Raw genomic sequence first — 72,089 nt, 5'->3', positions numbered from 1 at the left:
GTGGAAGGTGGTCCCGCTCCTCTCATCGGGAGAGGAGATCCAGGTCGTCCAGATGGCGTTCCCCGTCTTCATCGGGCGGTTCATCGGACGCCTCGGCGATGTCTGGTCAGAGGAGTCGTGGACGACGTGGGAGCAACAGGAGCCGTTCTGCCAGGGAGACCAGCCTGGTTCCACCGCCGATGCCATCGGCCACCATTGCGACGCCTGTGGCTCCGGCCACAGGTGCTACTATTTCTGGCGAGTATCCTTTTGTGGGTGCTTAGGCGGGGGCGGGGCCTAGTGGGGTGGGTTCGGAAATATTGTCTTCCTTGAAGCAGATTGTGGATAAGTTGCCTTCTTCTGTTACTCCATCTGTAACGCCCCCTCAGGTTCCCGTCCCTTCTACCACCGCTGCGCCTGCGTTAGCTGGGGTTCATAAGGACGCTGTGTATTGTGCTGTCAGCCCGTTAGGGGATCATTTAGACATTGCGTTGAAAGAAAAGATTTGGGCTAATGCGTACATTGACATCTGGTCGCTAGTAACGGTAGACCAGCATACAGTGGATAAGGAGCGTCGGGTTTGGTCTGAGCGGCCCCAGGATAGGAAGCCCCGGGTGGCCAAGACCATTAATAACTGGGTCCAGGCCTTTTTTGTTTTGGGGGGGGTCATGGGGCAAAAGCACCCGGAACGGTGTTCCGAGTTGTTTATGTACATGGACGGTATTTATTCTTCGTACAAGACACATGGCGGTTCTGCATGGTGGAAGTACGATGAGGTTTTCGGAAGCGGTTAACTCTGCATCCGGAAATGGGTTGGGGTGTAAAAGCGACGGATGCGTGGTTACGGTTAATGGTATCACAAAAGCCCTCTTCCTTTCCAGCCGCGGCCGCCTCCCCCGGGGCAGTCAGTGCTTCAGGGGCGGTGGCCGTTAGGCGCCCGGGAGCCTGTTGGCTCTTTAACGAAGGACACTGCCGTTTTTTCGGCCTTTGCAAGTACAAACACGAGTGCTCGTCCTGCGGAGGTCCTCACCCCTTCTCCCGCTGTAACAGGGCGGCAGGCAAGCAGCCGCCTAAGCCCTCAGATCCAAAAGACCCCGGTGAGCGTGGACGCGATGCAGCCGTGGCTCGACGCTTACCCCAATAGGGAGGCGGCCGAATCCCTATCTCTCGGTTTCCGTGACGGTTTTTTCATCCCTTTTTCGCTGTCCTGGGAAGGGTTTTTCGCGGATAATTTGAAATCGGCCAGGGAACATCCCGAAGTTTTACGTGAAAAAATTGCGAAGGAGGTCGCTTTGGGCAGGATTGAGGGCCCTTTCAGTCACCCCCCGTTTTCTAATTTGCGTGTGTCCCCGCTTGGGGTGGTTCCTAAGAAGGAACCGGGCAAGTATCGCTTAATCCATCACCTTTCCTTTCCTAAAGGTTCGTCGGTCAATGATGGTATTTTGCCGGAGGAGTCCTCTGTCTCCTATGTTCCTTTCGATAGGGCGGTCGCGTTGATGCGCGTTGCAGGTCCTGGCGCTCTTATGGCGAAGTCCGATATTGAATAGGCTTTTCGGCTATTGCCTATACACCCAGATTGTTATCACTTGTTAGGGTGTTGCGTGGACGGGGGTTATTATTATGACACTTGTTTGCCTATGGGATGCTCCATTTCCTGCCGTTATTTCGAGTTGTTCAGTTCCTTTTTGGAGTGGGTGGTGCGGTATGAAACGGGTTTCAATTCCGTCATGCACTACTTGGATGATTTTTTGTTTATTGGCCCGGGAGGTTCCCCTGTTTGCACCTTTTTGCTGAAGACTTTTCAGTATTTTATGCGTTATTTTGGTGTTCCTTTGTCAGCAGAAAAGACAGAGGGTCCGTGCACGGTTATCACCTTTTTGGGCATCGAACTTGACTCGGTGGCTATGGTTTTTCGCCTTCCTCAGGACAAGTTGAGCAAGCTCATTGGTTTGGTTGAGGGGTTTTGCGCAGCGAAGAAGGTTACGTTGCGGCAGGTGCAATCCTTGCTGGGCATGTTGGTTTTTGCATGCAGAATAATGCCCATGGGGAGGGTTTTTTCCAGGCGCCTTTCTTTGGCCACGCGGGGTGCCACTAAGCCGGCGCATCACATCCGGGTCACCTCTCAGCTTAGGGCTGATCTCCAGGTGTGGCGTGTTTTTCTGTCCTCTTACAATGGGCAGACGTGTTGGCCTTTTCCGGAAGTTCCCAGCCATGAGCTGTCCCTTTTTACTGACGCGTCGGGGTCTATAGGTTTTGGGGCCATTTTTGGGTCTGATTGGTGCGCCGCCGAGTGGCCTTTGGCTTGGCGGGATGCAGGTTTGTGCAGGAATCTGACCCTCTTGGAGTTGTTCCCGATCGTGGTTGCAGTGGAACTCTGGGGGCCTTCTTTTGCAAATCGTAGGATCTGTTTTCATACTGACAACCTTGCGGTCGTTTTTTGCATCAATAGATTGACGTCCTCATCTCTCCCAGTGTTGTCTCTGTTACGGCACCTGGTCCTTCGGTGTTTGGAGTTTAACATTGTTTTTAGGGCCCAACATGTGCCTGGTTGTGTTAACATTGTTGCTGATGCTCTTTCCCGTTTTCAATGGCAGGAGTTTCGGGAGTTTCTTCCTTCGGCCGCCCAGGAGGGGCGGGAATGCCCATCGTTCCTGTGGGACCTGATCCTCAATTGATGTCGCTGGTCTAGTCCTCTCTTGCTCCTTCGACATGGCGTCAATATGGTAAGGCGTGGGAGTCGTGGTTGGCCTTTGCCGGTGACAGGCCTGTTTTTTCTAGCTCGTCGGACAGGGTCGAAGTGACTTTAGCCTTTTTATCCTCTCTCCGCTCCCGTGGAGCTTCCGGGGCGGTTGCGCAAAAATGCCTTGCTGGCTTGGCATTCCATTTTCAGTTGCGGGGCTGGCCAGATATTACAAAGGGTTTTCTCATTAGACAGATCCTTAAAGGTTGGAAAAGGGAGGCGGTGACTACGGAGTCGCAGCGCCCAGTCTCCTTCTCGCTTTTGGGGTCTCTGGTGTCAGCTTGCGGGTCGGTTTGTTTATCTGAGTTCGAGGCTTTGCTGTTTTCCTTGGCTTTCAGTCTTGCATTTTTGGGGCTTTTCGTATCGGGGAATTATTGCCGGCGTCCGCTTCTTCATCTGGGGGTTTGCTTAGGCAGGACGTGGTTTTTGGCCAAGATGTTTTGCGGATTAAGGTCCGCAGGTCTAAGACGGACATTTATGGGAGGGGTTCATGGATTCGTTTGTGCGCTGTACCCGGTCCGTTTTGCCCTTTTATGTTGTCCCGCAGTTTCTCATCTCTTTCTCCCCAAGGGGATCGTTTTTTGGTCCATGCCGACGGTTCGCCTCTTACCCGTTTTCAATTCTTGTCTGTGTTTCGTGGATGTTTGTCAACTTTGGGACTTGTCCCGTCTGAGTACGGCACTCATTCATTTAGGATTGGTGCTGCCACGGAAGCGGCCAGGGCGGGTTTACCTGATTCCGATGTTATGCGTATCGGGCGCTGGCGCTCTGGTTGTTTTGCTCGCTATGTCCGTCCTGATCTTCTTCAGTAAATGTTTTGCCAATAATTTCCTTTGTTTTCTGTTACAGGTACTTCTGCGCTGCGTTCGCGCCCGGCTGTGTGGATACTGGGGCATTCATATGTCTACTGGGCGTCCCAAAGGGCAGAGAGTCGGCCGGGTGGGAGGACTTTGGGTTTCCATGGTGTGGATGTATTCTGGCGTGGCATAAGAGGTTTGTTATGGTCCCAGGTCCTGACTGAGGTGGTGGACATTAGTCGTGTTTGTAATTCCCCGGTAGTGCTGGTGATTCATGCTGGCGGTAATGACCTTGGTTCCCTTAGGGTTGCAGAGCTGCTAACGGTTATGCGCTCGGATGTGGACAAGTTGTCTGCATTCTTTGCCGAGGTTGTTATAGTATGGTCTGAGATGGTTCCTAGGGTTGCTTGGCAGGGTGCAAGGGATGTTGGGGCTATTGATCGTGCTAGGCGGACTATAAATGCTCGGATGGCGCGCTTTGTGAGGTCAAAGTTTGGTGTGGTGGTTAGACACAGAGAGCTGGAAGGGGATAATTCGGCTTTGATGCTGGATGATGGGGTTCATCTGACGGACATTGGGCTTGACATATTTTTGTCGGGCCTGCAGGACGGCATTGAGCAGGCGCTTTTCCTGTTGGGTGGCGGTCGGAGCTACGTGTAGGGTTACACGGAGCTCCTGGTGGCGGAAAAATGGAAGAGATTGGTGGAGATTTGAGATTTGGAACGAGATTTGCCTGGAAGACGCAGTGTTGGCCGGGAGTCCGGCCGAGCAAACCGCTTCGGGCAGCTGCGGTTTTTTGGGTTTTTTTGCGGTTTAAGTTTACTACCTCCCAGTCTGTAGGGTACCCCCGACTGAATATGGAGGGTGCCCTCTGACTGGGGGTGTCCAGGAGTTGCACTGAAGTGTTTTAGTGTGGTGTTTGCACTTTAAGGGGGGTAGTGCTCAATTGTTGGGATTCTCCTCCCCTTCCCTGTGCTTTCCCCTCCCCTTGGGTTTATAAGCTGGTGCCTGGGCGTGCTGCTTCCTCTTGCCCGCGCCACCGGTGAAGCTGTCCCTCCCTCCCTCCCTACTGTTATTGTTTGGTGTTTTTGATGTCTCTTTTGTATTCCATACGGTGAAGTCACAGCTGGCGGAAAAATGGAAGAGATTGGTGGAGATTTGAGATTTGGAACGAGATTTGCCCGGAAGACGCAGTGTTGGCCGGGAGTCCGGCCGAGCAAACCGCTTCGGGCAGCTGCGGTTTTTTGGCACAAAGAAGGAACATCATAATAGTGCCGTTTAATTTTGGAGTTTTGTTAAATTGTTAAATAAATAGCTGTGACCTTTTTACACCCAACAGGAAGCCTCCTTGCCTTTACTTGGTGGGGATGTTTGTTAGAGTTTATAACTCTGTTTAATATTATGGGTCTGTTTTAAAGTGCCTTATGGGGAAAAAATTGGTGTTTAAGTTTACTACCTCCCAGTCTTTGTAATCTGCATCAACCCCCATTTGCACAACTTCTAACTACTTTGCCATGATCCCTTTAGATGTTGCAAAAACGTGTGGAATTGGAGCAAAATGCTGTAAAAATCAAGCTGGCATAACCTACTTTGACAGGTTCCACTTAGAAGGCTAGTGGAGGGGGGCACTGGCACAATAGGTTGGATGTAGGGAACTTAAATGTTCTCCATGAAGCAAGTCTTACACCCAGGTAGACACTTCCCCTAGATGTAGACCTTACATTCCAAAGCAAAAGTTTGACTTTTAACAGGATTAATAAAGACTGGTGTTTAGCAGACAGGGGCAAGCGGCCCAGGCTGATTCTACTTTGCATTGATAAAGCTGGGGGTGGGGACGTCTAGATTAAGACTTGCCCTGCCGCTATTATGCTCCAAAAACATATCTGTATGCAGGACTAAAGAAGACAGCCATCTAATCCCATGCAAAAGAACATGATGCATGATTTTTGTGCTTTTAGCATTATGGTCTGCTATGCGCTTTAAATCTTCCCTAAGCCCAACTTGCTTTGCACGGGCCATTACCCCTCCTGGGGTTTCCATGAACCCAGAGATGACTGCCCCAGTGCACAACATCTCCCGCTGCCTCCTGGAAGAGCTGCAGAGCTGGAATGAGCAGTGAGACAGCCACAGCTGCCAGCAGAACAGGGCCCTTTATGATGTCATGGTGCCAGTTTCCAAGGGATCCCACTGTGACATGCACAGTGTTCCGTGGGATGCAAACTAGCCTCATGCTTTCTTCTGCGGGCAGCCATTTTGTATTTTTCTGCCTCTGGGGGCGGCCATTTTGAAACCCCACTGCCAAGCTTCTATTGCCATGCACAGAAAATGGCGCTTGCAAGCTCCTAAAATCAAGACACCTGCCTTCCAGTAAAAATAGATGCCACACATGCTGGGGGTGCTGCCATCACCTTTTAATCTTTTGTAATCTGCATCAACCCCCATTTGCACAACTTCTAACTACTTTGCCATGATCCCTTTAGATGTTGCAAAAACGTGTGGAATTGGAGCAAAATGCTGTAAAAATCAAGCTGGCATAACCTACTTTGACAGGTTCCACTTAGAAGGCTAGTGGAGGGGGGCACTGGCACAATAGGTTGGATGTAGGGAACTTAAATGTTCTCCATGAAGCAAGTCTTACACCCAGGTAGACACTTCCCCTAGATGTAGACCTTTCATTCCAAAGCAAAAGTTTGACTTTTAACAGGATTAATAAAGACTGGTGTTTAGCAGACAGGGGCAAGCGGCCCAGGCTGATTCTACTTTGCATTGATAAAGCTGGGGGTGGGGACGTCTAGATTAAGACTTGCCCTGCCGCTATTATGCTCCAAAAACATATCTGTATGCAGGACTAAAGAAGACAGCCATCTAATCCCATGCAAAAGAACATGATGCATGATTTTTGTGCTTTTAGCATTATGGTCTGCTATGCGCTTTAAATCTTCCCTAAGCCCAACTTGCTTGGCACGGGCCATTACCCCTCCTGGGGTTTCCATGAACCCAGAGATGACTGCCCCAGTGCACAACATCTCCCGCTGCCTCTTGGAAGAGCTGCAGAGCTGGAATGAGCAGTGAGACAGCCACAGCTGCCAGCAGAACAGGGCCCTTTATGATGTCATGGTGCCAGTTTCCAAGGGATCCCACTGTGACATGCACAGTGTTCCGTGGGATGCAAACTAGCCTCATGCTTTCTTCTGCGGGCAGCCATTTTGTATTTTTCTGCCTCTGGGGGCGGCCATTTTGAAACCCCACTGCCAAGCTTCTATTGCCATGCACAGAAAATGGCGCTTGCAAGCTCCTCAAATCAAGACACCTGCCTTCCAGTAAAAATAGATGCCACACATGCTGGGGGTGCTGCCATCACCTTTTAATCTTTTGTAATCTGCATCAACCCCCATTTGCACAACTTCTAACTACTTTGCCATGATCCCTTTAGATGTTGCAAAAACGTGTGGAATTGGAGCAAAATGCTGTAAAAATCAAACTGGCATAACCTACTTTGACAGGTTCCACTTAGAAGGCTAGTGGAGGGGGGCACTGGCACAATAGGTTGGATGTAGGGAACTTAAATGTTCTCCATGAAGCAAGTCTTACACCCAGGTAGACACTTCCCCTAGATGTAGACCTTTCATTCCAAAGCAAAAGTTTGACTTTTAACAGGATTAATAAAGACTGGTGTTTAGCAGACAGGGGCAAGCGGCCCAGGCTGATTCTACTTTGCATTGATAAAGCTGGGGGTGGGGACGTCTAGATTAAGACTTGCCCTGCCGCTATTATGCTCCAAAAACATATCTGTATGCAGGACTAAAGAAGACAGCCATCTAATCCCATGCAAAAGAACACGATGCATGATTTTTGTGCTTTTAGCATTATGGTCTGCTATGCGCTTTAAATCTTCCCTAAGCCCAACTTGCTTGGCACGGGCCATTACCCCTCCTGGGGTTTCCATGAACCCAGAGATGACTGCCCCAGTGCACAACATCTCCCGCTGCCTCCTGGAAGAGCTGCAGAGCTGGAATGAGCAGTGAGACAGCCACAGCTGCCAGCAGAACAGGGCCCTTTATGATGTCATGGTGCCAGTTTCCAAGGGATCCCACTGTGACATGCACAGTGTTCCGTGGGATGCAAACTAGCCTCATGCTTTCTTCTGCGGGCAGCCATTTTGTATTTTTCTGCCTCTGGGGGCGGCCATTTTGAAACCCCACTGCAAAGCTTCTATTGCCATGCACAGAAAATGGCGCTTGCAAGCTCCTAAAATCAAGACACCTGCCTTCCAGTAAAAATAGATGCCACACATGCTGGGGGTGCTGCCATCACCTTTTAATCTTTTGTAATCTGCATCAACCCCCATTTGCACAACTTCTAACTACTTTGCCATGATCCCTTTAGATGTTGCAAAAACGTGTGGAATTGGAGCAAAATGCTGTAAAAATCAAGCTGGCATAACCTACTTTGACAGGTTCCACTTAGAAGGCTAGTGGAGGGGGGCACTGGCACAATAGGTTGGATGTAGGGAACTTAAATGTTCTCCATGAAGCAAGTCTTACACCCAGGTAGACACTTCCCCTAGATGTAGACCTTTCATTCCAAAGCAAAAGTTTGACTTTTAACAGGATTAATAAAGACTGGTGTTTAGCAGACAGGGGCAAGCGGCCCAGGCTGATTCTACTTTGCATTGATAAAGCTGGGGGTGGGGACGTCTAGATTAAGACTTGCCCTGCCGCTATTATGCTCCAAAAACATATCTGTATGCAGGACTAAAGAAGACAGCCATCTAATCCCATGCAAAAGAACATGATGCATGATTTTTGTGCTTTTAGCATTATGGTCTGCTATGCGCTTTAAATCTTCCCTAAGCCCAACTTGCTTGGCACGGGCCATTACCCCTCCTGGGGTTTCCATGAACCCAGAGATGACTGCCCCAGTGCACAACATCTCCCGCTGCCTCCTGGAAGAGCTGCAGAGCTGGAATGAGCAGTGAGACAGCCACAGCTGCCAGCAGAACAGGGCCCTTTATGATGTCATGGTGCCAGTTTCCAAGGGATCCCACTGTGACATGCACAGTGTTCCGTGGGATGCAAACTAGCCTCATGCTTTCTTCTGCGGGCAGCCATTTTGTATTTTTCTGCCTCTGGGGGCGGCCATTTTGAAACCCCACTGCCAAGCTTCTATTGCCATGCACAGAAAATGGCGCTTGCAAGCTCCTAAAATCAAGACACCTGCCTTCCAGTAAAAATAGATGCCACACATGCTGGGGGTGCTGCCATCACCTTTTAATCTTTTGTAATCTGCATCAACCCCCATTTGCACAACTTCTAACTACTTTGCCATGATCCCTTTAGATGTTGCAAAAACGTGTGGAATTGGAGCAAAATGCTGTAAAAATCAAGCTGGCATAACCTACTTTGACAGGTTCCACTTAGAAGGCTAGTGGAGGGGGGCACTGGCACAATAGGTTGGATGTAGGGAACTTAAATGTTCTCCATGAAGCAAGTCTTACACCCAGGTAGACACTTCCCCTAGATGTAGACCTTTCATTCCAAAGCAAAAGTTTGACTTTTAACAGGATTAATAAAGACTGGTGTTTAGCAGACAGGGGCAAGCGGCCCAGGCTGATTCTACTTTGCATTGATAAAGCTGGGGGTGGGGACGTCTAGATTAAGACTTGCCCTGCCGCTATTATGCTCCAAAAACATATCTGTATGCAGGACTAAAGAAGACAGCCATCTAATCCCATGCAAAAGAACATGATGCATGATTTTTGTGCTTTTAGCATTATGGTCTGCTATGCGCTTTAAATCTTCCCTAAGCCCAACTTGCTTGGCACGGGCCATTACCCCTCCTGGGGTTTCCATGAACCCAGAGATGACTGCCCCAGTGCACAACATCTCCCGCTGCCTCCTGGAAGAGCTGCAGAGCTGGAATGAGCAGTGAGACAGCCACAGCTGCCAGCAGAACAGGGCCCTTTATGATGTCATGGTGCCAGTTTCCAAGGGATCCCACTGTGACATGCACAGTGTTCCGTGGGATGCAAACTAGCCTCATACTTTCTTCTGCGGGCAGCCATTTTGTATTTTTCTGCCTCTGGGGGCGGCCATTTTGAAACCCCACTGCCAAGCTTCTATTGCCATGCACAGAAAATGGCGCTTGCAAGCTCCTCAAATCAAGACACCTGCCTTCCAGTAAAAATAGATGCCACACATGCTGGGGGTGCTGCCATCACCTTTTAATCTTTTGTAATCTGCATCAACCCCCATTTGCACAACTTCTAACTACTTTGCCATGATCCCTTTAGATGTTGCAAAAACGTGTGGAATTGGAGCAAAATGCTGTAAAAATCAAGCTGGCATAACCTACTTTGACAGGTTCCACTTAGAAGGCTAGTGGAGGGGGGCACTGGCACAATAGGTTGGATGTAGGGAACTTAAATGTTCTCCATGAAGCAAGTCTTACACCCAGGTAGACACTTCCCCTAGATGTAGACCTTTCATTCCAAAGCAAAAGTTTGACTTTTAACAGGATTAATAAAGACTGGTGTTTAGCAGACAGGGGCAAGCGGCCCAGGCTGATTCTACTTTGCATTGATAAAGCTGGGGGTGGGGACGTCTAGATTAAGACTTGCCCTGCCGCTATTATGCTCCAAAAACATATCTGTATGCAGGACTAAAGAAGATAGCCATCTAATCCCATGCAAAAGAACATGATGCATGATTTTTGTGCTTTTAGCATTATGGTCTGCTATGCGCTTTAAATCTTCCCTAAGCCCAACTTGCTTGGCACGGGCCATTACCCCTCCTGGGGTTTCCATGAACCCAGAGATGACTGCCCCAGTGCACAACATCTCCCGCTGCCTCCTGGAAGAGCTGCAGAGCTGGAATGAGCAGTGAGACAGCCACAGCTGCCAGCAGAACAGGGCCCTTTATGATGTCATGGTGCCAGTTTCCAAGGGATCCCACTGTGACATGCACAGTGTTCCGTGGGATGCAAACTAGCCTCATGCTTTCTTCTGCGGGCAGCCATTTTGTATTTTTCTGCCTCTGGGGGCGGCCATTTTGAAACCCCACTGCCAAGCTTCTATTGCCACGCACAGAAAATGGCGCTTGCAAGCTCCTCAAATCAAGACACCTGCCTTCCAGTAAAAATAGATGCCACACATGCTGGGGGTGCTGCCATCACCTTTTAATCTTTTGTAATCTGCATCAACCCCCATTTGCACAACTTCTAACTACTTTGCCATGATCCCTTTAGATGTTGCAAAAACGTGTGGAATTGGAGCAAAATGCTGTAAAAATCAAGCTGGCATAACCTACTTTGACAGGTTCCACTTAGAAGGCTAGTGGAGGGGGGCACTGGCACAATAGGTTGGATGTAGGGAACTTAAATGTTCTCCATGAAGCAAGTCTTACACCCAGGTAGACACTTCCCCTAGATGTAGACCTTTCATTCCAAAGCAAAAGTTTGACTTTTAACAGGATTAATAAAGACTGGTGTTTAGCAGACAGGGGCAAGCGGCCCAGGCTGATTCTACTTTGCATTGATAAAGCTGGGGGTGGGGACGTCTAGATTAAGACTTGCCCTGCCGCTATTATGCTCCAAAAACATATCTGTATGCAGGACTAAAGAAGACAGCCATCTAATCCCATGCAAAAGAACATGATGCATGATTTTTGTGCTTTTAGCATTATGGTCTGCTATGCGCTTTAAATCTTCCCTAAGCCCAACTTGCTTGGCACGGGCCATTACCCCTCCTGGGGTTTCCATGAACCCAGAGATGACTGCCCCAGTGCACAACATCTCCCGCTGCCTCCTGGAAGAGCTGCAGAGCTGGAATGAGCAGTGAGACAGCCACAGCTGCCAGCAGAACAGGGCCCTTTATGATGTCATGGTGCCAGTTTCCAAGGGATCCCACTGTGACATGCACAGTGTTCCGTGGGATGCAAACTAGCCTCATGCTTTCTTCTGCGGGCAGCCATTTTGTATTTTTCTGCCTCTGGGGGCGGCCATTTTGAAACCCCACTGCAAAGCTTCTATTGCCACGCACAGAAAATGGCGCTTGCAAGCTCCTAAAATCAAGACACCTGCCCTCCAGTAAAAATAGATGCCACACATGCTGGGGGTGCTGCCATCACCTTTTAATCTTTTGTAATCTGCATCAACCCCCATTTGCACAACTTCTAACTACTTTGCCATGATCCCTTTAGATGTTGCAAAAACGTGTGGAATTGGAGCAAAATGCTGTAAAAATCAAGCTGGCATAACCTACTTTGACAGGTTCCACTTAGAAGGCTAGTGGAGGGGGGCACTGTCACAATAGGTTGGATGTAGGGAACTTAAATGTTCTCCATGAAGCAAGTCTTACACCCAGGTAGACACTTCCCCTAGATGTAGACCTTTCATTCCAAAGCAAAAGTTTGACTTTTAACAGGATTAATAAAGACTGGTGTTTAGCAGACAGGGGCAAGCGGCCCAGGCTGATTCTACTTTGCATTGATAAAGCTGGGGGTGGGGACGTCTAGATTAAGACTCGCCCTGCCGCTATTATGCTCCAAAAACATATCTGTATGCAGGACTAAAGAAGACAGCCATCTAATCCCATGCAAAAGAACATGATGCATGATTTTTGTGCTTTTAGCATTATGGTCTGCTATGCGCTTTAAATCTTCCCTAAGCCCAACTTGCTTGGCACGGGACATTACCCCTCCTGGGGTTTCCATGAACCCAGAGATGACTGCCCCAGTGCACAACATCTCCCGCTGCCTCCTGGAAGAGCTGCAGAGCTGGAATGAGCAGTGAGACAGCCACAGCTGCCAGCAGAACAGGGCCCTTTATGATGTCATGGTGCCAGTTTCCAAGGGATCCCACTGTGACATGCACAGTGTTCCGTGGGATGCAAACTAGCCTCATGCTTTCTTCTGCGGGCAGCCATTTTGTATTTTTCTGCCTCTGGGGGCGGCCATTTTGAAACCCCACTGCCAAGCTTCTATTGCCACGCACAGAAAATGGCGCTTGCAAGCTCCTAAAATCAAGACACCTGCCCTCCAGTAAAAATAGATGCCACACATGCTGGGGGTGCTGCCATCACCTTTTAATCTTTTGTAATCTGCATCAACCCCCATTTGCACAACTTCTAACTACATTGCCATGATCCCTTTAGATGTTGCAAAAACGTGTGGAATTGGAGCAAAATGCTGTAAAAATCAAGCTGGCATAACCTACTTTGACAGGTTCCACTTAGAAGGCTAGTGGAGGGGGGCACTGGCACAATAGGTTGGATGTAGGGAACTTAAATGTTCTCCATGAAGCAAGTCTTACACCCAGGTAGACACTTCCCCTAGATGTAGACCTTTCATTCCAAAGCAAAAGTTTGACTTTTAATAGGATTAATAAAGACTGGTGTTTAGCAGACAGGGGCAAGCGGCCCAGGCTGATTCTACTTTGCATTGATAAAGCTGGGGGTGGGGACGTCTAGATTAAGACTTGCCCTGCCGCTATTATGCTCCAAAAACATATCTGTATGCAGGACTAAAGAAGACAGCCATCTAATCCCATGCAAAAGAACATGATGCATGATTTTTGTGCTTTTAGCATTATGGTCTGCTATGCGCTTTAAATCTTCCCTAAGCCCAACTTGCTTGGCACGGGCCATTACCCCTCCTGGGGTTTCCATGAACCCAGAGATGACTGCCCCAGTGCACAACATCTCCCGCTGCCTCCTGGAAGAGCTGCAGAGCTGGAATGAGCAGTGAGACAGCCACAGCTGCCAGCAGAACAGGGCCCTTTATGATGTCATGGTGCCAGTTTCCAAGGGATCCCACTGTGACATGCACAGTGTTCCGTGGGATGCAAACTAGCCTCATGCTTTCTTCTGCGGGCAGCCATTTTGTATTTTTCTGCCTCTGGGGGCGGCCATTTTGAAACCCCACTGCCAAGCTTCTATTGCCACGCACAGAAAATGGCGCTTGCAAGCTCCTCAAATCAAGACACCTGCCTTCCAGTAAAAATAGATGCCACACATGCTGGGGATGCTGCCATCACCTTTTAATCTTTTGTAATCTGCATCAACCCCCATTTGCACAACTTCTAACTACTTTGCCATGATCCCTTTAGATGTTGCAAAAACGTGTGGAATTGGAGCAAAATGCTGTAAAAATCAAGCTGGCATAACCTACTTTGACAGGTTCCACTTAGAAGGCTAGTGGAGGGGGCCACTGGCACAATAGGTTGGATGTAGGGAACTTAAATGTTCTCCATGAAGCAAGTCTTACACCCAGGTAGACACTTCCCCTAGATGTAGACCTTTCATTCCAAAGCAAAAGTTTGACTTTTAACAGGATTAATAAAGACTGGTGTTTAGCAGACAGGGGCAAGCGGCCCAGGCTGATTCTACTTTACATTGATAAAGCTGGGGGTGGGGACGTCTAGATTAAGACTTGCCCTGCCGCTATTATGCTCCAAAAACATATCTGTATGCAGGACTAAAGAAGACAGCCATCTAATCCCATGCAAAAGAACATGATGCATGATTTTTGTGCTTTTAGCATTATGGTCTGCTATGCGCTTTAAATCTTTCCTAAGCCCAACTTGCTTGGCACGGGCCATTACCCCTCCTGGGGTTTCCATGAACCCAGAGATGACTGCCCCAGTGCACAACATCTCCCGCTGCCTCCTGGAAGAGCTGCAGAGCTGGAATGAGCAGTGAGACAGCCACAGCTGCCAGCAGAACAGGGCCCTTTATGATGTCATGGTGCCAGTTTCCAAGGGATCCCACTGTGACATGCACAGTGTTCCGTGGGATGCAAACTAGCCTCATGCTTTCTTCTGCGGGCAGCCATTTTGTATTTTTCTGCCTCTGGGGGCGGCCATTTTGAAACCCCACTGCCAAGCTTCTATTGCCATGCACAGAAAATGGCGCTTGCAAGCTCCTCAAATCAAGACACCTGCCTTCCAGTAAAAATAGATGCCACACATGCTGGGGGTGCTGCCATCACCTTTTAATCTTTTGTAATCTGCATCAACCCCCATTTGCACAACTTCTAACTACTTTGCCATGATCCCTTTAGATGTTGCAAAAACGTGTGGAATTGGAGCAAAATGCTGTAAAAATCAAGCTGGCATAACCTACTTTGACAGGTTCCACTTAGAAGGCTAGTGGAGGGGGGCACTGGCACAATAGGTTGGATGTAGGGAACTTAAATGTTCTCCATGAAGCAAGTCTTACACCCAGGTAGACACTTCCCCTAGATGTAGACCTTTCATTCCAAAGCAAAAGTTTGACTTTTAACAGGATTAATAAAGACTGGTGTTTAGCAGACAGGGGCAAGCGGCCCAGGCTGATTCTACTTTGCATTGATAAAGCTGGGGGTGGGGACGTCTAGATTAAGACTTGCCCTGCCGCTATTATGCTCCAAAAACATATCTGTATGCAGGACTAAAGAAGACAGCCATCTAATCCCATGCAAAAGAACATGATGCATGATTTTTGTGCTTTTAGCATTATGGTCTGCTATGCGCTTTAAATCTTCCCTAAGCCCAACTTGCTTGGCACGGGCCATTACCCCTCCTGGGGTTTCCATGAACCCAGAGATGACTGCCCCAGTGCACAACATCTCCCGCTGCCTCCTGGAAGAGCTGCAGAGCTGGAATGAGCAGTGAGACAGCCACAGCTGCCAGCAGAACAGGGCCCTTTATGATGTCATGGTGCCAGTTTCCAAGGGATCCCACTGTGACATGCACAGTGTTCCGTGGGATGCAAACTAGCCTCATGCTTTCTTCTGCGGGCAGCCATTTTGTATTTTTCTGCCTCTGGGGGCGGCCATTTTGAAACCCCACTGCAAAGCTTCTATTGCCACGCACAGAAAATGGCGCTTGCAAGCTCCTAAAATCAAGACACCTGCCCTCCAGTAAAAATAGATGCCACACATGCTGGGGGTGCTGCCATCACCTTTTAATCTTTTGTAATCTGCATCAACCCCCATTTGCACAACTTCTAACTACTTTGCCATGATCCCTTTAGATGTTGCAAAAACGTGTGGAATTGGAGCAAAATGCTGTAAAAATCAAGCTGGCATAACCTACTTTGACAGGTTCCACTTAGAAGGCTAGTGGAGGGGGGCACTGGCACAATAGGTTGGATGTAGGGAACTTAAATGTTCTCCATGAAGCAAGTCTTAGGCCCCTTCTCCACTGGCGTTTTTCACGCGCGAGTTCTGCGCGTGCATTTGACGCTCAGAACTCGCATTGCACTCTGTCCCATTGTATTCAATGGGTCTTTCTCCATTAGCGTGGTTTTTAACGCGCGTGCTTGCGTTCGTTTGCACGCGCGTCAAAATCGCAGCATGCTCTATTTTTGCGGGTCACGCACGTTTTTCACGCCCCATTCAAGTCTATGGAGATGCATCAAGAACGCATTGCACTCGCAATCATTGCAAGTGCAATGCGAGTGCAATGCGTTTTAAACGTAAGGGTTGCTAGGTGACCAGAATAACATTATTTCCCCTGCTCGCGAACGATCATTTAATTAATAAAACACAGTGAAGAATAGAATAAAAACAGTGAACACAGTGAACACAGTGACCACAGGATCATTTAAGATAAAAACACAGTGCAGAACACAGTGCAGAATAGATTACAGATGTTCGGCACATCTGCTTACTTGTCGGGAGATACGCGCGGAACGGCGCGAACAAAATAGTATGTGAAGAACAATATATATGTGTGAAGAACACATTGCAGATGTATTTAAACATCTGCAATGTGTTCTTCACACACATATATATTGTTCTTCACATGCTATTTTTTGAAACTGTTCTGCGGCATTTCATTCCAAGTGAAATGAAGAAATGAAGCAGAGCTGAGTCTGTTATACGGCACACGCACAATAGATTTGTAATCTTGGAATTACGGCGCCGCTTTATCGGATTCCACAATCTGTTTATTATTTTTCTATAAAAAAAAAGACATTTATTTTTACAATTTCTCTGATATTTCGATGTGCAGCCATGTAGCAGTGTTGGGTTTGTTGCGTGGCACAATTATGACATCACAGTAGGTCTGACATCGGGCGCCGCTCAGGAAGGTCAATCCGAATTGACTATTCCATTATTTATTATTAGAGTATAAGGGATTTTTTTTTAATTTGCTGAACTCTATGAACCGTGGTGCGTGGCTGAGAGTATTGGGGTGTCGGGTACCACATCGCACCCCCTGAGTATACGCCGTGTCATACAACCATCAAGTTTGTTCGCAGACACTTCCCATGAGTGACAGTAAAACTACGACATAGAAGAAGCAGATACAAGATGCAATAGATATAAAGATGATGTAGGATTGATGAGTTTGTCGTCGGATACAATGTATCAAAATATTATATTGTATCAAAGACAAATTTAACACTGCTACATCTGTATTTGACTCTTTCAGCTCTGCTACATATTTTTTTGCAATGAGTAAACCCTGTTCCTTTAGTTTTTTCTGCATTTAATTTTTCGGATAGTCGCAGTCGCGTCTCCGGTCGCTTGTTGATGCGCTTAAAAAGTCATCGACTTATTCCCATAAAATGAAAGTTCTGCAAACTTTACAGAGAATAAATAAACCGAGGCGGCCACTGATTTATGGCCCCGGGTACAGGGGGGGCTGTGGACCCGTGTAGCAGAGCTGAATGTGTCATTACACGGCAGATGTGGGTTTGTCAGATGTACAAAAGTTAAATATATCTGATGCAGCAGAGAGGCGTTAGTAAGAATGTTGATGTTTGTAGTTGTATTTAAACATCTGCAATGTGTTCTTCACACACATATATATTGTTCTTCACATGCTATTTTGTTCGCGGCGTTCCGCGCGTATCTCCCGACAAGTAAGCAGATGTGCCGAACATCTGTAATCTATTCTGCACTGTGTTCTGCACTGTGTTTTTCTCTTAAATGATCCTGTGTTCACTGTGTTCACTGTGTACAATGATTTTATTCTATTCTTCACTGTTCTTCACATCTGCTAAATTGTCGGGAGATAATATACGCGCGGAACAGTGAAGAATAGATCGCAGATGTTTGCAAATTATCAGAAGACATTATTTTTCAATTAAATAACACATTTTAATCCCAAACCATGGTCCCTTTGAAAACTGCTCGAGTCTCCCATTGAAACGCGCGTCAAAAATGCGCCGAAAACGCAAAAACAACGCTAACAACACGCGCGTGAAAAACGCAAAAACGCAAATTACTCCAAGGAAAAATGGAACAAAAACGCAGCCAAAACGTCAGTTTTTCACGCATTGCACCCTGACGTGAAACGCAACGCTAGTGTGCAAGAGGCCTTACACCCAGGTAGACACTTCCCCTAGATGTAGACCTTTCATTCCAAAGCAAAAGTTTGACTTTTAACAGGATTAATAAAGACTGGTGTTTAGCAGACAGGGGCAAGCGGCCCAGGCTGATTCTACTTTGCATTGATAAAGCTGGGGGTGGGGACGTCTAGATTAAGACTTGCCCTGCCGCTATTATGCTCCAAAAACATATCTGTATGCAGGACTAAAGAAGACAGCCATCTAATCCCATGCAAAAGAACATGATGCATGATTTTTGTGCTTTTAGCATTATGGTCTGCTATGCGCTTTAAATCTTCCCTAAGCCCAACTTGCTTGGCACGGGCCATTACCCCTCCTGGGGTTTCCATGAACCCAGAGATGACTGCCCCAGTGCACAACATCTCCCGCTGCCTCCTGGAAGAGCTGCAGAGCTGGAATGAGCAGTGAGACAGCCACAGCTGCCAGCAGAACAGGGCCCTTTATGATGTCATGGTGCCAGTTTCCTAGGGATCCCACTGTGACATGCACAGTGTTCCGTGGGATGCAAACTAGCCTCATGCTTTCTTCTGCGGGCAGCCATTTTGTATTTTTCTGCCTCTGGGGGCGGCCATTTTGAAACCCCACTGCCAAGCTTCTATTGCCATGCACAGAAAATGGCGCTTGCAAGCTCCTCAAATCAAGACACCTGCCTTCCAGTAAAAATAGATGCCACACATGCTGGGGGTGCTGCCATCACCTTTTAATCTTTTGTAATCTGCATCAACCCCCATTTGCACAACTTCTAACTACTTTGCCATGATCCCTTTAGATGTTGCAAAAACGTGTGGAATTGGAGCAAAATGCTGTAAAAATCAAGCTGGCATAACCTACTTTGACAGGTTCCACTTAGAAGGCTAGTGGAGGGGGGCACTGGCACAATAGGTTGGATGTAGGGAACTTAAATGTTCTCCATGAAGCAAGTCTTACACCCAGGTAGACACTTCCCCTAGATGTAGACCTTTCTTTCCAAAGCAAAAGTTTGACTTTTAACAGGATTAATAAAGACTGGTGTTTAGCAGACAGGGGCAAGCGGCCCAGGCTGATTCTACTTTGCATTGATAAAGCTGGGGGTGGGGACGTCTAGATTAAGACTCGCCCTGCCGCTATTATGCTCCAAAAACATATCTGTATGCAGGACTAAAGAAGACAGCCATCTAATCCCATGCAAAAGAACATGATGCATGATTTTTGTGCTTTTAGCATTATGGTCTGCTATGCGCTTTAAATCTTCCCTAAGCCCAACTTGCTTGGCACGGGACATTACCCCTCCTGGGGTTTCCATGAACCCAGAGATGACTGCCCCAGTGCACAACATCTCCCGCTGCCTCCTGGAAGAGCTGCAGAGCTGGAATGAGCAGTGAGACAGCCACAGCTGCCAGCAGAACAGGGCCCTTTATGATGTCATGGTGCCAGTTTCCAAGGGATCCCACTGTGACATGCACAGTGTTCCGTGGGATGCAAACTAGCCTCATGCTTTCTTCTGCGGGCAGCCATTTTGTATTTTTCTGCCTCTGGGGGCGGCCATTTTGAAACCCCACTGCCAAGCTTCTATTGCCATGCACAGAAAATGGCGCTTGCAAGCTCCTAAAATCAAGACACCTGCCTTCCAGTAAAAATAGATGCCACACATGCTGGGGGTGCTGCCATCACCTTTTAATCTTTTGTAATCTGCATCAACCCCCATTTGCACAACTTCTAACTACATTGCCATGATCCCTTTAGATGTTGCAAAAACGTGTGGAATTGGAGCAAAATGCTGTAAAAATCAAGCTGGCATAACCTACTTTGACAGGTTCCACTTAGAAGGCTAGTGGAGGGGGGCACTGGCACAATAGGTTGGATGTAGGGAACTTAAATGTTCTCCATGAAGCAAGTCTTACACCCAGGTAGACACTTCCCCTAGATGTAGACCTTTCATTCCAAAGCAAAAGTTTGACTTTTAACAGGATTAATAAAGACTGGTGTTTAGCAGACAGGGGCAAGCGGCCCAGGCTGATTCTACTTTGCATTGATAAAGCTGGGGGTGGGGACGTCTAGATTAAGACTTGCCCTGCCGCTATTATGCTCCAAAAACATATCTGTATGCAGGACTAAAGAAGACAGCCATCTAATCCCATGCAAAAGAACATGATGCATGATTTTTGTGCTTTTAGCATTATGGTCTGCTATGCGCTTTAAATCTTCCCTAAGCCCAACTTGCTTGGCACGGGCCATTACCCCTCCTGGGGTTTCCATGAACCCAGAGATGACTGCCCCAGTGCACAACATCTCCCGCTGCCTCCTGGAAGAGCTGCAGAGCTGGAATGAGCAGTGAGACAGCCACAGCTGCCAGCAGAACAGGGCCCTTTATGATGTCATGGTGCCAGTTTCCTAGGGATCCCACTGTGACATGCACAGTGTTCCGTGGGATGCAAACTAGCCTCATGCTTTCTTCTGCGGGCAGCCATTTTGTATTTTTCTGCCTCTGGGGGCGGCCATTTTGAAACCCCACTGCCAAGCTTCTATTGCCATGCACAGAAAATGGCGCTTGCAAGCTCCTCAAATCAAGACACCTGCCTTCCAGTAAAAATAGATGCCACACATGCTGGGGGTGCTGCCATCACCTTTTAATCTTTTGTAATCTGCATCAACCCCCATTTGCACAACTTCTAACTACTTTGCCATGATCCCTTTAGATGTTGCAAAAACGTGTGGAATTGGAGCAAAATGCTGTAAAAATCAAGCTGGCATAACCTACTTTGACAGGTTCCACTTAGAAGGCTAGTGGAGGGGGGCACTGGCACAATAGGTTGGATGTAGGGAACTTAAATGTTCTCCATGAAGCAAGTCTTACACCCAGGTAGACACTTCCCCTAGATGTAGACCTTTCTTTCCAAAGCAAAAGTTTGACTTTTAACAGGATTAATAAAGACTGGTGTTTAGCAGACAGGGGCAAGCGGCCCAGGCTGATTCTACTTTGCATTGATAAAGCTGGGGGTGGGGACGTCTAGATTAAGACTCGCCCTGCCGCTATTATGCTCCAAAAACATATCTGTATGCAGGACTAAAGAAGACAGCCATCTAATCCCATGCAAAAGAACATGATGCATGATTTTTGTGCTTTTAGCATTATGGTCTGCTATGCGCTTTAAATCTTCCCTAAGCCCAACTTGCTTGGCACGGGACATTACCCCTCCTGGGGTTTCCATGAACCCAGAGATGACTGCCCCAGTGCACAACATCTCCCGCTGCCTCCTGGAAGAGCTGCAGAGCTGGAATGAGCAGTGAGACAGCCACAGCTGCCAGCAGAACAGGGCCCTTTATGATGTCATGGTGCCAGTTTCCAAGGGATCCCACTGTGACATGCACAGTGTTCCGTGGGATGCAAACTAGCCTCATGCTTTCTTCTGCGGGCAGCCATTTTGTATTTTTCTGCCTCTGGGGGCGGCCATTTTGAAACCCCACTGCCAAGCTTCTATTGCCATGCACAGAAAATGGCGCTTGCAAGCTCCTAAAATCAAGACACCTGCCTTCCAGTAAAAATAGATGCCACACATGCTGGGGGTGCTGCCATCACCTTTTAATCTTTTGTAATCTGCATCAACCCCCATTTGCACAACTTCTAACTACATTGCCATGATCCCTTTAGATGTTGCAAAAACGTGTGGAATTGGAGCAAAATGCTGTAAAAATCAAGCTGGCATAACCTACTTTGACAGGTTCCACTTAGAAGGCTAGTGGAGGGGGGCACTGGCACAATAGGTTGGATGTAGGGAACTTAAATGTTCTCCATGAAGCAAGTCTTACACCCAGGTAGACACTTCCCCTAGATGTAGACCTTTCATTCCAAAGCAAAAGTTTGACTTTTAACAGGATTAATAAAGACTGGTGTTTAGCAGACAGGGGCAAGCGGCCCAGGCTGATTCTACTTTGCATTGATAAAGCTGGGGGTGGGGACGTCTAGATTAAGACTTGCCCTGCCGCTATTATGCTCCAAAAACATATCTGTATGCAGGACTAAAGAAGACAGCCATCTAATCCCATGCAAAAGAACATGATGCATGATTTTTGTGCTTTTAGCATTATGGTCTGCTATGCGCTTTAAATCTTCCCTAAGCCCAACTTGCTTGGCACGGGCCATTACCCCTCCTGGGGTTTCCATGAACCCAGAGATGACTGCCCCAGTGCACAACATCTCCCGCTGCCTCCTGGAAGAGCTGCAGAGCTGGAATGAGCAGTGAGACAGCCACAGCTGCCAGCAGAACAGGGCCCTTTATGATGTCATGGTGCCAGTTTCCAAGGGATCCCACTGTGACATGCACAGTGTTCCGTGGGATGCAAACTAGCCTCATGCTTTCTTCTGCGGGCAGCCACTTTGTATTTTTCTGCCTCTGGGGGCGGCCATTTTGAAACCCCACTGCCAAGCTTCTATTGCCATGCACAGAAAATGGCGCTTGCAAGCTCCTCAAATCAAGACACCTGCCTTCCAGTAAAAATAGATGCCACACATGCTGGGGGTGCTGCCATCACCTTTTAATCTTTTGTAATCTGCATCAACCCCCATTTGCACAACTTCTAACTACTTTGCCATGATCCCTTTAGATGTTGCAAAAACGTGTGGAATTGGAGCAAAATGCTGTAAAAATCAAGCTGGCATAACCTACTTTGACAGGTTCCACTTAGAAGGCTAGTGGAGGGGGGCACTGGCACAATAGGTTGGATGTAGGGAACTTAAATGTTCTCCATGAAGCAAGTCTTACACCCAGGTAGACACTTCCCCTAGATGTAGACCTTTCATTCCAAAGCAAAAGTTTGACTTTTAACAGGATTAATAAAGACTGGTGTTTAGCAGACAGGGGCAAGCGGCCCAGGCTGATTCTACTTTGCATTGATAAAGCTGGGGGTGGGGACGTCTAGATTAAGACTTGCCCTGCCGCTATTATGCTCCAAAAACATATCTGTATGCAGGACTAAAGAAGACAGCCATCTAATCCCATGCAAAAGAACATGATGCATGATTTTTGTGCTTTTAGCATTATGGTCTGCTATGCGCTTTAAATCTTCCCTAAGCCCAACTTGCTTGGCACGGGCCATTACCCCTCCTGGGGTTTCCATGAACCCAGAGATGACTGCCCCAGTGCACAACATCTCCCGCTGCCTCCTGGAAGAGCTGCAGAGCTGGAATGAGCAGTGAGACAGCCACAGCTGCCAGCAGAACAGGGCCCTTTATGATGTCATGGTGCCAGTTTCCAAGGGATCCCACTGTGACATGCACAGTGTTCCGTGGGATGCAAACTAGCCTCATGCTTTCTTTTGCGGGCAGCCATTTTGTATTTTTCTGCCTCTGGGGGCGGCCATTTTGAAACCCCACTGCCAAGCTTCTATTGCCATGCACAGAAAATGGCGCTTGCAAGCTCCTAAAATCAAGACACCTGCCTTCCAGTAAAAATAGATGCCACACATGCTGGGGGTGCTGCCATCACCTTTTAATCTTTTGTAATCTGCATCAACCCCCATTTGCACAACTTCTAACTACATTGCCATGATCCCTTTAGATGTTGCAAAAACGTGTGGAATTGGAGCAAAATGCTGTAAAAATCAAGCTGGCATAACCTACTTTGACAGGTTCCACTTAGAAGGCTAGTGGAGGGGGGCACTGGCACAATAGGTTGGATGTAGGGAACTTAAATGTTCTCCATGAAGCAAGTCTTACACCCAGGTAGACACTTCCCCTAGATGTAGACCTTTCATTCCAAAGCAAAAGTTTGACTTTTAACAGGATTAATAAAGACTGGTGTTTAGCAGACAGGGGCAAGCGGCCCAGGCTGATTCTACTTTGCATTGATAAAGCTGGGGGTGGGGACGTCTAGATTAAGACTTGCCCTGCCGCTATTATGCTCCAAAAACATATCTGTATGCAGGACTAAAGAAGACAGCAATCTAATCCCATGCAAAAGAACATGATGCATGATTTTTGTGCTTTTAGCATTATGGTCTGCTATGCGCTTTAAATCTTCCCTAAGCCCAACTTGCTTGGCACGGGCCATTACCCCTCCTGGGGTTTCCATGAACCCAGAGATGACTGCCCCAGTGCACAACATCTCCCGCTGCCTCCTGGAAGAGCTGCAGAGCTGGAATGAGCAGTGAGACAGCCACAGCTGCCAGCAGAACAGGGCCCTTTATGATGTCATGGTGCCAGTTTCCAAGGGATCCCACTGTGACATGCACAGTGTTCCGTGGGATGCAAACTAGCCTCATGCTTTCTTCTGCGGGCAGCCACTTTGTATTTTTCTGCCTCTGGGGGCGGCCATTTTGAAACCCCACTGCCAAGCTTCTATTGCCATGCACAGAAAATGGCGCTTGCAAGCTCCTCAAATCAAGACACCTGCCTTCCAGTAAAAATAGATGCCACACATGCTGGGGGTGCTGCCATCACCTTTTAATCTTTTGTAATCTGCATCAACCCCCATTTGCACAACTTCTAACTACTTTGCCATGATCCCTTTAGATGTTGCAAAAACGTGTGGAATTGGAGCAAAATGCTGTAAAAATCAAGCTGGCATAACCTACTTTGACAGGTTCCACTTAGAAGGCTAGTGGAGGGGGGCACTGGCACAATAGGTTGGATGTAGGGAACTTAAATGTTCTCCATGAAGCAAGTCTTACACCCAGGTAGACACTTCCCCTAGATGTAGACCTTTCATTCCAAAGCAAAAGTTTGACTTTTAACAGGATTAATAAAGACTGGTGTTTAGCAGACAGGGGCAAGCGGCCCAGGCTGATTCTACTTTGCATTGATAAAGCTGGGGGTGGGGACGTCTAGATTAAGACTTGCCCTGCCGCTATTATGCTCCAAAAACATATCTGTATGCAGGACTAAAGAAGACAGCCATCTAATCCCATGCAAAAGAACATGATGCATGATTTTTGTGCTTTTAGCATTATGGTCTGCTATGCGCTTTAAATCTTCCCTAAGCCCAACTTGCTTGGCACGGGCCATTACCCCTCCTGGGGTTTCCATGAACCCAGAGATGACTGCCCCAGTGCACAACATCTCCCGCTGCCTCCTGGAAGAGCTGCAGAGCTGGAATGAGCAGTGAGACAGCCACAGCTGCCAGCAGAACAGGGCCCTTTATGATGTCATGGTGCCAGTTTCCAAGGGATCCCACTGTGACATGCACAGTGTTCCGTGGGATGCAAACTAGCCTCATGCTTTCTTCTGCGGGCAGCCACTTTGTATTTTTCTGCCTCTGGGGGCGGCCATTTTGAAACCCCACTGCCAAGCTTCTATTGCCATGCACAGAAAATGGCGCTTGCAAGCTCCTCAAATCAAGACACCTGCCTTCCAGTAAAAATAGATGCCACACATGCTGGGGGTGCTGCCATCACCTTTTAATCTTTTGTAATCTGCATCAACCCCCATTTGCACAACTTCTAACTACTTTGCCATGATCCCTTTAGATGTTGCAAAAACGTGTGGAATTGGAGCAAAATGCTGTAAAAATCAAGCTGGCATAACCTACTTTGACAGGTTCCACTTAGAAGGCTAGTGGAGGGGGGCACTGGCACAATAGGTTGGATGTAGGGAACTTAAATGTTCTCCATGAAGCAAGTCTTACACCCAGGTAGACACTTCCCCTAGATGTAGACCTTTCATTCCAAAGCAAAAGTTTGACTTTTAACAGGATTAATAAAGACTGGTGTTTAGCAGACAGGGGCAAGCGGCCCAGGCTGATTCTACTTTGCATTGATAAAGCTGGGGGTGGGGACGTCTAGATTAAGACTTGCCCTGCCGCTATTATGCTCCAAAAACATATCTGTATGCAGGACTAAAGAAGACAGCCATCTAATCCCATGCAAAAGAACATGATGCATGATTTTTGTGCTTTTAGCATTATGGTCTGCTATGCGCTTTAAATCTTCCCTAAGCCCAACTTGCTTGGCACGGGCCATTACCCCTCCTGGGGTTTCCATGAACCCAGAGATGACTGCCCCAGTGCACAACATCTCCCGCTGCCTCCTGGAAGAGCTGCAGAGCTGGAATGAGCAGTGAGACAGCCACAGCTGCCAGCAGAACAGGGCCCTTTATGATGTCATGGTGCCAGTTTCCAAGGGATCCCACTGTGACATGCACAGTGTTCCGTGGGATGCAAACTAGCCTCATGCTTTCTTCTGCGGGCAGCCATTTTGTATTTTTCTGCCTCTGGGGGCGGCCATTTTGAAACCCCACTGCCAAGCTTCTATTGCCATGCACAGAAAATGGCGCTTGCAAGCTCCTCAAATCAAGACACCTGCCCTCCAGTAAAAATAGATGCCACACATGCTGGGGGTGCTGCCATCACCTTTTAATCTTTTGTAATCTGCATCAACCCCCATTTGCACAACTTCTAACTACTTTGCCATGATCCCTTTAGATGTTGCAAAAACGTGTGGAATTGGAGCAAAATGCTGTAAAAATCAAGCTGGCATAACCTACTTTGACAGGTTCCACTTAGAAGGCTAGTGGAGGGGGGCACTGGCACAATAGGTTGGATGTAGGGAACTTAAATGTTCTCCATGAAGCAAGTCTTACACCCAGGTAGACACTTCCCCTAGATGTAGACCTTTCATTCCAAAGCAAAAGTTTGACTTTTAACAGGATTAATAAAGACTGGTGTTTAGCAGACAGGGGCAAGCGGCCCAGGCTGATTCTACTTTGCATTGATAAAGCTGGGGGTGGGGACGTCTAGATTAAGACTTGCCCTGCCGCTATTATGCTCCAAAAACATATCTGTATGCAGGACTAAAGAAGACAGCCATCTAATCCCATGCAAAAGAACATGATGCATGATTTTTGTGCTTTTAGCATTATGGTCTGCTATGCGCTTTAAATCTTCCCTAAGCCCAACTTGCTTGGCACGGGCCATTACCCCTCCTGGGGTTTCCATGAACCCAGAGATGACTGCCCCAGTGCACAACATCTCCCGCTGCCTCCTGGAAGAGCTGCAGAGCTGGAATGAGCAGTGAGACAGCCACAGCTGCCAGCAGAACAGGGCCCTTTATGATGTCATGGTGCCAGTTTCCAAGGGATCCCACTGTGACATGCACAGTGTTCCGTGGGATGCAAACTAGCCTCATGCTTTCTTCTGCGGGCAGCCATTTTGTATTTTTCTGCCTCTGGGGGCGGCCATTTTGAAACCCCACTGCCAAGCTTCTATTGCCACGCACAGAAAATGGCGCTTGCAAGCTCCTCAAATCAAGACACCTGCCTTCCAGTAAAAATAGATGCCACACATGCTGGGGGTGCTGCCATCACCTTTTAATCTTTTGTAATCTGCATCAACCCCCATTTGCACAACTTCTAACTACTTTGCCATGATCCCTTTAGATGTTGCAAAAACGTGTGGAATTGGAGCAAAATGCTGTAAAAATCAAGCTGGCATAACCTACTTTGACAGGTTCCACTTAGAAGGCTAGTGGAGGGGGGCACTGGCACAATAGGTTGGATGTAGGGAACTTAAATGTTCTCCATGAAGCAAGTCTTACACCCAGGTAGACACTTCCCCTAGATGTAGACCTTTCATTCCAAAGCAAAAGTTTGACTTTTAACAGGATTAATAAAGACTGGTGTTTAGCAGACAGGGGCAAGCGGCCCAGGCTGATTCTACTTTGCATTGATAAAGATGGGGGTGGGGACGTCTAGATTAAGACTTGCCCTGCCGCTATTATGCTCCAAAAACATATCTGTATGCAGGACTAAAGAAGACAGCCATCTAATCCCATGCAAAAGAACATGATGCATGATTTTTGTGCTTTTAGCATTATGGTCTGCTATGCGCTTTAAATCTTCCCTAAGCCCAACTTGCTTGGCACGGGACATTACCCCTCCTGGGGTTTCCATGAACCCAGAGATGACTGCCCCAGTGCACAACATCTCCCGCTGCCTCCTGGAAGAGCTGCAGAGCTGGAATGAGCAGTGAGACAGCCACAGCTGCCAGCAGAACAGGGCCCTTTATGATGTCATGGTGCCAGTTTCCAAGGGATCCCACTGTGACATGCACAGTGTTCCGTGGGATGCAAACTAGCCTCATGCTTTCTTCTGCGGGCAGCCATTTTGTATTTTTCTGCCTCTGGGGGCGGCCATTTTGAAACCCCACTGCCAAGCTTCTATTGCCATGCACAGAAAATGGCGCTTGCAAGCTCCTCAAATCAAGACACCTGCCTTCCAGTAAAAATAGATGCCACACATGCTGGGGGTGCTGCCATCACCTTTTAATCTTTTGTAATCTGCATCAACCCCCATTTGCACAACTTCTAACTACTTTGCCATGATCCCTTTAGATGTTGCAAAAACGTGTGGAATTGGAGCAAAATGCTGTAAAAATCAAGCTGGCATAACCTACTTTGACAGGTTCCACTTAGAAGGCTAGTGGAGGGGGGCACTGGCACAATAGGTTGGATGTAGGGAACTTAAATGTTCTCCATGAAGCAAGTCTTACACCCAGGTAGACACTTCCCCTAGATGTAGACCTTTCTTTCCAAAGCAAAAGTTTGACTTTTAACAGGATTAATAAAGACTGGTGTTTAGCAGACAGGGGCAAGCGGCCCAGGCTGATTCTACTTTGCATTGATAAAGCTGGGGGTGGGGACGTCTAGATTAAGACTTGCCCTGCCGCTATTATGCTCCAAAAACATATCTGTATGCAGGACTAAAGAAGACAGCCATCTAATCCCATGCAAAAGAACATGATGCATGATTTTTGTGCTTTTAGCATTATGGTCTGCTATGCGCTTTAAATCTTCCCTAAGCCCAACTTGCTTGGCACGGGACATTACCCCTCCTGGGGTTTCCATGAACCCAGAGATGACTGCCCCAGTGCACAACATCTCCCGCTGCCTCCTGGAAGAGCTGCAGAGCTGGAATGAGCAGTGAGACAGCCACAGCTGCCAGCAGAACAGGGCCCTTTATGATGTCATGGTGCCAGTTTCCAAGGGATCCCACTGTGACATGCACAGTGTTCCGTGGGATGCAAACTAGCCTCATGCTTTCTTCTGCGGGCAGCCATTTTGTATTTTTCTGCCTCTGGGGGCGGCCATTTTGAAACCCCACTGCCAAGCTTCTATTGCCACGCACAGAAAATGGCGCTTGCAAGCTCCTAAAATCAAGACACCTGCCTTCCAGTAAAAATAGATGCCACACATGCTGGGGATGCTGCCATCACCTTTTAATCTTTTGTAATCTGCATCAACCCCCATTTGCACAACTTCTAACTACTTTGCCATGATCCCTTTAGATGTTGCAAAAACGTGTGGAATTGGAGCAAAATGCTGTAAAAATCAAGCTGGCATAACCTACTTTGACAGGTTCCACTTAGAAGGCTAGTGGAGGGGGGCACTGGCACAATAGGTTGGATGTAGGGAACTTAAATGTTCTCCATGAAGCAAGTCTTACACCCAGGTAGACACTTCCCCTAGATGTAGACCTTTCATTCCAAAGCAAAAGTTTGACTTTTAACAGGATTAATAAAGACTGGTGTTTAGCAGACAGGGGCAAGCGGCCCAGGCTGATTCTACTTTGCATTGATAAAGCTGGGGGTGGGGACGTCTAGATTAAGACTTGCCCTGTCGCTATTATGCTCCAAAAACATATCTGTATGCAGGACTAAAGAAGACAGCCATCTAATCCCATGCAAAAGAACATGATGCATGATTTTTGTGCTTTTAGCATTATGGTCTGCTATGCGCTTTAAATCTTCCCTAAGCCCAACTTGCTTGGCACGGGCCATTACCCCTCCTGGGGTTTCCATGAACCCAGAGATGACTGCCCCAGTGCACAACATCTCCCGCTGCCTCCTGGAAGAGCTGCAGAGCTGGAATGAGCAGTGAGACAGCCACAGCTGCCAGCAGAACAGGGCCCTTTATGATGTCATGGTGCCAGTTTCCAAGGGATCCCACTGTGACATGCACAGTGTTCCGTGGGATGCAAACTAGCCTCATGCTTTCTTCTGCGGGCAGCCATTTTGTATTTTTCTGCCTCTGGGGGCGGCCATTTTGAAACCCCACTGCCAAGCTTCTATTGCCATGCACAGAAAATGGCGCTTGCAAGCTCCTCAAATCAAGACACCTGCCTTCCAGTAAAAATAGATGCCACACATGCTGGGGGTGCTGCCATCACCTTTTAATCTTTTGTAATCTGCATCAACCCCCATTTGCACAACTTCTAACTACTTTGCCATGATCCCTTTAGATGTTGCAAAAACGTGTGGAATTGGAGCAAAATGCTGTAAAAATCAAGCTGGCATAACCTACTTTGACAGGTTCCACTTAGAAGGCTAGTGGAGGGGGGCACTGGCACAATAGGTTGGATGTAGGGAACTTAAATGTTCTCCATGAAGCAAGTCTTACACCCAGGTAGACACTTCCCCTAGATGTAGACCTTTCATTCCAAAGCAAAAGTTTGACTTTTAACAGGATTAATAAAGACTGGTGTTTAGCAGACAGGGGCAAGCGGCCCAGGCTGATTCTACTTTGCATTGATAAAACTGGGGGTGGGGACGTCTAGATTAAGACTCGCCCTGCCGCTATTATGCTCCAAAAACATATCTGTATGCAGGACTAAAGAAGACAGCCATCTAATCCCATGCAAAAGAACATGATGCATGATTTTTGTGCTTTTAGCATTATGGTCTGCTATGCGCTTTAAATCTTCCCTAAGCCCAACTTGCTTGGCACGGGCCATTACCCCTCCTGGGGTTTCCATGAACCCAGAGATGACTGCCCCAGTGCACAACATCTCCCGCTGCCTCCTGGAAGAGCTGCAGAGCTGGAATGAGCAGTGAGACAGCCACAGCTGCCAGCAGAACAGGGCCCTTTATGATGTCATGGTGCCAGTTTCCAAGGGATCCCACTGTGACATGCACAGTGTTCCGTGGGATGCAAACTAGCCTCATGCTTTCTTTTGCGGGCAGCCATTTTGTATTTTTCTGCCTCTGGGGGCGGCCATTTTGAAACCCCACTGCCAAGCTTCTATTGCCACGCACAGAAAATGGCGCTTGCAAGCTCCTCAAATCAAGACACCTGCCTTCCAGTAAAAATAGATGCCACACATGCTGGGGATGCTGCCATCACCTTTTAATCTTTTGTAATCTGCATCAACCCCCATTTGCACAACTTCTAACTACTTTGCCATGATCCCTTTAGATGTTGCAAAAACGTGTGGAATTGGAGCAAAATGCTGTAAAAATCAAGCTGGCATAACCTACTTTGACAGGTTCCACTTAGAAGGCTAGTGGAGGGGGGCACTGGCACAATAGGTTGGATGTAGGGAACTTAAATGTTCTCCATGAAGCAAGTCTTACACCCAGGTAGACACTTCCCCTAGATGTAGACCTTTCATTCCAAAGCAAAAGTTTGACTTTTAACAGGATTAATAATGACTGGTGTTTAGCAGACAGGGGCAAGCGGCCCAGGCTGATTCTACTTTGCATTGATAAAGCTGGGGGTGGGGACGTCTAGATTAAGACTTGCCCTGCCGCTATTATGCTCCAAAAACATATCTGTATGCAGGACTAAAGAAGACAGCCATCTAATCCCATGCAAAAGAACATGATGCATGATTTTTGTGCTTTTAGCATTATGGTCTGCTATGCGCTTTAAATCTTCCCTAAGCCCAACTTGCTTGGCACGGGCCATTACCCCTCCTGGGGTTTCCATGAACCCAGAGATGACTGCCCCAGTGCACAACATCTCCCGCTGCCTCCTGGAAGAGCTGCAGAGCTGGAATGAGCAGTGAGACAGCCACAGCTGCCAGCAGAACAGGGCCCTTTATGATGTCATGGTGCCAGTTTCCAAGGGATCCCACTGTGACATGCACAGTGTTCCGTGGGATGCAAACTAGCCTCATGCTTTCTTCTGCGGGCAGCCATTTTGTATTTTTCTGCCTCTGGGGGCGGCCATTTTGAAACCCCACTGCCAAGCTTCTATTGCCATGCACAGAAAATGGCGCTTGCAAGCTCCTCAAATCAAGACACCTGCCTTCCAGTAAAAATAGATGCCACACATGCTGGGGGTGCTGCCATCACCTTTTAATCTTTTGTAATCTGCATCAACCCCCATTTGCACAACTTCTAACTACTTTGCCATGATCCCTTTAGATGTTGCAAAAACGTGTGGAATTGGAGCAAAATGCTGTAAAAATCAAGCTGGCATAACCTACTTTGACAGGTTCCACTTAGAAGGCTAGTGGAGGGGGGCACTGGCACAATAGGTTGGATGTAGGGAACTTAAATGTTCTCCATGAAGCAAGTCTTACACCCAGGTAGACACTTCCCCTAGATGTAGACCTTTCTTTCCAAAGCAAAAGTTTGACTTTTAACAGGATTAATAAAGACTGGTGTTTAGCAGACAGGGGCAAGCGGCCCAGGCTGATTCTACTTTGCATTGATAAAGCTGGGGGTGGGGACGTCTAGATTAAGACTTGCCCTGCCGCTATTATGCTCCAAAAACATATCTGTATGCAGGACTAAAGAAGACAGCCATCTAATCCCATGCAAAAGAACATGATGCATGATTTTTGTGCTTTTAGCATTATGGTCTGCTATGCGCTTTAAATCTTCCCTAAGCCCAACTTGCTTGGCACGGGACATTACCCCTCCTGGGGTTTCCATGAACCCAGAGATGACTGCCCCAGTGCACAACATCTCCCGCTGCCTCCTGGAAGAGCTGCAGAGCTGGAATGAGCAGTGAGACAGCCACAGCTGCCAGCAGAACAGGGCCCTTTATGATGTCATGGTGCCAGTTTCCAAGGGATCCCACTGTGACATGCACAGTGTTCCGTGGGATGCAAACTAGCCTCATGCTTTCTTCTGCGGGCAGCCATTTTGTATTTTTCTGCCTCTGGGGGCGGCCATTTTGAAACCCCACTGCCAAGCTTCTATTGCCACGCACAGAAAATGGCGCTTGCAAGCTCCTAAAATCAAGACACCTGCCTTCCAGTAAAAATAGATGCCACACATGCTGGGGGTGCTGCCAACACCTTTTAATCTTTTGTAATCTGCATCAACCCCCATTTGCACAACTTCTAACTACTTTGCCATGATCCCTTTAGATGTTGCAAAAACGTGTGGAATTGGAGCAAAATGCTGTAAAAATCAAGCTGGCATAACCTACTTTGACAGGTTCCACTTAGAAGGCTAGTGGAGGGGGGCACTGGCACAATAGGTTGGATGTAGGGAACTTAAATGTTCTCCATGAAGCAAGTCTTACACCCAGATAGACACTTCCCCTAGATGTAGACCTTTCATTCCAAAGCAAAAGTTTGACTTTTAAAAGGATTAATAAAGACTGGTGTTTAGCAGACAGGGACAAGCGGCCCAGGCTGATTCTACTTTGCATTGATAAAGCTGGGGGTGGGGACGTCTAGATAAAGACTTGCCCTGCCGCTATTATGCTCCAAAAACATATCTGTATGCAGGACTAAAGAAGACAGCCATCTAATCCCATGCAAAAGAACATGATGCATGATTTTTGTGCTTTTAGCATTATGGTCTGCTATGCGCTTTAAATCTTCCCTAAGCCCAACTTGCTTGGCACGGGACATTACCCCTCCTGGGGTTTCCATGAACCCAGAGATGACTGCCCCAGTGCACAACATCTCCCGCTGCCTCCTGGAAGAGCTGCAGAGCTGGAATGAGCAGTGAGACAGCCACAGCTGCCAGCAGAACAGGGCCCTTTATGATGTCATGGTGCCAGTTTCCAAGGGATCCCACTGTGACATGCACAGTGTTCCGTGGGATGCAAACTAGCCTCATGCTTTCTTCTGCGGGCAGCCATTTTGTATTTTTCTGCCTCTGGGGGCGGCCATTTTGAAACCCCACTGCCAAGCTTCTATTGCCACGCACAGAAAATGGCGCTTGCAAGCTCCTAAAATCAAGACACCTGCCTTCCAGTAAAAATAGATGCCACACATGCTGGGGATGCTGCCATCACCTTTTAATCTTTTGTAATCTGCATCAACCCCCATTTGCACAACTTCTAACTACTTTGCCATGATCCCTTTAGATGTTGCAAAAACGTGTGGAATTGGAGCAAAATGCTGTAAAAATCAAGCTGGCATAACCTACTTTGACAGGTTCCACTTAGAAGGCTAGTGGAGGGGGGCACTGGCACAATAGGTTGGATGTAGGGAACTTAAATGTTCTCCATGAAGCAAGTCTTACACCCAGGTAGACACTTCCCCTAGATGTAGACCTTTCATTCCAAAGCAAAAGTTTGACTTTTAACAGGATTAATAAAGACTGGTGTTTAGCAGACAGGGGCAAGCGGCCCAGGCTGATTCTACTTTGCATTGATAAAGCTGGGGGTGGGGACGTCTAGATTAAGACTTGCCCTGTCGCTATTATGCTCCAAAAACATATCTGTATGCAGGACTAAAGAAGACAGCCATCTAATCCCATGCAAAAGAACATGATGCATGATTTTTGTGCTTTTAGCATTATGGTCTGCTATGCGCTTTAAATCTTCCCTAAGCCCAACTTGCTTGGCACGGGCCATTACCCCTCCTGGGGTTTCCATGAACCCAGAGATGACTGCCCCAGTGCACAACATCTCCCGCTGCCTCCTGGAAGAGCTGCAGAGCTGGAATGAGCAGTGAGACAGCCACAGCTGCCAGCAGAACAGGGCCCTTTATGATGTCATGGTGCCAGTTTCCAAGGGATCCCACTGTGACATGCACAGTGTTCCGTGGGATGCAAACTAGCCTCATGCTTTCTTCTGCGGGCAGCCATTTTGTATTTTTCTGCCTCTGGGGGCGGCCATTTTGAAACCCCACTGCCAAGCTTCTATTGCCATGCACAGAAAATGGCGCTTGCAAGCTCCTCAAATCAAGACACCTGCCTTCCAGTAAAAATAGATGCCACACATGCTGGGGGTGCTGCCATCACCTTTTAATCTTTTGTAATCTGCATCAACCCCCATTTGCACAACTTCTAACTACTTTGCCATGATCCCTTTAGATGTTGCAAAAACGTGTGGAATTGGAGCAAAATGCTGTAAAAATCAAGCTGGCATAACCTACTTTGACAGGTTCCACTTAGAAGGCTAGTGGAGGGGGGCACTGGCACAATAGGTTGGATGTAGGGAACTTAAATGTTCTCCATGAAGCAAGTCTTACACCCAGGTAGACACTTCCCCTAGATGTAGACCTTTCATTCCAAAGCAAAAGTTTGACTTTTAACAGGATTAATAAAGACTGGTGTTTAGCAGACAGGGGCAAGCGGCCCAGGCTGATTCTACTTTGCATTGATAAAACTGGGGGTGGGGACGTCTAGATTAAGACTCGCCCTGCTGCTATTATGCTCCAAAAACATATCTGTATGCAGGACTAAAGAAGACAGCCATCTAATCCCATGCAAAAGAACATGATGCATGATTTTTGTGCTTTTAGCATTATGGTCTGCTATGCGCTTTAAATCTTCCCTAAGCCCAACTTGCTTGGCACGGGCCATTACCCCTCCTGGGGTTTCCATGAACCCAGAGATGACTGCCCCAGTGCACAACATCTCCCGCTGCCTCCTGGAAGAGCTGCAGAGCTGGAATGAGCAGTGAGACAGCCACAGCTGCCAGCAGAACAGGGCCCTTTATGATGTCATGGTGCCAGTTTCCAAGGGATCCCACTGTGACATGCACAGTGTTCCGTGGGATGCAAACTAGCCTCATGCTTTCTTTTGCGGGCAGCCATTTTGTATTTTTCTGCCTCTGGGGGCGGCCATTTTGAAACCCCACTGCCAAGCTTCTATTGCCACGCACAGAAAATGGCGCTTGCAAGCTCCTCAAATCAAGACACCTGCCTTCCAGTAAAAATAGATGCCACACATGCTGGGGATGCTGCCATCACCTTTTAATCTTTTGTAATCTGCATCAACCCCCATTTGCACAACTTCTAACTACTTTGCCATGATCCCTTTAGATGTTGCAAAAACGTGTGGAATTGGAGCAAAATGCTGTAAAAATCAAGCTGGCATAACCTACTTTGACAGGTTCCACTTAGAAGGCTAGTGGAGGGGGGCACTGGCACAATAGGTTGGATGTAGGGAACTTAAATGTTCTCCATGAAGCAAGTCTTACACCCAGGTAGACACTTACCCTAGATGTAGACCTTTCATTCCAAAGCAAAAGTTTGACTTTTAACAGGATTAATAAAGACTGGTGTTTAGCAGACAGGGGCAAGCGGCCCAGGCTGATTCTACTTTGCATTGATAAAGCTGGGGGTGGGGACGTCTAGATTAAGACTTGCCCTGCCGCTATTATGCTCCAAAAACATATCTGTATGCAGGACTAAAGAAGACAGCCATCTAATCCCATGCAAAAGAACATGATGCATGATTTTTGTGCTTTTAGCATTATGGTCTGCTATGCGCTTTAAATCTTCCCTAAGCCCAACTTGCTTGGCACGGGCCATTACCCCTCCTGGGGTTTCCATGAACCCAGAGATGACTGCCCCAGTGCACAACATCTCCCGCTGCCTCCTGGAAGAGCTGCAGAGCTGGAATGAGCAGTGAGACAGCCACAGCTGCCAGCAGAACAGGGCCCTTTATGATGTCATGGTGCCAGTTTCCAAGGGATCCCACTGTGACATGCACAGTGTTCCGTGGGATGCAAACTAGCCTCATGCTTTCTTCTGCGGGCAGCCATTTTGTATTTTTCTGCCTCTGGGGGCGGCCATTTTGAAACCCCACTGCCAAGCTTCTATTGCCATGCACAGAAAATGGCGCTTGCAAGCTCCTCAAATCAAGACACCTGCCCTCCAGTAAAAATAGATGCCACACATGCTGGGGGTGCTGCCATCACCTTTTAATCTTTTGTAATCTGCATCAACCCCCATTTGCACAACTTCTAACTACTTTGCCATGATCCCTTTAGATGTTGCAAAAACGTGTGGAATTGGAGCAAAATGCTGTAAAAATCAAGCTGGCATAACCTACTTTGACAGGTTCCACTTAGAAGGCTAGTGGAAGGGGGCACTGGCACAATAGGTTGGATGTAGGGAACTTAAATGTTCTCCATGAAGCAAGTCTTACACCCAGGTAGACACTTCCCCTAGATGTAGTCCTTTCATTCCAAAGCAAAAGTTTGACTTTTAACAGGATTAATAAAGACTGGTGTTTAGCAGACAGGGGCAAGCGGCCCAGGCTGATTCTACTTTGCATTGATAAAGCTGGGGGTGGGGACGTCTAGATTAAGACTTGCCCTGCCGCTATTATGCTCCAAAAACATATCTGTATGCAGGACTAAAGAAGACAGCCATCTAATCCCATGCAAAAGAACATGATGCATGATTTTTGTGCTTTTAGCATTATGGTCTGCTATGCGCTTTAAATCTTCCCTAAGCCCAACTTGCTTGGCACGGGCCATTACCCCTCCTGGGGTTTCCATGAACCCAGAGATGACTGCCCCAGTGCACAACATCTCCAGCTGCCTCCTGGAAGAGCTGCAGAGCTGGAATGAGCAGTGAGACAGCCACAGCTGTCAGCAGAACAGGGCCCTTTATGATGTCATGGTGCCAGTTTCCAAGGGATCCCACTGTGACATGCACAGTGTTCCGTGGGATGCAAACTAGCCTCATGCTTTCTTCTGCGGGCAGCCATTTTGTATTTTTCTGCCTCTGGGGGCGGCCATTTTGAAACCCCACTGCCAAGCTTCTATTGCCACGCACAGAAAATGGCGCTTGCAAGCTCCTCAAATCAAGACACCTGCCTTCCAGTAAAAATAGATGCCACACATGCTGGGGGTGCTGCCATCACCTTTTAATCTTTTGTAATCTGCATCAACCCCCATTTGCACAACTTCTAACTACTTTGCCATGATCCCTTTAGATGTTGCAAAAACGTGTGGAATTGGAGCAAAATGCTGTAAAAATCAAGCTGGCATAACCTACTTTGACAGGTTCCACTTAGAAGGCTAGTGGAGGGGGGCACTGGCACAATAGGTTGGATGTAGGGAACTTAAATGTTCTCCATGAAGCAAGTCTTACACCCAGGTAGACACTTCCCCTAGATGTAGACCTTTCATTCCAAAGCAAAAGTTTGACTTTTAACAGGATTAATAAAGACTGGTGTTTAGCAGACAGGGGCAAGCGGCCCAGGCTGATTCTACTTTGCATTGATAAAGCTGGGGGTGGGGACGTCTAGATTAAGACTTGCCCTGCCGCTATTATGCTCCAAAAACATATCTGTATGCAGGACTAAAGAAGACAGCCATCTAATCCCATGCAAAAGAACATGATGCATGATTTTTGTGCTTTTAGCATTATGGTCTGCTATGCGCTTTAAATCTTCCCTAAGCCCAACTTGCTTGGCACGGGCCATTACCCCTCCTGGGGTTTCCATGAACCCAGAGATGACTGCCCCAGTGCACAACATCTCCCGCTGCCTCCTGGAAGAGCTGCAGAGCTGGAATGAGCAGTGAGACAGCCACAGCTGCCAGCAGAACAGGGCCCTTTATGATGTCATGGTGCCAGTTTCCAAGGGATCCCACTGTGACATGCACAGTGTTCCGTGGGATGCAAACTAGCCTCATGCTTTCTTCTGCGGGCAGCCATTTTGTATTTTTCTGCCTCTGGGGGCGGCCATTTTGAAACCCCACTGCCAAGCTTCTATTGCCATGCACAGAAAATGGCGCTTGCAAGCTCCTCAAATCAAGACACCTGCCTTCCAGTAAAAATAGATGCCACACATGCTGGGGGTGCTGCCATCACCTTTTAATCTTTTGTAATCTGCATCAACCCCCATTTGCACAACTTCTAACTACTTTGCCATGATCCCTTTAGATGTTGCAAAAACGTGTGGAATTGGAGCAAAATGCTGTAAAAATCAAGCTGGCATAACCTACTTTGACAGGTTCCACTTAGAAGGCTAGTGGAGGGGGGCACTGGCACAATAGGTTGGATGTAGGGAACTTAAATGTTCTCCATGAAGCAAGTCTTACACCCAGGTAGACACTTCCCCTAGATGTAGACCTTTCATTCCAAAGCAAAAGTTTGACTTTTAACAGGATTAATAAAGACTGGTGTTTAGCAGACAGGGGCAAGCGGCCCAGGCTGATTCTACTTTGCATTGATAAAGCTGGGGGTGGGGACGTCTAGATTAAGACTTGCCCTGCCGCTATTATGCTCCAAAAACATATCTGTATGCAGGACTAAAGAAGACAGCCATCTAATCCCATGCAAAAGAACATGATGCATGATTTTTGTGCTTTTAGCATTATGGTCTGCTATGCGCTTTAAATCTTCCCTAAGCCCAACTTGCTTGGCACGGGCCATTACCCCTCCTGGGGTTTCCATGAACCCAGAGATGACTGCCCCAGTGCACAACATCTCCCGCTGCCTCCTGGAAGAGCTGCAGAGCTGGAATGAGCAGTGAGACAGCCACAGCTGCCAGCAGAACAGGGCCCTTTATGATGTCATGGTGCCAGTTTCCAAGGGATCCCACTGTGACATGCACAGTGTTCCGTGGGATGCAAACTAGCCTCATGCTTTCTTCTGCGGGCAGCCATTTTGTATTTTTCTGCCTCTGGGGGCGGCCATTTTGAAACCCCACTGCCAAGCTTCTATTGCCATGCACAGAAAATGGCGCTTGCAAGCTCCTCAAATCAAGACACCTGCCTTCCAGTAAAAATAGATGCCACACATGCTGGGGGTGCTGCCATCACCTTTTAATCTTTTGTAATCTGCATCAACCCCCATTTGCACAACTTCTAACTACTTTGCCATGATCCCTTTAGATGTTGCAAAAACGTGTGGAATTGGAGCAAAATGCTGTAAAAATCAAGCTGGCATAACCTACTTTGACAGGTTCCACTTAGAAGGCTAGTGGAGGGGGGCACTGGCACAATAGGTTGGATGTAGGGAACTTAAATGTTCTCCATGAAGCAAGTCTTACACCCAGGTAGACACTTCCCCTAGATGTAGACCTTTCATTCCAAAGCAAAAGTTTGACTTTTAACAGGATTAATAAAGACTGGTGTTTAGCAGACAGGGGCAAGCGGCCCAGGCTGATTCTACTTTGCATTGATAAAGCTGGGGGTGGGGACGTCTAGATTAAGACTTGCCCTGCCGCTATTATGCTCCAAAAACATATCTGTATGCAGGACTAAAGAAGACAGCCATCTAATCCCATGCAAAAGAACATGATGCATGATTTTTGTGCTTTTAGCATTATGGTCTGCTATGCGCTTTAAATCTTCCCTAAGCCCAACTTGCTTGGCACGGGACATTACCCCTCCTGGGGTTTCCATGAACCCAGAGATGACTGCCCCAGTGCACAACATCTCCCGCTGCCTCCTGGAAGAGCTGCAGAGCTGGAATGAGCAGTGAGACAGCCACAGCTGCCAGCAGAACAGGGCCCTTTATGATGTCATGGTGCCAGTTTCCAAGGGATCCCACTGTGACATGCACAGTGTTCCGTGGGATGCAAACTAGCCTCATGCTTTCTTCTGCGGGCAGCCATTTTGTATTTTTCTGCCTCTGGGGGCGGCCATTTTGAAACCCCACTGCCAAGCTTCTATTGCCACGCACAGAAAATGGCGCTTGCAAGCTCCTAAAATCAAGACACCTGCCTTCCAGTAAAAATAGATGCCACACATGCTGGGGGTGCTGCCAACACCTTTTAATCTTTTGTAATCTGCATCAACCCCCATTTGCACAACTTCTAACTACTTTGCCATGATCCCTTTAGATGTTGCAAAAACGTGTGGAATTGGAGCAAAATGCTGTAAAAATCAAGCTGGCATAACCTACTTTGACAGGTTCCACTTAGAAGGCTAGTGGAGGGGGGCACTGGCACAATAGGTTGGATGTAGGGAACTTAAATGTTCTCCATGAAGCAAGTCTTACACCCAGGTAGACACTTCCCCTAGATGTAGACCTTTCATTCCAAAGCAAAAGTTTGACTTTTAACAGGATTAATAAAGACTGGTGTTTAGCAGACAGGGGCAAGCGGCCCAGGCTGATTCTACTTTGCATTGATAAAGCTGGGGGTGGGGACGTCTAGATAAAGACTTGCCCTGCCGCTATTATGCTCCAAAAACATATCTGTATGCAGGACTAAAGAAGACAGCCATCTAATCCCATGCAAAAGAACATGATGCATGATTTTTGTGCTTTTAGCATTATGGTCTGCTATGCGCTTTAAATCTTCCCTAAGCCCAACTTGCTTGGCACGGGACATTACCCCTCCTGGGGTTTCCATGAACCCAGAGATGACTGCCCCAGTGCACAACATCTCCCGCTGCCTCCTGGAAGAGCTGCAGAGCTGGAATGAGCAGTGAGACAGCCACAGCTGCCAGCAGAACAGGGCCCTTTATGATGTCATGGTGCCAGTTTCCAAGGGATCCCACTGTGACATGCACAGTGTTCCGTGGGATGCAAACTAGCCTCATGCTTTCTTCTGCGGGCAGCCATTTTGTATTTTTCTGCCTCTGGGGGCGGCCATTTTGAAACCCCACTGCCAAGCTTCTATTGCCACGCACAGAAAATGGCGCTTGCAAGCTCCTAAAATCAAGACACCTGCCTTCCAGTAAAAATAGATGCCACACATGCTGGGGATGCTGCCATCACCTTTTAATCTTTTGTAATCTGCATCAACCCCCATTTGCACAACTTCTAACTACTTTGCCATGATCCCTTTAGATGTTGCAAAAACGTGTGGAATTGGAGCAAAATGCTGTAAAAATCAAGCTGGCATAACCTACTTTGACAGGTTCCACTTAGAAGGCTAGTGGAGGGGGGCACTGGCACAATAGGTTGGATGTAGGGAACTTAAATGTTCTCCATGAAGCAAGTCTTACACCCAGGTAGACACTTCCACTAGATGTAGACCTTTCATTCCAAAGCAAAAGTTTGACTTTTAACAGGATTAATAAAGACTGGTGTTTAGCAGACAGGGGCAAGCGGCCCAGGCTGATTCTACTTTGCATTGATAAAGCTGGGGGTGGGGACGTCTAGATTAAGACTTGCCCTGTTGCTATTATGCTCCAAAAACATATCTGTATGCAGGACTAAAGAAGACAGCCATCTAATCCCATGCAAAAGAACATGATGCATGATTTTTGTGCTTTTAGCATTATGGTCTGCTATGCGCTTTAAATCTTCCCTAAGCCCAACTTGCTTGGCACGGGCCATTACCCCTCCTGGGGTTTCCATGAACCCAGAGATGACTGCCCCAGTGCACAACATCTCCCGCTGCCTCCTGGAAGAGCTGCAGAGCTGGAATGAGCAGTGAGACAGCCACAGCTGCCAGCAGAACAGGGCCCTTTATGATGTCATGGTGCCAGTTTCCAAGGGATCCCACTGTGACATGCACAGTGTTCCGTGGGATGCAAACTAGCCTCATGCTTTCTTCTGCGGGCAGCCATTTTGTATTTTTCTGCCTCTGGGGGCGGCCATTTTGAAACCCCACTGCCAAGCTTCTATTGCCATGCACAGAAAATGGCGCTTGCAAGCTCCTCAAATCAAGACACCTGCCTTCCAGTAAAAATAGATGCCACACATGCTGGGGGTGCTGCCATCACCTTTTAATCTTTTGTAATCTGCATCAACCCCCATTTGCACAACTTCTAACTACTTTGCCATGATCCCTTTAGATGTTGCAAAAACGTGTGGAATTGGAGCAAAATGCTGTAAAAATCAAGCTGGCATAACCTACTTTGACAGGTTCCACTTAGAAGGCTAGTGGAGGGGGGCAGTGGCACAATAGGTTGGATGTAGGGAACTTAAATGTTCTCCATGAAGCAAGTCTTACACCCAGGTAGACACTTCCCCTAGATGTAGACCTTTCATTCCAAAGCAAAAGTTTGACTTTTAAAAGGATTAATAAAGACTGGTGTTTAGCAGACAGGGGCAAGCGGCCCAGGCTGATTCTACTTTGCATTGATAAAACTGGGGGTGGGGACGTCTAGATTAAGACTCGCCCTGCCGCTATTATGCTCCAAAAACATATCTGTATGCAGGACTAAAGAAGACAGCCATCTAATCCCATGCAAAAGAACATGATGCATGATTTTTGTGCTTTTAGCATTATGGTCTGCTATGCGCTTTAAATCTTCCCTAAGCCCAACTTGCTTGGCACGGGCCATTACCCCTCCTGGGGTTTCCATGAACCCAGAGATGACTGCCCCAGTGCACAACATCTCCCGCTGCCTCCTGGAAGAGCTGCAGAGCTGGAATGAGCAGTGAGACAGCCACAGCTGCCAGCAGAACAGGGCCCTTTATGATGTCATGGTGCCAGTTTCCAAGGGATCCCACTGTGACATGCACAGTGTTCCGTGGGATGCAAACTAGCCTCATGCTTTCTTTTGCGGGCAGCCATTTTGTATTTTTCTGCCTCTGGGGGCGGCCATTTTGAAACCCCACTGCCAAGCTTCTATTGCCACGCACAGAAAATGGCGCTTGCAAGCTCCTCAAATCAAGACACCTGCCTTCCAGTAAAAATAGATGCCACACATGCTGGGGATGCTGCCATCACCTTTTAATCTTTTGTAATCTGCATCAACCCCCATTTGCACAACTTCTAACTACTTTGCCATGATCCCTTTAGATGTTGCAAAAACGTGTGGAATTGGAGCAAAATGCTGTAAAAATCAAGCTGGCATAACCTACTTTGACAGGTTCCACTTAGAAGGCTAGTGGAGGGGGGCACTGGCACAATAGGTTGGATGTAGGGAACTTAAATGTTCTCCATGAAGCAAGTCTTACACCCAGGTAGACCCTTCCCCTAGATGTAGACCTTTCATTCCAAAGCAAAAGTTTGACTTTTAACAGGATTAATAAAGACTGGTGTTTAGCAGACAGGGGCAAGCGGCCCAGGCTGATTCTACTTTGCATTGATAAAGCTGGGGGTGGGGACGTCTAGATTAAGACTTGCCCTGCCGCTATTATGCTCCAAAAACATATCTGTATGCAGGACTAAAGAAGACAGCCATCTAATCCCATGCAAAAGAACATGATGCATGATTTTTGTGCTTTTAGCATTATGGTCTGCTATGCGCTTTAAATCTTCCCTAAGACCAACTTGCTTGGCACGGGCCATTACCCCTCCTGGGGTTTCCATGAACCCAGAGATGACTGCCCCAGTGCACAACATCTCCCGCTGCCTCCTGGAAGAGCTGCAGAGCTGGAATGAGCAGTGAGACAGCCACAGCTGCCAGCAGAACAGGGCCCTTTATGATGTCATGGTGCCAGTTTCCAAGGGATCCCACTGTGACATGCACAGTGTTCCGTGGGATGCAAACTAGCCTCATGCTTTCTTCTGCGGGCAGCCATTTTGTATTTTTCTGCCTCTGGGGGCGGCCATTTTGAAACCCCACTGCCAAGCTTTTATTGCCATGCACAGAAAATGGCGCTTGCAAGCTCCTCAAATCAAGACACCTGCCCTCCAGTAAAAATAGATGCCACACATGCTGGGGGTGCTGCCATCACCTTTTAATCTTTTGTAATCTGCATCAACCCCCATTTGCACAACTTCTAACTACTTTGCCATGATCCCTTTAGATGTTGCAAAAACGTGTGGAATTGGAGCAAAATGCTGTAAAAATCAAGCTGGCATAACCTACTTTGACAGGTTCCACTTAGAAGGCTAGTGGAGGGGGGAACTGGCACAATAGGTTGGATGTAGGGAACTTAAATGTTCTCCATGAAGCAAGTCTTACACCCAGGTAGACACTTCCCCTAGATGTAGTCCTTTCATTCCAAAGCAAAAGTTTGACTTTTAACAGGATTAATAAAGACTGGTGTTTAGCAGACAGGGGCAAGCGGCCCAGGCTGATTCTACTTTGCATTGATAAAGCTGGGGGTGGGGACGTCTAGATTAAGACTTGCCCTGCCGCTATTATGCTCCAAAAACATATCTGTATGCAGGACTAAAGAAGACAGCCATCTAATCCCATGCAAAAGAACATGATGCATGATTTTTGTGCTTTTAGCATTATGGTCTGCTATGCGCTTTAAATCTTCCCTAAGCCCAACTTGCTTGGCACGGGCCATTACCCCTCCTGGGGTTTCCATGAACCCAGAGATGACTGCCCCAGTGCACAACATCTCCCGCTGCCTCCTGGAAGAGCTGCAGAGCTGGAATGAGCAGTGAGACAGCCACAGCTGCCAGCAGAACAGGGCCCTTTATGATGTCATGGTGCCAGTTTCCAAGGGATCCCACTGTGACATGCACAGTGTTCCGTGGGATGCAAACTAGCCTCATGCTTTCTTCTGCGGGCAGCCATTTTGTATTTTTCTGCCTCTGGGGGCGGCCATTTTGAAACCCCACTGCCAAGCTTCTATTGCCACGCACAGAAAATGGCGCTTGCAAGCTCCTAAAATCAAGACACCTGCCTTCCAGTAAAAATAGATGCCACACATGCTGGGGATGCTGCCATCACCTTTTAATCTTTTGTAATCTGCATCAACCCCCATTTGCACAACTTCTAACTACTTTGCCATGATCCCTTTAGATGTTGCAAAAACGTGTGGAATTGGAGCAAAATGCTGTAAAAATCAAGCTGGCATAACCTACTTTGACAGGTTCCACTTAGAAGGCTAGTGGAGGGGGGCACTGGCACAATAGGTTGGATGTAGGGAACTTAAATGTTCTCCATGAAGCAAGTCTTACACCCAGGTAGACACTTCCCCTAGATGTAGACCTTTCATTCCAAAGCAAAAGTTTGACTTTTAACAGGATTAATAAAGACTGGTGTTTAGCAGACAGGGGCAAGCGGCCCAGGCTGATTCTACTTTGCATTGATAAAGCTGGGGGTGGGGACGTCTAGATTAAGACTTGCCCTGTCGCTATTATGCTCCAAAAACATATCTGTATGCAGGACTAAAGAAGACAGCCATCTAATCCCATGCAAAAGAACATGATGCATGATTTTTGTGCTTTTAGCATTATGGTCTGCTATGCGCTTTAAATCTTCCCTAAGCCCAACTTGCTTGGCACGGGCCATTACCCCTCCTGGGGTTTCCATGAACCCAGAGATGACTGCCCCAGTGCACAACATCTCCCGCTGCCTCCTGGAAGAGCTGCAGAGCTGGAATGAGCAGTGAGACAGCCACAGCTGCCAGCAGAACAGGGCCCTTTATGATGTCATGGTGCCAGTTTCCAAGGGATCCCACTGTGACATGCACAGTGTTCCGTGGGATGCAAACTAGCCTCATGCTTTCTTCTGCGGGCAGCCATTTTGTATTTTTCTGCCTCTGGGGGCGGCCATTTTGAAACCCCACTGCCAAGCTTCTATTGCCATGCACAGAAAATGGCGCTTGCAAGCTCCTCAAATCAAGACACCTGCCTTCCAGTAAAAATAGATGCCACACATGCTGGGGGTGCTGCCATCACCTTTTAATCTTTTGTAATCTGCATCAACCCCCATTTGCACAACTTCTAACTACTTTGCCATGATCCCTTTAGATGTTGCAAAAACGTGTGGAATTGGAGCAAAATGCTGTAAAAATCAAGCTGGCATAACCTACTTTGACAGGTTCCACTTAGAAGGCTAGTGGAGGGGGGCACTGGCACAATAGGTTGGTTGTAGGGAACTTAAATGTTCTCCATGAAGCAAGTCTTACACCCAGGTAGACACTTCCCCTAGATGTAGACCTTTCATTCCAAAGCAAAAGTTTGACTTTTAACAGGATTAATAAAGACTGGTGTTTAGCAGACAGGGGCAAGCGGCCCAGGCTGATTCTACTTTGCATTGATAAAACTGGGGGTGGGGACGTCTAGATTAAGACTCGCCCTGCCGCTATTATGCTCCAAAAACATATCTGTATGCAGGACTAAAGAAGACAGCCATCTAATCCCATGCAAAAGAACATGATGCATGATTTTTGTGCTTTTAGCATTATGGTCTGCTATGCGCTTTAAATCTTCCCTAAGCCCAACTTGCTTGGCACGGGCCATTACCCCTCCTGGGGTTTCCATGAACCCAGAGATGACTGCCCCAGTGCACAACATCTCCCGCTGCCTCCTGGAAGAGCTGCAGAGCTGGAATGAGCAGTGAGACAGCCACAGCTGCCAGCAGAACAGGGCCCTTTATGATGTCATGGTGCCAGTTTCCAAGGGATCCCACTGTGACATGCACAGTGTTCCGTGGGATGCAAACTAGCCTCATGCTTTCTTTTGCGGGCAGCCATTTTGTATTTTTCTGCCTCTGGGGGCGGCCATTTTGAAACCCCACTGCCAAGCTTCTATTGCCACGCACAGAAAATGGCGCTTGCAAGCTCCTCAAATCAAGACACCTGCCTTCCAGTAAAAATAGATGCCACACATGCTGGGGATGCTGCCATCACCTTTTAATCTTTTGTAATCTGCATCAACCCCCATTTGCACAACTTCTAACTACTTTGCCATGATCCCTTTAGATGTTGCAAAAACGTGTGGAATTGGAGCAAAATGCTGTAAAAATCAAGCTGGCATAACCTACTTTGACAGGTTCCACTTAGAAGGCTAGTGGAGGGGGGCACTGGCACAATAGGTTGGATGTAGGGAACTTAAATGTTCTCCATGAAGCAAGTCTTACACCCAGGTAGACACTTCCCCTAGATGTAGACCTTTCATTCCAAAGCAAAAGTTTGACTTTTAACAGGATTAATAAAGACTGGTGTTTAGCAGACAGGGGCAAGCGGCCCAGGCTGATTCTACTTTGCATTGATAAAGCTGGGGGTGGGGACGTCTAGATTAAGACTTGCCCTGCCGCTATTATGCTCCAAAAACATATCTGTATGCAGGACTAAAGAAGACAGCCATCTAATCCCATGCAAAAGAACATGATGCATGATTTTTGTGCTTTTAGCATTATGGTCTGCTATGCGCTTTAAATCTTCCCTAAGCCCAACTTGCTTGGCACGGGCCATTACCCCTCCTGGGGTTTCCATGAACCCAGAGATGACTGCCCCAGTGCACAACATCTCCCGCTGCCTCCTGGAAGAGCTGCAGAGCTGGAATGAGCAGTGAGACAGCCACAGCTGCCAGCAGAACAGGGCCCTTTATGATGTCATGGTGCCAGTTTCCAAGGGATCCCACTGTGACATGCACAGTGTTCCGTGGGATGCAAACTAGCCTCATGCTTTCTTCTGCGGGCAGCCACTTTGTATTTTTCTGCCTCTGGGGGCGGCCATTTTGAAACCCCACTGCCAAGCTTCTATTGCCATGCACAGAAAATGGCGCTTGCAAGCTCCTCAAATCAAGACACCTGCCTTCCAGTAAAAATAGATGCCACACATGCTGGGGGTGCTGCCATCACCTTTTAATCTTTTGTAATCTGCATCAACCCCCATTTGCACAACTTCTAACTACTTTGCCATGATCCCTTTAGATGTTGCAAAAACGTGTGGAATTGGAGCAAAATGCTGTAAAAATCAAGCTGGCATAACCTACTTTGACAGGTTCCACTTAGAAGGCTAGTGGAGGGGGGCACTGGCACAATAGGTTGGTTGTAGGGAACTTAAATGTTCTCCATGAAGCAAGTCTTACACCCAGGTAGACACTTCCCCTAGATGTAGACCTTTCATTCCAAAGCAAAAGTTTGACTTTTAACAGGATTAATAAAGACTGGTGTTTAGCAGACAGGGGCAAGCGGCCCAGGCTGATTCTACTTTGCATTGATAAAACTGGGGGTGGGGACGTCTAGATTAAGACTCGCCCTGCCGCTATTATGCTCCAAAAACATATCTGTATGCAGGACTAAAGAAGACAGCCATCTAATCCCATGCAAAAGAACATGATGCATGATTTTTGTGCTTTTAGCATTATGGTCTGCTATGCGCTTTAAATCTTCCCTAAGCCCAACTTGCTTGGCACGGGCCATTACCCCTCCTGGGGTTTCCATGAACCCAGAGATGACTGCCCCAGTGCACAACATCTCCCGCTGCCTCCTGGAAGAGCTGCAGAGCTGGAATGAGCAGTGAGACAGCCACAGCTGCCAGCAGAACAGGGCCCTTTATGATGTCATGGTGCCAGTTTCCAAGGGATCCCACTGTGACATGCACAGTGTTCCGTGGGATGCAAACTAGCCTCATGCTTTCTTTTGCGGGCAGCCATTTTGTATTTTTCTGCCTCTGGGGGCGGCCATTTTGAAACCCCACTGCCAAGCTTCTATTGCCACGCACAGAAAATGGCGCTTGCAAGCTCCTCAAATCAAGACACCTGCCTTCCAGTAAAAATAGATGCCACACATGCTGGGGATGCTGCCATCACCTTTTAATCTTTTGTAATCTGCATCAACCCCCATTTGCACAACTTCTAACTACTTTGCCATGATCCCTTTAGATGTTGCAAAAACGTGTGGAATTGGAGCAAAATGCTGTAAAAATCAAGCTGGCATAACCTACTTTGACAGGTTCCACTTAGAAGGCTAGTGGAGGGGGGCACTGGCACAATAGGTTGGATGTAGGGAACTTAAATGTTCTCCATGAAGCAAGTCTTACACCCAGGTAGACACTTCCCCTAGATGTAGACCTTTCATTCCAAAGCAAAAGTTTGACTTTTAACAGGATTAATAAAGACTGGTGTTTAGCAGACAGGGGCAAGCGGCCCAGGCTGATTCTACTTTGCATTGATAAAGCTGGGGGTGGGGACGTCTAGATTAAGACTTGCCCTGCCGCTATTATGCTCCAAAAACATATCTGTATGCAGGACTAAAGAAGACAGCCATCTAATCCCATGCAAAAGAACATGATGCATGATTTTTGTGCTTTTAGCATTATGGTCTGCTATGCGCTTTAAATCTTCCCTAAGCCCAACTTGCTTGGCACGGGCCATTACCCCTCCTGGGGTTTCCATGAACCCAGAGATGACTGCCCCAGTGCACAACATCTCCCGCTGCCTCCTGGAAGAGCTGCAGAGCTGGAATGAGCAGTGAGACAGCCACAGCTGCCAGCAGAACAGGGCCCTTTATGATGTCATGGTGCCAGTTTCCAAGGGATCCCACTGTGACATGCACAGTGTTCCGTGGGATGCAAACTAGCCTCATGCTTTCTTCTGCGGGCAGCCACTTTGTATTTTTCTGCCTCTGGGGGCGGCCATTTTGAAACCCCACTGCCAAGCTTCTATTGCCATGCACAGAAAATGGCGCTTGCAAGCTCCTCAAATCAAGACACCTGCCTTCCAGTAAAAATAGATGCCACACATGCTGGGGGTGCTGCCATCACCTTTTAATCTTTTGTAATCTGCATCAACCCCCATTTGCACAACTTCTAACTACTTTGCCATGATCCCTTTAGATGTTGCAAAAACGTGTGGAATTGGAGCAAAATGCTGTAAAAATCAAGCTGGCATAACCTACTTTGACAGGTTCCACTTAGAAGGCTAGTGGAGGGGGGCACTGGCACAATAGGTTGGATGTAGGGAACTTAAATGTTCTCCATGAAGCAAGTCTTACACCCAGGTAGACACTTCCCCTAGATGTAGACCTTTCATTCCAAAGCAAAAGTTTGACTTTTAACAGGATTAATAAAGACTGGTGTTTAGCAGACAGGGGCAAGCGGCCCAGGCTGATTCTACTTTGCATTGATAAAGCTGGGGGTGGGGACGTCTAGATTAAGACTTGCCCTGCCGCTATTATGCTCCAAAAACATATCTGTATGCAGGACTAAAGAAGACAGCCATCTAATCCCATGCAAAAGAACATGATGCATGATTTTTGTGCTTTTAGCATTATGGTCTGCTATGCGCTTTAAATCTTCCCTAAGCCCAACTTGCTTGGCACGGGCCATTACCCCTCCTGGGGTTTCCATGAACCCAGAGATGACTGCCCCAGTGCACAACATCTCCCGCTGCCTCCTGGAAGAGCTGCAGAGCTGGAATGAGCAGTGAGACAGCCACAGCTGCCAGCAGAACAGGGCCCTTTATGATGTCATGGTGCCAGTTTCCAAGGGATCCCACTGTGACATGCACAGTGTTCCGTGGGATGCAAACTAGCCTCATGCTTTCTTCTGCGGGCAGCCATTTTGTATTTTTCTGCCTCTGGGGGCGGCCATTTTGAAACCCCACTGCCAAGCTTCTATTGCCATGCACAGAAAATGGCGCTTGCAAGCTCCTCAAATCAAGACACCTGCCCTCCAGTAAAAATAGATGCCACACATGCTGGGGGTGCTGCCATCACCTTTTAATCTTTTGTAATCTGCATCAACCCCCATTTGCACAACTTCTAACTACTTTGCCATGATCCCTTTAGATGTTGCAAAAACGTGTGGAATTGGAGCAAAATGCTGTAAAAATCAAGCTGGCATAACCTACTTTGACAGGTTCCACTTAGAAGGCTAGTGGAGGGGGGCACTGGCACAATAGGTTGGATGTAGGGAACTTAAATGTTCTCCATGAAGCAAGTCTTACACCCAGGTAGACACTTCCCCTAGATGTAGACCTTTCATTCCAAAGCAAAAGTTTGACTTTTAACAGGATTAATAAAGACTGGTGTTTAGCAGACAGGGGCAAGCGGCCCAGGCTGATTCTACTTTGCATTGATAAAGCTGGGGGTGGGGACGTCTAGATTAAGACTTGCCCTGCCGCTATTATGCTCCAAAAACATATCTGTATGCAGGACTAAAGAAGACAGCCATCTAATCCCATGCAAAAGAACATGATGCATGATTTTTGTGCTTTTAGCATTATGGTCTGCTATGCGCTTTAAATCTTCCCTAAGCCCAACTTGCTTGGCACGGGCCATTACCCCTCCTGGGGTTTCCATGAACCCAGAGATGACTGCCCCAGTGCACAACATCTCCCGCTGCCTCCTGGAAGAGCTGCAGAGCTGGAATGAGCAGTGAGACAGCCACAGCTGCCAGCAGAACAGGGCCCTTTATGATGTCATGGTGCCAGTTTCCAAGGGATCCCACTGTGACATGCACAGTGTTCCGTGGGATGCAAACTAGCCTCATGCTTTCTTCTGCGGGCAGCCATTTTGTATTTTTCTGCCTCTGGGGGCGGCCATTTTGAAACCCCACTGCCAAGCTTCTATTGCCACGCACAGAAAATGGCGCTTGCAAGCTCCTCAAATCAAGACACCTGCCTTCCAGTAAAAATAGATGCCACACATGCTGGGGGTGCTGCCATCACCTTTTAATTTTTTGTAATCTGCATCAACCCCCATTTGCACAACTTCTAACTACTTTGCCATGATCCCTTTAGATGTTGCAAAAACGTGTGGAATTGGAGCAAAATGCTGTAAAAATCAAGCTGGCATAACCTACTTTGACAGGTTCCACTTAGAAGGCTAGTGGAGGGGGGCACTGGCACAATAGGTTGGATGTAGGGAACTTAAATGTTCTCCATGAAGCAAGTCTTACACCCAGGTAGACACTTCCCCTAGATGTAGACCTTTCATTCCAAAGCAAAAGTTTGACTTTTAACAGGATTAATAAAGACTGGTGTTTAGCAGACAGGGGCAAGCGGCCCAGGCTGATTCTACTTTGCATTGATAAAGATGGGGGTGGGGACGTCTAGATTAAGACTTGCCCTGCCGCTATTATGCTCCAAAAACATATCTGTATGCAGGACTAAAGAAGACAGCCATCTAATCCCATGCAAAAGAACATGATGCATGATTTTTGTGCTTTTAGCATTATGGTCTGCTATGCGCTTTAAATCTTCCCTAAGCCCAACTTGCTTGGCACGGGACATTACCCCTCCTGGGGTTTCCATGAACCCAGAGATGACTGCCCCAGTGCACAACATCTCCCGCTGCCTCCTGGAAGAGCTGCAGAGCTGGAATGAGCAGTGAGACAGCCACAGCTGCCAGCAGAACAGGGCCCTTTATGATGTCATGGTGCCAGTTTCCAAGGGATCCCACTGTGACATGCACAGTGTTCCGTGGGATGCAAACTAGCCTCATGCTTTCTTCTGCGGGCAGCCATTTTGTATTTTTCTGCCTCTGGGGGCGGCCATTTTGAAACCCCACTGCCAAGCTTCTATTGCCATGCACAGAAAATGGCGCTTGCAAGCTCCTCAAATCAAGACACCTGCCTTCCAGTAAAAATAGATGCCACACATGCTGGGGGTGCTGCCATCACCTTTTAATCTTTTGTAATCTGCATCAACCCCCATTTGCACAACTTCTAACTACTTTGCCATGATCCCTTTAGATGTTGCAAAAACGTGTGGAATTGGAGCAAAATGCTGTAAAAATCAAGCTGGCATAACCTACTTTGACAGGTTCCACTTAGAAGGCTAGTGGAGGGGGGCACTGGCACAATAGGTTGGATGTAGGGAACTTAAATGTTCTCCATGAAGCAAGTCTTACACCCAGGTAGACACTTCCCCTAGATGTAGACCTTTCTTTCCAAAGCAAAAGTTTGACTTTTAACAGGATTAATAAAGACTGGTGTTTAGCAGACAGGGGCAAGCGGCCCAGGCTGATTCTACTTTGCATTGATAAAGCTGGGGGTGGGGACGTCTAGATTAAGACTTGCCCTGCCGCTATTATGCTCCAAAAACATATCTGTATGCAGGACTAAAGAAGACAGCCATCTAATCCCATGCAAAAGAACATGATGCATGATTTTTGTGCTTTTAGCATTATGGTCTGCTATGCGCTTTAAATCTTCCCTAAGCCCAACTTGCTTGGCACGGGACATTACCCCTCCTGGGGTTTCCATGAACCCAGAGATGACTGCCCCAGTGCACAACATCTCCCGCTGCCTCCTGGAAGAGCTGCAGAGCTGGAATGAGCAGTGAGACAGCCACAGCTGCCAGCAGAACAGGGCCCTTTATGATGTCATGGTGCCAGTTTCCAAGGGATCCCACTGTGACATGCACAGTGTTCCGTGGGATGCAAACTAGCCTCATGCTTTCTTCTGCGGGCAGCCATTTTGTATTTTTCTGCCTCTGGGGGCGGCCATTTTGAAACCCCACTGCCAAGCTTCTATTGCCACGCACAGAAAATGGCGCTTGCAAGCTCCTAAAATCAAGACACCTGCCTTCCAGTAAAAATAGATGCCACACATGCTGGGGATGCTGCCATCACCTTTTAATCTTTTGTAATCTGCATCAACCCCCATTTGCACAACTTCTAACTACTTTGCCATGATCCCTTTAGATGTTGCAAAAACGTGTGGAATTGGAGCAAAATGCTGTAAAAATCAAGCTGGCATAACCTACTTTGACAGGTTCCACTTAGAAGGCTAGTGGAGGGGGGCACTGGCACAATAGGTTGGATGTAGGGAACTTAAATGTTCTCCATGAAGCAAGTCTTACACCCAGGTAGACACTTCCCCTAGATGTAGACCTTTCATTCCAAAGCAAAAGTTTGACTTTTAACAGGATTAATAAAGACTGGTGTTTAGCAGACAGGGGCAAGCGGCCCAGGCTGATTCTACTTTGCATTGATAAAGCTGGGGGTGGGGACGTCTAGATTAAGACTTGCCCTGTCGCTATTATGCTCCAAAAACATATCTGTATGCAGGACTAAAGAAGACAGCCATCTAATCCCATGCAAAAGAACATGATGCATGATTTTTGTGCTTTTAGCATTATGGTCTGCTATGCGCTTTAAATCTTCCCTAAGCCCAACTTGCTTGGCACGGGCCATTACCCCTCCTGGGGTTTCCATGAACCCAGAGATGACTGCCCCAGTGCACAACATCTCCCGCTGCCTCCTGGAAGAGCTGCAGAGCTGGAATGAGCAGTGAGACAGCCACAGCTGCCAGCAGAACAGGGCCCTTTATGATGTCATGGTGCCAGTTTCCAAGGGATCCCACTGTGACATGCACAGTGTTCCGTGGGATGCAAACTAGCCTCATGCTTTCTTCTGCGGGCAGCCATTTTGTATTTTTCTGCCTCTGGGGGCGGCCATTTTGAAACCCCACTGCCAAGCTTCTATTGCCATGCACAGAAAATGGCGCTTGCAAGCTCCTCAAATCAAGACACCTGCCTTCCAGTAAAAATAGATGCCACACATGCTGGGGGTGCTGCCATCACCTTTTAATCTTTTGTAATCTGCATCAACCCCCATTTGCACAACTTCTAACTACTTTGCCATGATCCCTTTAGATGTTGCAAAAACGTGTGGAATTGGAGCAAAATGCTGTAAAAATCAAGCTGGCATAACCTACTTTGACAGGTTCCACTTAGAAGGCTAGTGGAGGGGGGCACTGGCACAATAGGTTGGATGTAGGGAACTTAAATGTTCTCCATGAAGCAAGTCTTACACCCAGGTAGACACTTCCCCTAGATGTAGACCTTTCATTCCAAAGCAAAAGTTTGACTTTTAACAGGATTAATAAAGACTGGTGTTTAGCAGACAGGGGCAAGCGGCCCAGGCTGATTCTACTTTGCATTGATAAAGCTGGGGGTGGGGACGTCTAGATTAAGACTTGCCCTGCCGCTATTATGCTCCAAAAACATATCTGTATGCAGGACTAAAGAAGACAGCCATCTAATCCCATGCAAAAGAACATGATGCATGATTTTTGTGCTTTTAGCATTATGGTCTGCTATGCGCTTTAAATCTTCCCTAAGCCCAACTTGCTTGGCACGGGCCATTACCCCTCCTGGGGTTTCCATGAACCCAGAGATGACTGCCCCAGTGCACAACATCTCCCGCTGCCTCCTGGAAGAGCTGCAGAGCTGGAATGAGCAGTGAGACAGCCACAGCTGCCAGCAGAACAGGGCCCTTTATGATGTCATGGTGCCAGTTTCCAAGGGATCCCACTGTGACATGCACAGTGTTCCGTGGGATGCAAACTAGCCTCATGCTTTCTTCTGCGGGCAGCCATTTTGTATTTTTCTGCCTCTGGGGGCGGCCATTTTGAAACCCCACTGCCAAGCTTCTATTGCCACGCACAGAAAATGGCGCTTGCAAGCTCCTCAAATCAAGACACCTGCCTTCCAGTAAAAATAGATGCCACACATGCTGGGGGTGCTGCCATCACCTTTTAATCTTTTGTAATCTGCATCAACCCCCATTTGCACAACTTCTAACTACTTTGCCATGATCCCTTTAGATGTTGCAAAAACGTGTGGAATTGGAGCAAAATGCTGTAAAAATCAAGCTGGCATAACCTACTTTGACAGGTTCCACTTAGAAGGCTAGTGGAGGGGGGCACTGGCACAATAGGTTGGATGTAGGGAACTTAAATGTTCTCCATGAAGCAAGTCTTACACCCAGGTAGACACTTCCCCTAGATGTAGACCTTTCTTTCCAAAGCAAAAGTTTGACTTTTAACAGGATTAATAAAGACTGGTGTTTAGCAGACAGGGGCAAGCGGCCCAGGCTGATTCTACTTTGCATTGATAAAGCTGGGGGTGGGGACGTCTAGATTAAGACTTGCCCTGCCGCTATTATGCTCCAAAAACATATCTGTATGCAGGACTAAAGAAGACAGCCATCTAATCCCATGCAAAAGAACATGATGCATGATTTTTGTGCTTTTAGCATTATGGTCTGCTATGCGCTTTAAATCTTCCCTAAGCCCAACTTGCTTGGCACGGGACATTACCCCTCCTGGGGTTTCCATGAACCCAGAGATGACTGCCCCAGTGCACAACATCTCCCGCTGCCTCCTGGAAGAGCTGCAGAGCTGGAATGAGCAGTGAGACAGCCACAGCTGCCAGCAGAACAGGGCCCTTTATGATGTCATGGTGCCAGTTTCCAAGGGATCCCACTGTGACATGCACAGTGTTCCGTGGGATGCAAACTAGCCTCATGCTTTCTTCTGCGGGCAGCCATTTTGTATTTTTCTGCCTCTGGGGGCGGCCAATTTGAAACCCCACTGCCAAGCTTCTATTGCCACGCACAGAAAATGGCGCTTGCAAGCTCCTAAAATCAAGACACCTGCCTTCCAGTAAAAATAGATGCCACACATGCTGGGGGTGCTGCCAACACCTTTTAATCTTTTGTAATCTGCATCAACCCCCATTTGCACAACTTCTAACTACTTTGCCATGATCCCTTTAGATGTTGCAAAAACGTGTGGAATTGGAGCAAAATGCTGTAAAAATCAAGCTGGCATAACCTACTTTGACAGGTTCCACTTAGAAGGCTAGTGGAGGGGGGCACTGGCACAATAGGTTGGATGTAGGGAACTTAAATGTTCTCCATGAAGCAAGTCTTACACCCAGATAGACACTTCCCCTAGATGTAGACCTTTCATTCCAAAGCAAAAGTTTGACTTTTAACAGGATTAATAAAGACTGGTGTTTAGCAGACAGGGACAAGCGGCCCAGGCTGATTCTACTTTGCATTGATAAAGCTGGGGGTGGGGACGTCTAGATAAAGACTTGCCCTGCCGCTATTATGCTCCAAAAACATATCTGTATGCAGGACTAAAGAAGACAGCCATCTAATCCCATGCAAAAGAACATGATGCATGATTTTTGTGCTTTTAGCATTATGGTCTGCTATGCGCTTTAAATCTTCCCTAAGCCCAACTTGCTTGGCACGGGACATTACCCCTCCTGGGGTTTCCATGAACCCAGAGATGACTGCCCCAGTGCACAACATCTCCCGCTGCCTCCTGGAAGAGCTGCAGAGCTGGAATGAGCAGTGAGACAGCCACAGCTGCCAGCAGAACAGGGCCCTTTATGATGTCATGGTGCCAGTTTCCAAGGGATCCCACTGTGACATGCACAGTGTTCCGTGGGATGCAAACTAGCCTCATGCTTTCTTCTGCGGGCAGCCATTTTGTATTTTTCTGCCTCTGGGGGCGGCCATTTTGAAACCCCACTGCCAAGCTTCTATTGCCACGCACAGAAAATGGCGCTTGCAAGCTCCTAAAATCAAGACACCTGCCTTCCAGTAAAAATAGATGCCACACATGCTGGGGATGCTGCCATCACCTTTTAATCTTTTGTAATCTGCATCAACCCCCATTTGCACAACTTCTAACTACTTTGCCATGATCCCTTTAGATGTTGCAAAAACGTGTGGAATTGGAGCAAAATGCTGTAAAAATCAAGCTGGCATAACCTACTTTGACAGGTTCCACTTAGAAGGCTAGTGGAGGGGGGCACTGGCACAATAGGTTGGATGTAGGGAACTTAAATGTTCTCCATGAAGCAAGTCTTACACCCAGGTAGACACTTCCCCTAGATGTAGACCTTTCATTCCAAAGCAAAAGTTTGACTTTTAACAGGATTAATAAAGACTGGTGTTTAGCAGACAGGGGCAAGCGGCCCAGGCTGATTCTACTTTGCATTGATAAAGCTGGGGGTGGGGACGTCTAGATTAAGACTTGCCCTGTCGCTATTATGCTCCAAAAACATATCTGTATGCAGGACTAAAGAAGACAGCCATCTAATCCCATGCAAAAGAACATGATGCATGATTTTTGTGCTTTTAGCATTATGGTCTGCTATGCGCTTTAAATCTTCCCTAAGCCCAACTTGCTTGGCACGGGCCATTACCCCTCCTGGGGTTTCCATGAACCCAGAGATGACTGCCCCAGTGCACAACATCTCCCGCTGCCTCCTGGAAGAGCTGCAGAGCTGGAATGAGCAGTGAGACAGCCACAGCTGCCAGCAGAACAGGGCCCTTTATGATGTCATGGTGCCAGTTTCCAAGGGATCCCACTGTGACATGCACAGTGTTCCGTGGGATGCAAACTAGCCTCATGCTTTCTTCTGCGGGCAGCCATTTTGTATTTTTCTGCCTCTGGGGGCGGCCATTTTGAAACCCCACTGCCAAGCTTCTATTGCCATGCACAGAAAATGGCGCTTGCAAGCTCCTCAAATCAAGACACCTGCCTTCCAGTAAAAATAGATGCCACACATGCTGGGGGTGCTGCCATCACCTTTTAATCTTTTGTAATCTGCATCAACCCCCATTTGCACAACTTCTAACTACTTTGCCATGATCCCTTTAGATGTTGCAAAAACGTGTGGAATTGGAGCAAAATGCTGTAAAAATCAAGCTGGCATAACCTACTTTGACAGGTTCCACTTAGAAGGCTAGTGGAGGGGGGCACTGGCACAATAGGTTGGATGTAGGGAACTTAAATGTTCTCCATGAAGCAAGTCTTACACCCAGGTAGACACTTCCCCTAGATGTAGACCTTTCATTCCAAAGCAAAAGTTTGACTTTTAACAGGATTAATAAAGACTGGTGTTTAGCAGACAGGGGCAAGCGGCCCAGGCTGATTCTACTTTGCATTGATAAAACTGGGGGTGGGGACGTCTAGATTAAGACTCGCCCTGCCGCTATTATGCTCCAAAAACATATCTGTATGCAGGACTAAAGAAGACAGCCATCTAATCCCATGCAAAAGAACATGATGCATGATTTTTGTGCTTTTAGCATTATGGTCTGCTATGCGCTTTAAATCTTCCCTAAGCCCAACTTGCTTGGCACGGGCCATTACCCCTCCTGGGGTTTCCATGAACCCAGAGATGACTGCCCCAGTGCACAACATCTCCCGCTGCCTCCTGGAAGAGCTGCAGAGCTGGAATGAGCAGTGAGACAGCCACAGCTGCCAGCAGAACAGGGCCCTTTATGATGTCATGGTGCCAGTTTCCAAGGGATCCCACTGTGACATGCACAGTGTTCCGTGGGATGCAAACTAGCCTCATGCTTTCTTCTGCGGGCAGCCATTTTGTATTTTTCTGCCTCTGGGGGCGGCCATTTTGAAACCCCACTGCCAAGCTTCTATTGCCATGCACAGAAAATGGCGCTTGCAAGCTCCTCAAATCAAGACACCTGCCTTCCAGTAAAAATAGATGCCACACATGCTGGGGGTGCTGCCATCACCTTTTAATCTTTTGTAATCTGCATCAACCCCCATTTGCACAACTTCTAACTACTTTGCCATGATCCCTTTAGATGTTGCAAAAACGTGTGGAATTGGAGCAAAATGCTGTAAAAATCAAGCTGGCATAACCTACTTTGACAGGTTCCACTTAGAAGGCTAGTGGAGGGGGGCACTGGCACAATAGGTTGGATGTAGGGAACTTAAATGTTCTCCATGAAGCAAGTCTTACACCCAGGTAGACACTTCCCCTAGATGTAGACCTTTCATTCCAAAGCAAAAGTTTGACTTTTAACAGGATTAATAAAGACTGGTGTTTAGCAGACAGGGGCAAGCGGCCCAGGCTGATTCTACTTTGCATTGATAAAACTGGGGGTGGGGACGTCTAGATTAAGACTCGCCCTGCCGCTATTATGCTCCAAAAACATATCTGTATGCAGGACTAAAGAAGACAGCCATCTAATCCCATGCAAAAGAACATGATGCATGATTTTTGTGCTTTTAGCATTATGGTCTGCTATGCGCTTTAAATCTTCCCTAAGCCCAACTTGCTTGGCACGGGCCATTACCCCTCCTGGGGTTTCCATGAACCCAGAGATGACTGCCCCAGTGCACAACATCTCCCGCTGCCTCCTGGAAGAGCTGCAGAGCTGGAATGAGCAGTGAGACAGCCACAGCTGCCAGCAGAACAGGGCCCTTTATGATGTCATGGTGCCAGTTTCCAAGGGATCCCACTGTGACATGCACAGTGTTCCGTGGGATGCAAACTAGCCTCATGCTTTCTTTTGCGGGCAGCCATTTTGTATTTTTCTGCCTCTGGGGGCGGCCATTTTGAAACCCCACTGCCAAGCTTCTATTGCCACGCACAGAAAATGGCGCTTGCAAGCTCCTCAAATCAAGACACCTGCCTTCCAGTAAAAATAGATGCCACACATGCTGGGGATGCTGCCATCACCTTTTAATCTTTTGTAATCTGCATCAACCCCCATTTGCACAACTTCTAACTACTTTGCCATGATCCCTTTAGATGTTGCAAAAACGTGTGGAATTGGAGCAAAATGCTGTAAAAATCAAGCTGGCATAACCTACTTTGACAGGTTCCACTTAGAAGGCTAGTGGAGGGGGGCACTGGCACAATAGGTTGGATGTAGGGAACTTAAATGTTCTCCATGAAGCAAGTCTTACACCCAGGTAGACACTTCCCCTAGATGTAGACCTTTCATTCCAAAGCAAAAGTTTGACTTTTAACAGGATTAATAAAGACTGGTGTTTAGCAGACAGGGGCAAGCGGCCCAGGCTGATTCTACTTTGCATTGATAAAGCTGGGGGTGGGGACGTCTAGATTAAGACTTGCCCTGCCGCTATTATGCTCCAAAAACATATCTGTATGCAGGACTAAAGAAGACAGCCATCTAATCCCATGCAAAAGAACATGATGCATGATTTTTGTGCTTTTAGCATTATGGTCTGCTATGCGCTTTAAATCTTCCCTAAGCCCAACTTGCTTGGCACGGGCCATTACCCCTCCTGGGGTTTCCATGAACCCAGAGATGACTGCCCCAGTGCACAACATCTCCCGCTGCCTCCTGGAAGAGCTGCAGAGCTGGAATGAGCAGTGAGACAGCCACAGCTGCCAGCAGAACAGGGCCCTTTATGATGTCATGGTGCCAGTTTCCAAGGGATCCCACTGTGACATGCACAGTGTTCCGTGGGATGCAAACTAGCCTCATGCTTTCTTCTGCGGGCAGCCATTTTGTATTTTTCTGCCTCTGGGGGCGGCCATTTTGAAACCCCACTGCCAAGCTTCTATTGCCATGCACAGAAAATGGCGCTTGCAAGCTCCTCAAATCAAGACACCTGCCCTCCAGTAAAAATAGATGCCACACATGCTGGGGGTGCTGCCATCACCTTTTAATCTTTTGTAATCTGCATCAACCCCCATTTGCACAACTTCTAACTACTTTGCCATGATCCCTTTAGATGTTGCAAAAACGTGTGGAATTGGAGCAAAATGCTGTAAAAATCAAGCTGGCATAACCTACTTTGACAGGTTCCACTTAGAAGGCTAGTGGAAGGGGGCACTGGCACAATAGGTTGGATGTAGGGAACTTAAATGTTCTCCATGAAGCAAGTCTTACACCCAGGTAGACACTTCCCCTAGATGTAGTCCTTTCATTCCAAAGCAAAAGTTTGACTTTTAACAGGATTAATAAAGACTGGTGTTTAGCAGACAGGGGCAAGCGGCCCAGGCTGATTCTACTTTGCATTGATAAAGCTGGGGGTGGGGACGTCTAGATTAAGACTTGCCCTGCCGCTATTATGCTCCAAAAACATATCTGTATGCAGGACTAAAGAAGACAGCCATCTAATCCCATGCAAAAGAACATGATGCATGATTTTTGTGCTTTTAGCATTATGGTCTGCTATGCGCTTTAAATCTTCCCTAAGCCCAACTTGCTTGGCACGGGCCATTACCCCTCCTGGGGTTTCCATGAACCCAGAGATGACTGCCCCAGTGCACAACATCTCCAGCTGCCTCCTGGAAGAGCTGCAGAGCTGGAATGAGCAGTGAGACAGCCACAGCTGTCAGCAGAACAGGGCCCTTTATGATGTCATGGTGCCAGTTTCCAAGGGATCCCACTGTGACATGCACAGTGTTCCGTGGGATGCAAACTAGCCTCATGCTTTCTTCTGCGGGCAGCCATTTTGTATTTTTTTGCCTCTGGGGGCGGCCATTTTGAAACCCCACTGCCAAGCTTCTATTGCCACGCACAGAAAATGGCGCTTGCAAGCTCCTCAAATCAAGACACCTGCCTTCCAGTAAAAATAGATGCCACACATGCTGGGGGTGCTGCCATCACCTTTTAATCTTTTGTAATCTGCATCAACCCCCATTTGCACAACTTCTAACTACTTTGCCATGATCCCTTTAGATGTTGCAAAAACGTGTGGAATTGGAGCAAAATGCTGTAAAAATCAAGCTGGCATAACCTACTTTGACAGGTTCCACTTAGAAGGCTAGTGGAGGGGGGCACTGGCACAATAGGTTGGATGTAGGGAACTTAAATGTTCTCCATGAAGCAAGTCTTACACCCAGGTAGACACTTCCCCTAGATGTAGACCTTTCATTCCAAAGCAAAAGTTTGACTTTTAACAGGATTAATAAAGACTGGTGTTTAGCAGACAGGGGCAAGCGGCCCAGGCTGATTCTACTTTGCATTGATAAAGCTGGGGGTGGGGACGTCTAGATTAAGACTTGCCCTGCCGCTATTATGCTCCAAAAACATATCTGTATGCAGGACTAAAGAAGACAGCCATCTAATCCCATGCAAAAGAACATGATGCATGATTTTTGTGCTTTTAGCATTATGGTCTGCTATGCGCTTTAAATCTTCCCTAAGCCCAACTTGCTTGGCACGGGCCATTACCCCTCCTGGGGTTTCCATGAACCCAGAGATGACTGCCCCAGTGCACAACATCTCCCGCTGCCTCCTGGAAGAGCTGCAGAGCTGGAATGAGCAGTGAGACAGCCACAGCTGCCAGCAGAACAGGGCCCTTTATGATGTCATGGTGCCAGTTTCCAAGGGATCCCACTGTGACATGCACAGTGTTCCGTGGGATGCAAACTAGCCTCATGCTTTCTTCTGCGGGCAGCCATTTTGTATTTTTCTGCCTCTGGGGGCGGCCATTTTGAAACCCCACTGCCAAGCTTCTATTGCCATGCACAGAAAATGGCGCTTGCAAGCTCCTCAAATCAAGACACCTGCCTTCCAGTAAAAATAGATGCCACACATGCTGGGGGTGCTGCCATCACCTTTTAATCTTTTGTAATCTGCATCAACCCCCATTTGCACAACTTCTAACTACTTTGCCATGATCCCTTTAGATGTTGCAAAAACGTGTGGAATTGGAGCAAAATGCTGTAAAAATCAAGCTGGCATAACCTACTTTGACAGGTTCCACTTAGAAGGCTAGTGGAGGGGGGCACTGGCACAATAGGTTGGATGTAGGGAACTTAAATGTTCTCCATGAAGCAAGTCTTACACCCAGGTAGACACTTCCCCTAGATGTAGACCTTTCATTCCAAAGCAAAAGTTTGACTTTTAACAGGATTAATAAAGACTGGTGTTTAGCAGACAGGGGCAAGCGGCCCAGGCTGATTCTACTTTGCATTGATAAAGCTGGGGGTGGGGACGTCTAGATTAAGACTTGCCCTGCCGCTATTATGCTCCAAAAACATATCTGTATGCAGGACTAAAGAAGACAGCCATCTAATCCCATGCAAAAGAACATGATGCATGTTTTTTGTGCTTTTAGCATTATGGTCTGCTATGCGCTTTAAATCTTCCCTAAGCCCAACTTGCTTGGCACGGGACATTACCCCTCCTGGGGTTTCCATGAACCCAGAGATGACTGCCCCAGTGCACAACATCTCCCGCTGCCTCCTGGAAGAGCTGCAGAGCTGGAATGAGCAGTGAGACAGCCACAGCTGCCAGCAGAACAGGGCCCTTTATGATGTCATGGTGCCAGTTTCCAAGGGATCCCACTGTGACATGCACAGTGTTCCGTGGGATGCAAACTAGCCTCATGCTTTCTTCTGCGGGCAGCCATTTTGTATTTTTCTGCCTCTGGGGGCGGCCATTTTGAAACCCCACTGCCAAGCTTCTATTGCCACGCACAGAAAATGGCGCTTGCAAGCTCCTAAAATCAAGACACCTGCCTTCCAGTAAAAATAGATGCCACACATGCTGGGGGTGCTGCCAACACCTTTTAATCTTTTGTAATCTGCATCAACCCCCATTTGCACAACTTCTAACTACTTTGCCATGATCCCTTTAGATGTTGCAAAAACGTGTGGAATTGGAGCAAAATGCTGTAAAAATCAAGCTGGCATAACCTACTTTGACAGGTTCCACTTAGAAGGCTAGTGGAGGGGGGCACTGGCACAATAGGTTGGATGTAGGGAACTTAAATGTTCTCCATGAAGCAAGTCTTACACCCAGGTAGACACTTCCCCTAGATGTAGACCTTTCATTCCAAAGCAAAAGTTTGACTTTTAACAGGATTAATAAAGACTGGTGTTTAGCAGACAGGGGCAAGCGGCCCAGGCTGATTCTACTTTGCATTGATAAAGCTGGGGGTGGGGACGTCTAGATAAAGACTTGCCCTGCCGCTATTATGCTCCAAAAACATATCTGTATGCAGGACTAAAGAAGACAGCCATCTAATCCCATGCAAAAGAACATGATGCATGATTTTTGTGCTTTTAGCATTATGGTCTGCTATGCGCTTTAAATCTTCCCTAAGCCCAACTTGCTTGGCACGGGCCATTACCCCTCCTGGGGTTTCCATGAACCCAGAGATGACTGCCCCAGTGCACAACATCTCCCGCTGCCTCCTGGAAGAGCTGCAGAGCTGGAATGAGCAGTGAGACAGCCACAGCTGCCAGCAGAACAGGGCCCTTTATGATGTCATGGTGCCAGTTTCCAAGGGATCCCACTGTGACATGCACAGTGTTCCGTGGGATGCAAACTAGCCTCATGCTTTCTTCTGCGGGCAGCCATTTTGTATTTTTCTGCCTCTGGGGGCGGCCATTTTGAAACCCCACTGCCAAGCTTCTATTGCCATGCACAGAAAATGGCGCTTGCAAGCTCCTCAAATCAAGACACCTGCCTTCCAGTAAAAATAGATGCCACACATGCTGGGGGTGCTGCCATCACCTTTTAATCTTTTGTAATCTGCATCAACCCCCATTTGCACAACTTCTAACTACTTTGCCATGATCCCTTTAGATGTTGCAAAAACGTGTGGAATTGGAGCAAAATGCTGTAAAAATCAAGCTGGCATAACCTACTTTGACAGGTTCCACTTAGAAGGCTAGTGGAGGGGGGCACTGGCACAATAGGTTGGATGTAGGGAACTTAAATGTTCTCCATGAAGCAAGTCTTACACCCAGGTAGACACTTCCCCTAGATGTAGACCTTTCATTCCAAAGCAAAAGTTTGACTTTTAACAGGATTAATAAAGACTGGTGTTTAGCAGACAGGGGCAAGCGGCCCAGGCTGATTCTACTTTGCATTGATAAAGCTGGGGGTGGGGACGTCTAGATTAAGACTTGCCCTGCCGCTATTATGCTCCAAAAACATATCTGTATGCAGGACTAAAGAAGACAGCCATCTAATCCCATGCAAAAGAACATGATGCATGATTTTTGTGCTTTTAGCATTATGGTCTGCTATGCGCTTTAAATCTTCCCTAAGCCCAACTTGCTTGGCACGGGACATTACCCCTCCTGGGGTTTCCATGAACCCAGAGATGACTGCCCCAGTGCACAACATCTCCCGCTGCCTCCTGGAAGAGCTGCAGAGCTGGAATGAGCAGTGAGACAGCCACAGCTGCCAGCAGAACAGGGCCCTTTATGATGTCATGGTGCCAGTTTCCAAGGGATCCCACTGTGACATGCACAGTGTTCCGTGGGATGCAAACTAGCCTCATGCTTTCTTCTGCGGGCAGCCATTTTGTATTTTTCTGCCTCTGGGGGCGGCCATTTTGAAACCCCACTGCCAAGCTTCTATTGCCACGCACAGAAAATGGCGCTTGCAAGCTCCTAAAATCAAGACACCTGCCTTCCAGTAAAAATAGATGCCACACATGCTGGGGGTGCTGCCAACACCTTTTAATCTTTTGTAATCTGCATCAACCCCCATTTGCACAACTTCTAACTACTTTGCCATGATCCCTTTAGATGTTGCAAAAACGTGTGGAATTGGAGCAAAATGCTGTAAAAATCAAGCTGGCATAACCTACTTTGACAGGTTCCACTTAGAAGGCTAGTGGAGGGGGGCACTGGCACAATAGGTTGGATGTAGGGAACTTAAATGTTCTCCATGAAGCAAGTCTTACACCCAGGTAGACACTTCCCCTAGATGTAGACCTTTCATTCCAAAGCAAAAGTTTGACTTTTAACAGGATTAATAAAGACTGGTGTTTAGCAGACAGGGGCAAGCGGCCCAGGCTGATTCTACTTTGCATTGATAAAGCTGGGGGTGGGGACGTCTAGATAAAGACTTGCCCTGCCGCTATTATGCTCCAAAAACATATCTGTATGCAGGACTAAAGAAGACAGCCATCTAATCCCATGCAAAAGAACATGATGCATGATTTTTGTGCTTTTAGCATTATGGTCTGCTATGCGCTTTAAATCTTCCCTAAGCCCAACTTGCTTGGCACGGGCCATTACCCCTCCTGGGGTTTCCATGAACCCAGAGATGACTGCCCCAGTGCACAACATCTCCCGCTGCCTCCTGGAAGAGCTGCAGAGCTGGAATGAGCAGTGAGACAGCCACAGCTGCCAGCAGAACAGGGCCCTTTATGATGTCATGGTGCCAGTTTCCAAGGGATCCCACTGTGACATGCACAGTGTTCCGTGGGATGCAAACTAGCCTCATGCTTTCTTCTGCGGGCAGCCATTTTGTATTTTTCTGCCTCTGGGGGCGGCCATTTTGAAACCCCACTGCCAAGCTTCTATTGCCATGCACAGAAAATGGCGCTTGCAAGCTCCTCAAATCAAGACACCTGCCTTCCAGTAAAAATAGATGCCACACATGCTGGGGGTGCTGCCATCACCTTTTAATCTTTTGTAATCTGCATCAACCCCCATTTGCACAACTTCTAACTACTTTGCCATGATCCCTTTAGATGTTGCAAAAACGTGTGGAATTGGAGCAAAATGCTGTAAAAATCAAGCTGGCATAACCTACTTTGACAGGTTCCACTTAGAAGGCTAGTGGAGGGGGGCAGTGGCACAATAGGTTGGATGTAGGGAACTTAAATGTTCTCCATGAAGCAAGTCTTACACCCAGGTAGACACTTCCCCTAGATGTAGACCTTTCATTCCAAAGCAAAAGTTTGACTTTTAACAGGATTAATAAAGACTGGTGTTTAGCAGACAGGGGCAAGCGGCCCAGGCTGATTCTACTTTGCATTGATAAAACTGGGGGTGGGGACGTCTAGATTAAGACTCGCCCTGCCGCTATTATGCTCCAAAAACATATCTGTATGCAGGACTAAAGAAGACAGCCATCTAATCCCATGCAAAAGAACATGATGCATGATTTTTGTGCTTTTAGCATTATGGTCTGCTATGCGCTTTAAATCTTCCCTAAGCCCAACTTGCTTGGCACGGGCCATTACCCCTCCTGGGGTTTCCATGAACCCAGAGATGACTGCCCCAGTGCACAACATCTCCCGCTGCCTCCTGGAAGAGCTGCAGAGCTGGAATGAGCAGTGAGACAGCCACAGCTGCCAGCAGAACAGGGCCCTTTATGATGTCATGGTGCCAGTTTCCAAGGGATCCCACTGTGACATGCACAGTGTTCCGTGGGATGCAAACTAGCCTCATGCTTTCTTTTGCGGGCAGCCATTTTGTATTTTTCTGCCTCTGGGGGCGGCCATTTTGAAACCCCACTGCCAAGCTTCTATTGCCACGCACAGAAAATGGCGCTTGCAAGCTCCTCAAATCAAGACACCTGCCTTCCAGTAAAAATAGATGCCACACATGCTGGGGATGCTGCCATCACCTTTTAATCTTTTGTAATCTGCATCAACCCCCATTTGCACAACTTCTAACTACTTTGCCATGATCCCTTTAGATGTTGCAAAAACGTGTGGAATTGGAGCAAAATGCTGTAAAAATCAAGCTGGCATAACCTACTTTGACAGGTTCCACTTAGAAGGCTAGTGGAGGGGGGCACTGGCACAATAGGTTGGATGTAGGGAACTTAAATGTTCTCCATGAAGCAAGTCTTACACCCAGGTAGACACTTCCCCTAGATGTAGACCTTTCATTCCCAAGCAAAAGTTTGACTTTTAACAGGATTAATAAAGACTGGTGTTTAGCAGACAGGGGCAAGCGGCCCAGGCTGATTCTACTTTGCATTGATAAAGCTGGGGGTGGGGACGTCTAGATTAAGACTTGCCCTGCCGCTATTATGCTCCAAAAACATATCTGTATGCAGGACTAAAGAAGACAGCCATCTAATCCCATGCAAAAGAACATGATGCATGATTTTTGTGCTTTTAGCATTATGGTCTGCTATGCGCTTTAAATCTTCCCTAAGCCCAACTTGCTTGGCACGGGCCATTACCCCTCCTGGGGTTTCCATGAACCCAGAGATGACTGCCCCAGTGCACAACATCTCCCGCTGCCTCCTGGAAGAGCTGCAGAGCTGGAATGAGCAGTGAGACAGCCACAGCTGCCAGCAGAACAGGGCCCTTTATGATGTCATGGTGCCAGTTTCCAAGGGATCCCACTGTGACATGCACAGTGTTCCGTGGGATGCAAACTAGCCTCATGCTTTCTTCTGCGGGCAGCCATTTTGTATTTTTCTGCCTCTGGGGGCGGCCATTTTGAAACCCCACTGCCAAGCTTTTATTGCCATGCACAGAAAATGGCGCTTGCAAGCTCCTCAAATCAAGACACCTGCCCTCCAGTAAAAATAGATGCCACACATGCTGGGGGTGATGCCATCACCTTTTAATCTTTTGTAATCTGCATCAACCCCCATTTGCACAACTTCTAACTACTTTGCCATGATCCCTTTAGATGTTGCAAAAACGTGTGGAATTGGAGCAAAATGCTGTAAAAATCAAGCTGGCATAACCTACTTTGACAGGTTCCACTTAGAAGGCTAGTGGAGGGGGGCACTGGCACAATAGGTTGGATGTAGGGAACTTAAATGTTCTCCATGAAGCAAGTCTTACACCCAGGTAGACACTTCCCCTAGATGTAGTCCTTTCATTCCAAAGCAAAAGTTTGACTTTTAACAGGATTAATAAAGACTGGTGTTTAGCAGACAGGGGCAAGCGGCCCAGGCTGATTCTACTTTGCATTGATAAAGCTGGGGGTGGGGACGTCTAGATTAAGACTTGCCCTGCCGCTATTATGCTCCAAAAACATATCTGTATGCAGGACTAAAGAAGACAGCCATCTAATCCCATGCAAAAGAACATGATGCATGATTTTTGTGCTTTTAGCATTATGGTCTGCTATGCGCTTTAAATCTTCCCTAAGCCCAACTTGCTTGGCACGGGCCATTACCCCTCCTGGGGTTTCCATGAACCCAGAGATGACTGCCCCAGTGCACAACATCTCCCGCTGCCTCCTGGAAGAGCTGCAGAGCTGGAATGAGCAGTGAGACAGCCACAGCTGCCAGCAGAACAGGGCCCTTTATGATGTCATGGTGCCAGTTTCCAAGGGATCCCACTGTGACATGCACAGTGTTCCGTGGGATGCAAACTAGCCTCATGCTTTCTTCTGCGGGCAGCCATTTTGTATTTTTCTGCCTCTGGGGGCGGCCATTTTGAAACCCCACTGCCAAGCTTCTATTGCCACGCACAGAAAATGGCGCTTGCAAGCTCCTCAAATCAAGACACCTGCCTTCCAGTAAAAATAGATGCCACACATGCTGGGGGTGCTGCCATCACCTTTTAATCTTTTGTAATCTGCATCAACCCCCATTTGCACAACTTCTAACTACTTTGCCATGATCCCTTTAGATGTTGCAAAAACGTGTGGAATTGGAGCAAAATGCTGTAAAAATCAAGCTGGCATAACCTACTTTGACAGGTTCCACTTAGAAGGCTAGTGGAGGGGGGCACTGGCACAATAGGTTGGATGTAGGGAACTTAAATGTTCTCCATGAAGCAAGTCTTACACCCAGGTAGACACTTCCCCTAGATGTAGACCTTTCATTCCAAAGCAAAAGTTTGACTTTTAACAGGATTAATAAAGACTGGTGTTTAGCAGACAGGGGCAAGCGGCCCAGGCTGATTCTACTTTGCATTGATAAAGCTGGGGGTGGGGACGTCTAGATTAAGACTTGCCCTGCCGCTATTATGCTCCAAAAACATATCTGTATGCAGGACTAAAGAAGACAGCCATCTAATCCCATGCAAAAGAACATGATGCATGATTTTTGTGCTTTTAGCATTATGGTCTGCTATGCGCTTTAAATCTTCCCTAAGCCCAACTTGCTTGGCACGGGCCATTACCCCTCCTGGGGTTTCCATGAACCCAGAGATGACTGCCCCAGTGCACAACATCTCCCGCTGCCTCCTGGAAGAGCTGCAGAGCTGGAATGAGCAGTGAGACAGCCACAGCTGCCAGCAGAACAGGGCCCTTTATGATGTCATGGTGCCAGTTTCCAAGGGATCCCACTGTGACATGCACAGTGTTCCGTGGGATGCAAACTAGCCTCATGCTTTCTTCTGCGGGCAGCCATTTTGTATTTTTCTGCCTCTGGGGGCGGCCATTTTGAAACCCCACTGCCAAGCTTCTATTGCCATGCACAGAAAATGGCGCTTGCAAGCTCCTCAAATCAAGACACCTGCCTTCCAGTAAAAATAGATGCCACACATGCTGGGGGTGCTGCCATCACCTTTTAATCTTTTGTAATCTGCATCAACCCCCATTTGCACAACTTCTAACTACTTTGCCATGATCCCTTTAGATGTTGCAAAAACGTGTGGAATTGGAGCAAAATGCTGTAAAAATCAAGCTGGCATAACCTACTTTGACAGGTTCCACTTAGAAGGCTAGTGGAGGGGGGCACTGGCACAATAGGTTGGATGTAGGGAACTTAAATGTTCTCCATGAAGCAAGTCTTACACCCAGGTAGACACTTCCCCTAGATGTAGACCTTTCTTTCCAAAGCAAAAGTTTGACTTTTAACAGGATTAATAAAGACTGGTGTTTAGCAGACAGGGGCAAGCGGCCCAGGCTGATTCTACTTTGCATTGATAAAGCTGGGGGTGGGGACGTCTAGATTAAGACTTGCCCTGCCGCTATTATGCTCCAAAAACATATCTGTATGCAGGACTAAAGAAGACAGCCATCTAATCCCATGCAAAAGAACATGATGCATGATTTTTGTGCTTTTAGCATTATGGTCTGCTATGCGCTTTAAATCTTCCCTAAGCCCAACTTGCTTGGCACGGGACATTACCCCTCCTGGGGTTTCCATGAACCCAGAGATGACTGCCCCAGTGCACAACATCTCCCGCTGCCTCCTGGAAGAGCTGCAGAGCTGGAATGAGCAGTGAGACAGCCACAGCTGCCAGCAGAACAGGGCCCTTTATGATGTCATGGTGCCAGTTTCCAAGGGATCCCACTGTGACATGCACAGTGTTCCGTGGGATGCAAACTAGCCTCATGCTTTCTTCTGCGGGCAGCCATTTTGTATTTTTCTGCCTCTGGGGGCGGCCATTTTGAAACCCCACTGCCAAGCTTCTATTGCCACGCACAGAAAATGGCGCTTGCAAGCTCCTCAAATCAAGACACCTGCCTTCCAGTAAAAATAGATGCCACACATGCTGGGGGTGCTGCCAACACCTTTTAATCTTTTGTAATCTGCATCAACCCCCATTTGCACAACTTCTAACTACTTTGCCATGATCCCTTTAGATGTTGCAAAAACGTGTGGAATTGGAGCAAAATGCTGTAAAAATCAAGCTGGCATAACCTACTTTGACAGGTTCCACTTAGAAGGCTAGTGGAGGGGG

The sequence above is a fragment of the Engystomops pustulosus genome, chromosome 6, assembly GCF_040894005.1.
Source record: "Engystomops pustulosus chromosome 6, aEngPut4.maternal, whole genome shotgun sequence".
NCBI classification, from domain to species: domain Eukaryota; kingdom Metazoa; phylum Chordata; class Amphibia; order Anura; family Leptodactylidae; genus Engystomops; species Engystomops pustulosus.
This window is presented reverse-complemented; position numbering follows the sequence as displayed.